The sequence below is a fragment of the Ovis aries genome, chromosome 1 (assembly GCF_016772045.2).
Source record: "Ovis aries strain OAR_USU_Benz2616 breed Rambouillet chromosome 1, ARS-UI_Ramb_v3.0, whole genome shotgun sequence".
NCBI classification, from domain to species: Eukaryota; Metazoa; Chordata; class Mammalia; order Artiodactyla; family Bovidae; genus Ovis; species Ovis aries.
The window spans coordinates 120,637,088-120,709,176 of NC_056054.1; the positions used below are offsets into that span (position 1 = coordinate 120,637,088).

The window sequence follows — 72,089 nt, forward strand, 5'->3', positions numbered from 1 at the left end:
CACAGAAAACTAGTCAATCTAATCACACTAGGACCACAGCCTTGTCTAACTCAATGAATCTAAGCCATGCCCGTGGGACCACCCAAGACGGGTGGGTCATGGTGGAAAGGTCTGACAGAATGTGGTCCATTGGAGAACGGAATGGCAAACCACTTCAGTATTCTTGCCTTCAGAACCCCATGAACAGTATGAAAAGGAAAAAATGATAGGATACTGAAAGAAGAACTCCCCAGGTCAGTAGGTGCCCAATATTCTAGTGGAGATCAGTGGAGAGATAACTCCAGAAAGAATGAAGGGATGGAGCCAAAGCAAAAACAATACCCAGTTGTGGATTCTATACATAGAAAACCCTAAAGATACTATCAGAAAATTACTAGAGCTAATCATTGAATTAAGCTAAGTTGCAGAATACAAAATCAATACACAGAAGTCACTTGCATTCCTATATACTAACAATGAAAAATGAGAAAGAGAAATTAAGGAATCAATCCCATTCACCGTTGCAACAAAAAGAATAAAATATCTAGGAATAAACCTATCTAAGGAGACGAAAGAACCGTATGCAGAAAATCATGACACTGATGAAAGAAATTAAAGATGACACAAACAGATGGAGAAATATTCTATGTTCCTGGGTTGGAAGAATCAATATTGTGAAAATGACTATACTACCAAATGCAATCTACAGGTTCAATGTGATCCCTATACTACCAGTGGCATTTTTCAACAGGACTAGAATGAAAATTTCGCAGTTCATATGGAAACACAAAAGACCCCAAGTAACCAAAGGAATCTTGAGAAAAAAAGAATGAAGCTGGAAGAATCAATCTTCTTGACTTCAAACTATACTACAGAGCTACAGTCATCAAGACAGCATGGAACTGGCACAAAAACAGAAATATAGACCATTAGAACAAGATAGAAAGGCCAGAGATAAACCCACACAGCTATGGGTAACTTATTTTTGACAAAGGAGGCAAGAATATACATTGGGGTAAAAATAGCCTCTTCAATATAAGTGTTGCTAGGAAAACTGGACAGCTACATGTAAAAGAATGAAATTGGAACACTTTCTAAAACCACACACAATGATAAACTCAAAATTGATTAAAGATCTAAATGTAAGACCCGGAACTATAAAACTTTAGAGGCAAACATAGGCAGAACACTTGATGGGATAAATTAAATCAAGATCCTCTATGACCCACCTCCTAGGGTTATGGAAACAAGTGGGACCTAATTAAACTTAAAAGCTTTTGCACACCAAAGGAAACTATAAACAAGGTGAAAAGACAACCCTCATAATAGCAAATGAAACAACTGACAAAGGATTAAATTCCAAAATATTCAAGCAGCTCCTGCAAATCAATACCAGAAAAACAAACAATACAATAAAAAATGGGGAAAAGACCTATACAGCCGTTTTTCCAAAGAAGACATACAGATGGCTAACAAACATATGAAAAGAAACTCAACATTGTTCATTATTAGAGAAATGCAAATCAAAACTATGAGACAACACCTCACACCAGACAGAATGGCCATCATAAAAAAGTCTACAAACAAATGCTGGAGAGGGTGTGGAGAAAAGGGAACACTCTTGCACTGTTGGTGGGAAGATAAATTTATATGGCCACTATGGAAGATGGTATGGAGTTTCCTTAAAAACTAGGAATAAAGACTCCATTTGACCCAGCAATCCCACTAGACATATACCCTGAGGAAACCAAAATTGAAAGAGACACATGTACCCCAATGTTCATTGCAGCATTATTTACAATAGCTAGAACATGGAAGAAATCTAGATGTCCATTGACAGATGAGTGGATAAAGAGGTTGTGGTACATATTTACATGAAATATTAGCCATAAAAAGGAATGCATTTGAGTCAGTTCTAATGAGGTGGATGAACCTAGAGCCTGTTATATCACGTGAAGTAAGTCAGAAAGAGAAAGATAAATATCATATGCTAATGCACATATATGGAACCTAGAAAGATGGTACTAATGAGATTATTTGCAGGGCAGCAGTGGAGACATAGACAGACTTATGGACATGGGATGGCGGGAGGAAGGAGAGGGTGAAATGCATGGAGAGAGTAACATGGAAACTTACATTACCATATGTAAAATTGCCAACCGATGGGAATTTGCTGTATGACTCAGGAACACAAAGTGGCTCTGTAACAACTTAGAGGGGTGGGATGGGGCAGGTCATGGGAGGGAGGTTTAAGTAGGGGGAGACATAGGTAAACATATGACTGATTCAAGTCGATGTTTTGTAGGAACCAACGCAATACTGTAAAGCAATTATCTTTCAATTTAAAAATAGATAAATTAAAAAAACAAACAGGTGGTTTCTATTGGGGTGGGGGAGGGGGAGAGGCATGTTATGGGGATGGGATTAAGAAATACAGACTGTGCTGTGTGTGTGCTGTGCTAAGTTGCTTCAGTCGTGTCTGGCTTTTTGTGACCCTTTGGACTGTACCCCGCCAGGCTCTTCTGCCCATGGAATTCTCTAGGCAAGGATACTGGAGTGGGTTGCCGTGTCCTCCTCCAGAAGATCTCCTCGATGCAGGGATCAAACCTGTATCTCTTATGTCTCTTGCATTAGCAGGCAGATTATTTACCACTAGCACCACAAAGATATATTGCATAAAATTGGGAAGTATACAGTACTGAATCACTATGCTGTTCACTTGAAATTAATAAAATATTTAAAATCAACTATATTTTAATAAAATATCTATTTCTGCTTTATTGACTATGCCAAAGCCTTTGACTGTGTGGATCACAATAAACTGGAAAATTATGAAAGAAATGGGAATACCAGACCATCTGACCTGCCTCTTGAGAAACCTGTATGCAGGTCAGGAAGCAACAGTTAGAACTTGACATGGAACAACAGACTAGTTCCAAATAGGAAAAGGAGTACGTCATCTTGCTTATATTGTCTCCCTGCTTATTTAACTTCTATGCAGAGTACATCATGAGAAATGCTGGGCTGGATGAAGCACAAGCTGGAATCAAGATTGCTGGGAAAAGTAGCAATAATCTCAGATATGCAGATGACACTACTTTTATGGCAGAAAGGGAAGACGAACTAAAGAGCCTCTTGATGAAAGTGAAAGAGGAGAGTGAAAAAGTTGGCTTAAAGCTTAACATTCAGAAAACAAAGATCATGGCATCCAGTCCCACCAATTCATGGCAAATAGATGGGGAAACAGTGTAAACAATGTCAGACTTTATTTTCTTGGGCTCCAGAATCACTGCGGATGGTGATTGCAGCCATGAAATTAAGACACTTACTCCTTGGAAAGAAAGTTATGACCAACTTAGACAGCATATTAAAAAGCAGAGACATTTCTTTGTCAACAAAGGTCCGTCTAGTCAAAGCTATGGTTTTTCCAGTGGTCATGTATGGATGTGAGAGTTGGACTGTGAAGAAAGCTGAGTGCCGAAGAATTGATGCTTTTGGACTGTGGTGTTGGAGAAGACTCTTGAGAGTCCCTTGGACTGCAAGGAGATCCAACCAGTCCATCCTAGAGGAAGTCAGTTCTGAGTGTTCATTGGAAGGACTGATGTTGAAGCTGAAACTCCAATAATTTGGCTACCTCATGTGAAGAGCTGACTCATTTGAAAAGATCCCGAGGCTGGGAAAAGTTGAAGGTGGGAAGAGAAGAGGATGATAGAGGATGAGATGGCTGGATGGCATCACCGACTCAGTGGACGTGGGTTTGGGTAAACTCCAGGAATTGGTGATGGACAGGGAGGCCTGGCGTGCTGCAGTCCATGGGGTCACAAAGAGTCGGATACTACTGAGTGACTGAATTGAACTGATACTTTAATAAAAATATATTGTGATTCCCCTTAAAGTTTGTTATTAAATAAACAGAATGATTTTTCTTAATAAATATGAATTTTTACCTTATTGCATCCTGACCTTAAGCAATAAATCAAACAGTAAGTATAGAGGATCTACTATGTGCTGGCTACTAACTTTATGGATAAAGGGGATAAGGACATGATACTGGAGGCAAAACAATTTAGTAATTTAATCCTAAAATGTAGATATGAAGCTCTATTTTGAACTATTGAAGATTTGATACTGAATTACATAAGAACATAAGTAGCAGGGTGACAATATAATTTCTACAATAATTGCTACATAAGAAATTTGCATTCTGTATACTCTGGGGAATGTTGCTGACCTCTCTGCTCTGTGTGCTCACTGCCTTCCGTAACTGTTAGGCAAACAAACTTTGATTTACCCAAATGTTCTCAGTTTCTGATCTCTTCATAAAGCCTAGCCTACCACTGACATTTGTCTGTACAGTGTCATTTGTCTGTATAGTGTCATTTGTCTGTATACTTATCATTCCAGGGGCTTTCCTTTGTTTTTTTCTTGTGTTGGGTCTCTTGTTTCCCAGGTCTCGTATTTTGCTTTCTTTTCTTATTTTACTCTTCTATTTCACTTAAGGACATTCTCTAGCAACTTCTGAGCAAAAATGCATGGTAGGTAAATTTTTAAATACCTTGTAGGTCTGAAAATGTCTTTAGTCTCAAACCACGTATTTATTTTGAATGGGTATAGAATTCTGAATGAATAGTAATTTTCCATCACAGTTCTGAGAGCATTGTTTAATTTTCCTGTAGCTTTCAGGTTGTTATTGAGAAGGTTGATAGCATTATAATTTATGATTTATTATAACAAATTGCTTTTTCTCTAAAATATTTCATGATGGTGCATGTGTCTTGGAGCAGATAAATATTTTTTTATGCATTATTCTGTGCCCTTCATGGACTTTTCAATACTGAAACTTATGTTCTTCAATTCTGAGAACATCTCCTGTATAATTTCTTGAAGAATTTCTGCACTTTTATCTTCACTGTTCTTTCTTTTTGGAATTCATTGTCACTCTTTTACTTTCTTAGAAATTTCACAAACTCTGACTTCAAAGCTTTTATTGAATTTTAAATATACATTTTGATGTCTTTAATTTCCAAGAGCTCTATTTTGTCCTCCAGTTCTTCCTTCTCTTCCTTTCTGCATCCCCTTTATCTTGATTCCTTTGTTTCCTCCTCCCCTCCTCTCTTATTGTGCTTCCTATCTCCTTCTTTTCTTCCTTCCTTCCTTCCATTTCCTTGTCTTATTTTATGAATGCAATATTTTCTCTTATGTTTGGGTGGAAAATAGTTTTCCTTTATTATATTTTGCTCCCTACATGGTCTCTGTTTACTCAGAATTCCTTTTTAAATTTAGTTTTTGTTTTGGTCTCTGACTTCCATGTTTGATGTCTGATAATCTCTTATTTTGAGGCACATACAGGCACTTAATTTTATTTTTAAAAAATTTTTTAAATTTTTTTATTTTTATTTTTTTTCAGGCACTTAATTTTATTGTGCATCACAGATATAGTGTTTTCTACAAATTGAAGGTTTGTGGCAAATCAGCATTGAGGAACACTATCAGTGCAATTTTTCCAACAGCATTTGCTCACTTCATGTCTTTGAATTACATTTTGGTCATTCTCACAATATTTCAAGCTTTTACATAATTATATATTTTTATGGTGATCTCTGATCAGTGATCTTTGATGCTGTAACTATCATAAAAAGATTATAACTTTTTGAAGGTCCAGATGATGGTTAGCATTTTCAGCAATAAAATGTCTTTCAGTTCAGTTCAGTTCAGTTCAGTTCAGTCGCTCAGTCATGTCCGACTCTTTGTGACCCCATGAGCTGCAGCATGTCAGGCCTCCCTGTCCATCACCAACTCCCGGAGTCCACCCAAACCCATGTCCATCGAGTCAGTGATGTCATCCAACCATCTCATCCTCTGTCGTCCCATTCTCCTTCTGTCCTCAATCTTTCCCAGCATCAGGGTCTTTTCCAATGAGTCAGCTCTTCACATCAGGTGGGCAAAGTATTGGAGTTTCAGCTTCAACATCAGTCCTTCCAATGAACACTCAGAACTGACTTCCTCTAGGATGGACTGGTTGGATCTCCTTGCAGTCCAAGGGATTCTCAAGAGTCTTCTCCAACACCACAATTCAAAAGCATCAATTCTTCGGCACTCAGCTTTCTTCACAGTCCAACTCTCACATCCATACATGACCACTGGAAAAACCATAGCCTTGACTAGACAGACCTTTGTTGGCAAAGTGATGTCTCTGCTTTTTAATATGCTATCTAGGTTGGTCATAACTTTTCTTCCAAGGAGTAAGCGTCTTTTAATTTCATGGCTGCAGTCACCATCTGCAGTGATTCTGGAGCCCAGAAAAATAAGGTCAGCCACTGTTTCCCCATCGATTTGCCATGAAGTGATGGGACCAGCTGCCATGATCTTTGTTTTCTGAATGTTAAGCTTTAAGTCAACTTTTTCAATCTCTTCTTTCACTTTCATAAGAGGCTCTTTAGTTCTTCCCTTTCTGCCATAAGAGTGGTGTCATCTGCATATCTCAAGTTATTGATATCTCTCCCGGCAATCTTGATTCCAGTTTGTGCTTCCTCCAGTCCAGCTTTTCTCATGATGTACTCTGCATATAAGTTAATTAAGGTATGTACATTATGTTTCTAGATACAATACTGTTGCACACTAAATAGGCTGTACTATATAGCATAACGATAATTTTCATATGCTCTGAGAAACAAAAAACATTTACATGACTCATTTTATCACAATATTCATTTTGTTTGGGGGGTTTAGAACTGAACCACTGAAGTATGCCTGTCAATGTTGGTGCAATTCCTATGTTCATGGGCAGTTTTACAAAGTTTGGCTTTCCCATTTGATTGAGGTTAGTGATAATTGAGGATGAGTCATTTCACTGAGGAATCACCAGGTCTATTACCTAAGGAGTGCGTCATAACACTCGGTTTTCAGAATGTTCCTCACCCCTGCCTCCACCAGCAATTGTTGTCTCTGAGTACAAATCCTCCCAAATCTCCTCTCTTCTGAAAGTCATTCTCTTGTTTTCTCCTGCAATGGGGAGGTAAAATTGCCTGGCTGAGAAGTGAAGATCTCAAAAGTTAATGGTTTTTTTTTACCACAGATTTCACGTCAACTTACTTCTCACAGGCCCTTTGCTGCCTTTTGTGTTGGTCATTTCTTCATCAAACTTGGGATTGTTGAGCAAATTGTGTACTCAAAGAACAGCTGAAAAACAATAATGATCTATAAATAAAACTTCAGTTTGAGAAAGCTAAAAAAAAAAGTTAATGGTTTTTTAAAATAAAATTTCAAGATATTTTCCTATTTGATCCTAGCCAGAAACAGAGTTGGGCCATAAACAAGGCTGAGTGCCTTGATGCTTTTGAACTGTGGTGCTGGAGAAGACTCTTGAGAGTCCCTTGGAGTGCAAGGAGATTAAATCAGTCAATCCTAGAGGAAATCAACCCTGAATATTCATTGGAAGGACTGATGCTAAAGCTGAAGCTCTAACACTTTGGCCACCTGATGTGAAGAGCTGACACACTGGAAAAGATGCTGGGAAAGATTGACAGAGGATGAGTTGGTTGGATGGCATCACTGACTCAATGGACATGAGCTTGAGCAAACTCTGGGAGATAGTGAAGGACAGGGAAGCCTGGCTTGCTGTGGTCCATGGGATCACAAAAGTTTGGACATGACCGAACAACTGAACAACTTCCTTTCAGAGGAGTATAGTGCATCAAATCCCTGAGGCATTTCAGGGTTCTGTGGTACAATTGGCTTGCTTCTTATTGGTCTCTTCCCCTGAAGCTTATATTTCAACTTTCTCTGATCTGCCTCATCAGTAACAGCCATTTGTTTTGGCAGTTCCCAAAATCTTGGTGACATCTCTTTTCTGCTGTTGTTTGCTCTGCTGTACTCCTCAACTTTGTGGGTTTACATTTCATGTTACCTTAGTGCCATTTTAGAGCTGTTTGCGGAGCATATATAAAAGAATGTGTTTAATCTGCCATGCTTAATCAAGAGTCTTTAAAAATTCTACTTTAAAAGAAGTATGCATGTATTATAAATAAAAATGTCTTCATCAAACTTGTTAGCAGAGGTCATCTCTTGGAGCTGCAATTATAGATAGTTTTTCTTTGCTTAATTTTTCAAAATTATCTATAGCAAGATACTTAGTAACTAGAGAAAGATCAATCAAGTAAAATGATATTATTGGGTTGGCCAAAAAATTCATTTGGATTTTTCTATAAGATGACATGGGAAAACCCAAACAAACTTTTTGGACAGCCCAATATATAGCTGTTTCAGTGAAAGCATTTTATATTAGTTTCAGATCCAATAATTAGTTGAACTATATTAAATTGCCTTTTCTTTTTTCAAATAAAACAAAGGTTGAATAGCAGCACTTTCATGTGGTTCAATCTAAACTATCTAATATAACACCGACCTTAGAGGTGATAGTCTGGAAAATGGAGTCATTATCTAGGTAGGCTAGACTCAAAGTCAAGAGAGTGTAAACCATTTTTGATTGCTAGTTTCACCCCATAACCACTGCATGTACTATTTTCCAAGGATCATTCTTTACTGGGCATACTGGTTGAAGATATTTGTGTGTTAACCTAGTTTTTAGGAGCACACTGATTTGGATGTAATGGATAAGAAAAATAACATTATTTATTTCTTTTCTTTTTTGTGGGTACACTTCACACATCTCTGTATTGTAATTCCCAGGGCATATGACTGCAGTCATGAAATTAAAAGACGTTCGCTCCTTGGAAGGAAAGCTATGACCAATCTAGACAGCATATTAAAAAGCAGAGACACATTACTTTGCCAACAAAGGTCTGTAATAGTCAAAGCTATGTTTTTTTTTCCAGTAATCATGTATGGATGTGAGAGTTGGATCATAAAGAAGACCGAGCATCAGAGAATTGATACTTTCGAACTGTGGTGTTGGAGAATACTCTTGAGGGTCCCTTGGATGGCAAGGAGATCCAACCAGTCCATCCTAGAGGAGATCAGTCCTGGGTGTTCATTGGAAGGACTGATGTTGAAGCTGAAAGTCCAATATGTTGGCCACCCGATGCGAAGAGCTGACTCATTTGAAAAGACCCTGATGTTGGAAAAGATTGAAGGCAGGAGGAGAAGGGGACAACAGAGGATAAGATGGTTGGATGGCATCACTGACTCAATGCACGTGAGTTTGGGCAAGCTCCAGGAGATGGTGAAGGACAGGGAAAACTGTATGCTGCAGTCCATGGGGTCAAAAAGAGTTGGACACGGTGGGGTGACAGAACAACAACATGCCTTTTTCTCTCTTTTAGATTGTTACATACTTTAACGGTAGGGATCCTCATCCTACTGGTATTTATGGACCATTTGAGGAAACGTTATTCAGCCTATCACACAGTGTTTTCCTCTAAAGACTCATAGGAAAAGTTTCCCTTGGGCAAATGGCCTGTTTTTTATTTTAGGAACACAGTGTAAATGTATGTCAGATTGTATTTCCCCCTGTTTGTACTGCCTGCTAGGAAGATGAGAGCCACACTTGTGCCATAGTTTTAAGTAGTTTCTTCTTGAAATCTTTGCTTAGAAGTCTTGTCGTCTTTGAACTAGTTTCTTATTGCTGCTATAACAGTTACCATATACTTAATGACTTAAAGCAACACAAATTTATTATCTTACAGTTCTGGAGGTCAAGAGTCTTAAATCAGCTTCACTAGACTAAAATCCAGGTATTGGTGAGAGTTCTTTCTGTAGGCTGTTGGGGAAAATCCATTTCCTTATCTTTTTACAACTTGCTTGGCTTGTGACCCCTTCCTCCATTTTCAAAGCCAGCTGCGCAGTAAGATACCCTTCTCTCTGGCCTCTGCTTCTGTGCCTACATCTTTTTTCTCTGACTCTGATCCTTTTGTCTCCTTCTTATGAAGACCCTTGTGATTACCTTGAACCTACCTAGATAATCCAGGATAATCTCCCTATCTCAAATTTTTAACTGAGTCATATCTGCAAAGCCTCCTCCCCCCACCAATTAGTTTTAGTTTTTAGAACAGTTTTAGGCTTATAGGAATACTGAGCAGAAAATACTGAGACTTCCCATATATTTTCTAACTTTATACATGCATAGCCTTCCAAATGTCAACATTCTGGGCCAGAGTCACACTGATGAACCTATGCTGACAAATTGTTATCACCCAAAGTCCATCATTTACAGTCTGGTATTGTACCCTTTTGGTGATGTACGTCCTATGGGTTTTGATAAGTTTATCATGACAGGTGTTCATTACTATGAAATCATACAGAGTGTTTTCACTGCTTTAAAATTCTTCTATGAGATGGTAACAATAACCCTGTAGGTGAGACAGCAAAAGAGACACAGATGTATAGAACAGTCTTTTGGACTCTGTGGGAGAGGGTGAGGGTGGGATGATTTGGAAGAATGGAATTGAAACATGTATATTATCATATGTGAAATGAATCACCAGTTCAGATTTGATGCATGATACAGGATGCTCAGGGCTGGTGCACTGAGATGACCCAGAGGGATGGGATGGGGAGGGAGGTGGGAGGGGGGTTCAGGATGGGGAACACATGTACACCCATGGAGGATTCATGTCAATGTATGGCAAAATCAATATGATATTGTAAAGTTAAAAAAAAAAAGAACTTAAAAAAAAATCCTCTATGTTCTACCTGTTCATCCCTCTTTCTCCCAGTCCCTGGCAACAGCTGTTCTTTTTATTGTCTCCATAGTTTTGTGTTTTTCAGAATGTCATATAGTTGAAATTACACAATATGTAGCCTTTTGGGATTGGCTTTTTTACTTAACAACATACATTTAGATTTCCTCCATGTATTTTCATGGCTTGATAGCTCATTTCTTTTTAGCACTGAATAATCACTGTTGGGCGTACCATTTATTAACCCTTTCAACTATAGAACAACTTCTTGGTTACTTCCAAGTTTTGTCAATTATAAACAAAGCTGCTGTTAACATCTGTGTGCAAGTTTTTTTGTGGACATAAGTTTTCAACTTATTTGAATAGTGCCATGGCTTCTTAGATCATGTGGTAAGAGTATGTCCAGTTTGTAAGCAACCATCAAACTGTCTTCCGAAGTGGCTGTATCATTTTGCATACCCACTAGCAATGAATGAGAACTCCTATTGCTCAGCCACCTCATTAGCCTTTGATGTTGTCAGTGTTTTGTTCATGCTAATGGGCACATAATGGTAACTTGTTATTGGTTTAACCTGCTTTTCTGTGATGACATACAATGTTGAGCAACAAAGTTCTTTTTTATCATATGTGAGGTACCGTATTCACAGGTCCTGGGGGTTAGGGCATGGGCATATTATTCAGACTTATTCGCAATTATTATTCACAATTTTGTCAATATTAATTACATGAAAATGAAAATTTTGATTCCTCAAACTAAAGCCGTATCTCTGCAGACTCCTTTCCCTGCATCCTTCCCCATCTCAGTAAATGGCTCTCTTACCTACTAACCATTCACCACAGACACTTGATTCCTCACTCTCTCCCTCACCCCACATCCTGTCCCTCTGAGGTTCTGCCATATCTACTTCTAAAACGAATCTAGAGTCCAACCACCTGCATTTGTGGCTGCTGCCACCACCCTAGGATAAGCCATCTCTTGCCTGAAACACTACAACAACCCTCTAATTTTTCTCTTTTCTTCAATTCTTGACTTTTACTACTCTATTCTCTATAATTTGTCCAGATTTCAAAAAAGCACAAAGCAAAACATACTATCTTCCTGCTTTAATACACACTGATAGTTTTGTATCTCATGTGGAATAAAATCCAAATTCCTTTTTAAGATTTATAAGGCCCCTCTTAAAGCACATCCCACTCTGATCTCTGTACTACCATGTTCTAGCCACACTGGCCTCCTCATGGTTCTTTAACTGGCCCAAGCTCCACTTCTCATATATGCCTCGTCTGCCTGAAACTCTTTCTCCAACTCTTCTCTAACTAAATCCTTGTCATCTTTTTTGTTCTCATCTGAATTGTCTCCTCAGAGGAGACTCCCCATACAACCCCACATAATTAGGATCCTCCCCACCCTGTCTTACACACATTTTTCTCAGCCATCTCACCCCTTTACATACTCTTCATATACTTATCACTACTGGTAATTACTCAGTTCAGTCCAGTTCAGTTGCTCAGTCATGTCTGACTCTTTGTGACCCCACAGACTGCAGCATACCAGGCCTCCCTGTCCATTACCAACTCCCAGAGTTTACTCAAACTCATATCCGTTGAGTTGGTGATGCCATCCAACCATCTCATCCTCTGTCGTCCCCTTCTCTTCCCATCTTCAATCTTTCCCAGCCTCAGGGTCTTTTCAAATGAGTCAGTTCTTCGCATCAGGTGGCCAAAGTAATGGAGTTTCAGCTTCAACATCAGTCCTTCCAATGAACACCCAGGACTGATCTCCTTTATGATGGACTGATTGGATCTCCTTGCAATCCAAGGACTCTCAAGAGTCTTCTCCAATGGCACAGTTCAAAAGCATCAATTCTTCGGTGCTCAGCTTTCTTTATAGTCCAACACTCACATCCACACATGACTACTGGAAAAACCATAGCCTTGACTAGATGGACCTTTGTTGGCAAAGTAATGTCTCTGCTTTTTAATAAGCTGTCTAGGTTGGTCATAACTTTCCTGCCAAGGAGCAAACATCTCAGTTGTTTATATTATTCATCTTCTCTGCCAGATTTTTCATTCCATGAAGGCAGGGCCATTTCTGTTTCATTCATTGTTGGATGTAAGGCTTCATCAGTATCTGGCACTTAGTAGGCATGGCATACTGTTTGTATACCATCCTTACTCTGACTTTATCTTATGTTTTCGCTTTTATTTTTCTTTTGTTTTCATTTTCTACAACGTTCTGTTGTAGCAAGAGGAAAACTCACAAGTCCCAGGATCTACTCACAGTTGGGGAGGTGGAGCTGTCTCTGCCTTCCCCGTGTATATCGTGTGTATTGTGTGTCATGGGTAAAAGAAATGTTTTCTACTAGTAGTATCTCCTCAGGGAAAGTGGGGATTCACCTCAGAATGCCAGATAGGCCACAAACCATTGAAGGGGAAAGCCAGAATGCCTTTCTGGATTTAAGATTACAATTGCATAATAAGGTAACAAGCTTATTTTTCAATCACTGGGGACAGTGTTTCCTTAGATTAATATGGTGCTAGAAGGATTTTTTCTCCTTCTGGCTAGGATTGGAAATGAGAAATATTTGGGCTGTGGATACTAGGGAGGAGGAGCAATGTTCAGCGCTCTTCTGCTTGTGGGAGGAAATGAGGGACCTTGAGATGAGCAGGAGACTACACCTTGAGAGGTCTTTAGGATCCTTCAGGAGAGAGATGGCTAGTAAGGGATATCCTGGGAGAATGAAGTCCTTAGCTCTTTTCTCCTGATTTCTGACCCTTGAGTGGATGGCACACAGAGCATCTTCCTTCCTTTTGTGGTACAGTTGTCATATTCCTTGGCACAACGCCCTTGGCCTTCCATATATTCTATTCTATTCAGAGCTAGTGGTTAGGTTCTCAACTGTGTCAGGAAATCCTGTTTCGGCATCAAGGTTTCCGATGCTTCTTTTTCCCTATAGATACCACAAGCCATGATTTAGACACAAATGTGATTTGCCTGATTGTTACAGTCTGGGCCCACAACAATTTTAATTAACTGGAAAATGGTCCTCAATACACCGATTAGACCTCTTCAGGTACAGCAAGATAAAAGCCTGATAATTTGGATGGAGTACCCTTCTTAAATATCTACTCTATACACAGCAGCCAATGGGAAAGCCAGGCTTTCTCCCACCTGATCCAGTGAGTAATTAAGAGAGGGCTTTTTCTTCCCCACCTCTCCCTTCCACCCACCCCCAGCTAAAGCTTAACAGGTTGGTGGTATAATTTGTAGACTTTCAGGGTGTCATGCTAGGATCTTAGGCAAGAGACTAGGCATCTCTTCCCCAGCTTCCCAGGCACTGTCCAGCTGGATTTGAAAAGCAGGCAAGTGACAGGAGGAAAGAGGTGGAAGCCGGCAAAGTAACTACCATTTCTCAGCAAAGTTTGAGAGGGGCCTGTGGCCATGAGTGAGTTGGACACTCAGAAGACCTGTGATGGAACTGTTTCTCGTCTGCTCAATGTGGTGGAAAGTGAGCTTCAGGCAGGGAGGGAAAAAGGCGACCCTACAGAGAAGCAACTTCAGATCATTCTGGAGGATGCCCCTCTCTGGCAGAGGTTCAAGGAAGTCACTAACGAAATGATCGTGACCAAGAATGGCAGGTGAGATTATCTGTGGCTCTACTTGGGCTGGCGGGGCTTGGCAAGGGAGGCAAGGCCCCTTGAACATAGAAAAGGCTGCAGCTCTTCACTCAGAGGTAGCGGGGTCTGATTAAACACTCCCGAGGACAGTCTCCTACGGCTTTCCCCCAGCCAACTTAATTAATTTCTCTGAGATCGTCAGAGAAGTGGAGCATGAAGCCACCTGTTTTGCCTGCATTTTAAATGAAGAAATACTTTGAAATTACTGTAAAGGGGGGCATGTCCTGTGGGTTTGGGAAATGAACTCAAATGTCAGAAAATAATGTTAATTTTTGACTGACTGTACATCCTGGGGGCTTCCCTGGTGGCTCAGATGGTAGCAGATTACTACTATTCTTTGAACCCCAATTCCATTCAGATAAGATAAAAATAAAAGGCAACTTTATCTGGAAGCTGGGTGATCTTGTCTGAAGTATAGCAAACTTGCGAGACATTTCTGACAAGCTGAAGATTCAGAGGCTAAAAGGCAAATTTAATCTCATTTCCTCTTACTACACTTGCTTCTTCCTGTGTGTTTGTGGTGAGTGTTCATTTGAAACTGTGTGTGTTTGTGACAGCATGAAAGCCACTGGAGTAATAGTAAATGAACCCATAATATACTGACTGAGAAAAGAGAAGATGCCTTCTGTTTTTTTCATTGCAACAAATTAGGGATTAACGAAAATGGAGTCTCTGTTGGCATTTCTTGGATTATATTAAATCTATTTCTGCCAAGTGACTATCTAAGGTAATATTAGGGGTTTCTGTTTAGTAAAGGAGATAGAAATATTTAGAAAGAAAGTATTGTTCGCAAGCTTAGCCAAACAGCTCTCAATATTAATGTGATACTGATCTTTCTGTTCACATGGTCAAAAAAGTTCATTGAAAGGTATTTTCAATATGGTTAGTTTCAGCACAATCTCAAAGGTTGTGACTTTTGAGAGAAATTCTGCTTTCCAATGAGAGAAAAGTCCCAGCTAGCTGAAATTCTGGCAGGCTTTTATCCTTGTGAAAAGCACTTTCATTTCTGACTTCTCACTTTTCCATTTCTGAATAAAATGCATGGCATAGAGAATGAACCATTCTATCTGGGAAAATTATGAACTTGAGTGTTGTTGTGTGACATTACAGTGCTTCATAAATAAAAACTGTTCTAGAGATAATAGCCTTTCAATAAATTGTGATTACTAATAGTAGCAAGAATATCAATCTTGCTTGATGCTTATATTTTCTCTCTCTAAATGGGTCCCATATTTATTTCATATATAGAATTTGTTATTTTTAATAATTTTAATTGTAATTTCACCTCTTCTTACTCTTGATCTGTATTGATGCATTATATTCTGTAAAAAGAAATAGAAAACATGTTTGTAATTTCAAAGAATTATCCCCAATTCCTAAAACTAGATATACTTTCTTTCCTTTTAAAGATGAGTGATGATACAATTTTAAAAGTTTTATGATGTCTGATGACAGGTAAACCTTTCTGTTTATTATTATTTTAGTTACACTAATACTTAGCCTCATACTATTTATTTGGCTGTCAAAGTGGTCATATATGATATTAAAATAAGTATAATCATCAAGTAAAAATATAGTCCATATATTTGAATGAGGAATAAATAAAAATTTTGAAAACCATTATAAGATTCTACTTAATAATATGTCATATTGGTATATTCTTTTACAATTTTAGAAGAGCATTCTCTTGCCTTTCTGCACCTATATAATTTTCTCCATATTTAAAGTTGAGAAGTCTTCACATATTTAAAGTCATTAACTATGTGAAAATTATTCTCTGTAGAAAAAGTCTAATTATGATCAATGTGATTATTCTTATTTTCTGTGGAGGTCCTGCTGACATGTTACCTCCTCGGTGAATTAAATCTTTTCTTAGGATCTCTGAACCCCTCCTGGTCAAGATTTTGCCAGGAGATAGTTCCCTTTGTATTTCGGATAAAGAAGGGAAGACAAATCTCTAAGAAATGAATGCAGTTGGTAATGAATGAGTGTGATCTGGAATTACTCTCAGTCTGTTTAGTTTCTCAGAATAAACTGTTAACAACACTTTTCTGCTCTTGATATAGGCACATCTTTCTTGTTTTGCTGTCTTCTTTATTCTCCTCTTCATCTCTCTTTTCCCTCTTTTTTTCTCCTTGTATCACTACTTTTGACCCATTTTCTTCTGTCAGTAGACCCACAATGTCTCCTTCAGATGCCCCATCCTTATCTTTCATACCAACTCCTGAGCCTAAGGCAGATGGAACTGTGGCCCTTCTCTGGAAAGAAAGAACATTCCTGGTAGTTAATACCCAGTCTTGGCCCTTTTCGTTCATGTTACCCTCCTGCCCCTGTAGTCAGTTAACTTTCTGACTTTTCTAAATCTTTGATGGGGTTAATCAGATATCTCCTGTACTCTAGAGCATAATTGTCCTCTGTAATAGCAAATTTTAAAATAGCATAGATGGGATGATGAATGAAAAGGCTCATTTTCAAATGAGCATCTATTTATATGCATAAATAGGAGGCTTGCTTCTGACATTGATCAGAAGTGATAGAGATTTTCCCTGAAAAACAGTGAATTATCCTCAGAAACTGGGATTATGATGGTTCTTCATTCCTTCCTCTCCTGTCCCTTCCTCGTGCTGTTTGACTGCTTCTTTTCTCTCTCCTCTCTTTTCTTCCCCTCCTTTTTTATTGACAATGCTTAGTTATCGATATTCAATAGCCTTCCAGACATAACAATAACAATTATAATACCTCCTTAGAGCTCATTTGAATCATCTCTAGTGCATTAGCTTGTAAATACTTCCTTTCATTTCCATCCTTTAAGCTAGGAACTTGTATTTTAGGTCGCACAAAAAGATTTATTTCAGATTTCAGTGGCAAATAAGTGAAATCTCTTGTAACTTTTGTTTTCTCTACAGTAACATATTTGCCTTGGGGGGAAAGCTATATTTCATGTGTATTTCTATGCAGTTGAATAATTTGATTTCATTCAGATTAAATTTGCCTTGAGAAGATTTTAATAAACTGGAAGAATTTCTGATGTAATTGGTGTATCCATTTATTATCATAAAATGTTAGGATCACTAAGTTGAACTTCCCAGTGATTTAGAGATGTTGGTTCGGTGAGCTAATGCTCATAGTGGGAGGCAACAAGGGCCCTGAAGGTATAGTGGAAGAGAAAACCAATGTTGCACATCAGGAAAGAATTGTCCATGTCCCTGTAGTCTATGGAGGTTTTTCTCTGAAGTTTACAATTGCGGTTTATGAGGATCATATGTTTTTGTGTGATCTGCCTCTAACCAGGCTACTTTGGTTACTTGCCCCTTCTCTCATCTTCACATAAGTCTAAACATCCATGCCCAATGTGTCTGCATACACACACACTCCAAAACCCTGATGAATGCTTTATGATTATTAAAATTTTGTGGGGGAAAAAAGAGAGTTTACTTCCTGAATTTTGCCTTTAACCATCTCTGCTGTTTCCCCACCTAGAAAATCTGCCTTGTCTGCCCTCTCTCTTCCTATAGATCTCAGTCTTCACAGCCTCTTTCAGCAGAGCTTACAGGGGCTCTCAAGATCCCCTGTAAGATAAATAAAAACTGAGAAACTAGCCTAATAGCTAAACAATACAGAGTTCATGGCCAATCCTAAGCATGTATGGTTCCTCAAGCATGGTTTTGGGCAGTGCTTATATTCCCTACTACATTTGCTTCTCTCTCTCTGCTATAGGGATTGGTTTACATATTTCTCAGCTTCTCAAAGATTCTTGGCCATCTCTGTGGTTAGCCACAGAGATGGAAGAAAAGGGAGAAAAGATCAAAGAAGTGCAGCTCATCCCTGAAAACAGCCTGGTCATGAGTGTTGCCCACAAGTAAAGAGATATCACATCCCAGTCCTTGTGAGGCTGGAGAAAGAGGCAGAGGAGAGCAGGAGGTGCTGAACTTGGCTTGGAGTCAGGGTGGCTTCAAGTGCTAGTTATAAGACTTTGGGCAAGTTGACATTTATTTACATTGGTGACATTTATGACATCATTGGTATAAAGAAGATAAAAATACACATCAGTTCATTTCTGTAGTGATTAAAAAAGAAAAATAATGATAAAATTCTCAGCAAATGAAGTATTAGAGATTAAAGCAACAAATGGTCCTACCATGTTTTACATGTGTTCTTCTAAGAACCAGGATGCTTCTTTACTTCTTTACTTTTTCTTTATTTACTTTTTTTGTTAACAGCTTTGTTGTGATAATTTACATACTATACAATCCAAAAAAACTTGTTTAAAGTATACCATAATGTCTTCATGGTTCATCTGTGTTGTAGCATTTTTATTGACAAATAACAATTCACTGTATAAATATACTTCATTTTATTTATTCACCCATCAATGGACATGTGTGTTGTTTCCAATTTTCAACTGTAATGAATAATGCCACTATGAATGTCTGTATATAAGTTTTTATGTGGGTGTATGTTTTCATTCAGTTCAGTTCAGTTCAGTTGCTCAGTCGTGTCTGACTCTTTGGGACCCCAAGAATCACAGCATGCCAGGCTTCCCTGTCCATCACCAACTCCCGGAGTTCACTCAGACTCGCGTCCATCGAGTCAGTGATGCCATCCAGCCATCTCATTCTCTGTCATCTCCCTCAACATTCAGAAGATGAAGATCATGGCATCTGGTCCCATCACTTCATGGGAAATAGATGGGGAAACAGCGGAAACAGTGTCAGACTTTATTTTTTGGGGCTCCAAAATCACTTCAGATGGTGACTGCAGCCATGAAATTAAAAGACGCTTACTCCTTGGAAGAAAAGTTATGACCAACCTAGATAGCATATTCAAAAGCAAAGACACTATTTTGCCAACAAAGGTCCATCTAGTCAAGGCTATGGTTTTTCCAGTGGTCATGTATGCATGGGAGAGTTGGACTGTGAAGAAAGCTGAGTGCTGAAGAATTGATGCTTTTGAACTGTGGTGTTGGAGAAGACTCTTGAGAGTCCCTTGGACTGCAAGGAGATCCAACCAGTCCATTCTGAAGGAGATCAGTCCTGGGTGTTCTTTGGAAGGAATGATGCTAAAGCTGAAACTCCAGTACTTTGGCCACCTCATGCGAAGAGTTGGCTCATTGGAAAAGACTCTGATGCTGGGAGGGATTGGGAACAGGAGGAGAAGGGGACAACAGAGGATGAGATGGCTGGATGGCATCACTGACTTGAAAATTCTGAAAGAGATGGAAATACAGACCACCTGACCTGCCTCTTGAGAAACCTATATGCAGGTCAGGAAGCAACAGTTAGAACAGGACATGGAACAACAGACTGGTTCCAAATAGGAAAAGGAGCATGTCAAGGTTGAATATTGTCACCCTGCTTATTTAACTTCTATGCAGAGTACATCATGAGAAACGCTGGGCTGGGAGAAGTACAAGCTGGAATCAAGATTGTCGGGAGAAATATCAATAACCTCAGATATGCAGATGATACTACCGTTATGGCAGAAAGTGAAGAGGAACTAAAAGCCTCTTGATGAAAGTGAAAGAGGAGAGTGAAAAAGTTGGCTTACTCATGTACATAACACCTAGGCGTGGAATTGCAGGGTCATATGGTAACTCTGTATTTTAACTTGTTAGAGGAATTGCAAGACTCACATTTTTTCCAGAGTGGCTGGTCCATTGTATATTCCACCAGCAATGTATAAGTGTTCCAATTTCTCCACATCCTCACCTATGCTTGTTGTTATTCACTTTTTATTCTTATTATAGCCATCTAGTGAGTATGAGGAATGATTTCAAATGTAGGTTATAATTCAGTTTGTTAGGTGTCAACTCTCGCTCTTCCTGAATACATGGACTTAAGTTGGTTTACTTAAACTCACCAAGCTTCATTTTCATTATCTTATCCAGCCTCTGGTACTCAAAGGTACTATCTATTTGCTATCTATTAAATGCTTGCTAGGAGCCATACTGGGGTATAAACCTTGGTTGGTGTAAACTCCCCCAGGTTCTTTGTATTTTGCCATGAGTTTTGAAGTGGTCTCTAAGACCACTTAGAAAAGAGGGGCTACTGAAAACAGATCCCTGTTATTCATACACAGCTGGAGGACTAAGTTGGAAGAGGACCCAGCAAAGGAGTTGGAAGGAAGTATTGATGAGGTGATGAGCCAAGGGGAAAAATATCCTGTCTGTCCAGAGTGTTCAGGGAGCCCATGTAATTTAAGCTCAGAAGACTGAGGAGCCTGGATGGCTTGAGTCCATCTCTAGATCCAGCCTTTGTTATCCGTTGGTCAATTTCTTCACTTTCCATATGTGACAGTTCTTATTGTACCTCATTTCAAAACTAGGCACTACTGGGCACAGGAGGATTCCCTTGGTGACCCTCCAGTCCCTCATCTATACCCATTATGCTTTTAATATTTCCATACCCGGCGTCCTTGGACTCCTTCTTTTAGCAATGGACATACTCAGTTTTCCCTTTTTTATTCTCTTCCCAACCTTAATAGAAGCACAAATCCTCCAAGTGACTCCCCTTACTCCCTTGGATGTCTCCTTAGTTGCTATCTTAAAAGCTAAAGATACCCTAGACCAGTACATTTTAAGCTTTAAAGTTCTGGTGACTTAACTGGAGATTTTGAAAAGCACAGATTTTGATTGTGTATGTCTGGAGTTTGATCTGAGCTGCTGCATTTCTGATTACTGCTGCTGCTGAGTCATGAACCGACTCTGAGTAGCAAGTGTTTGGACCCTAGTTTGTTAGCTTTTCAACTTGGAGACTCAGATTTTCAAAGATGTATTGACAAATAAGATAGCTTCTGGGGCAATCGGGAGGTGGTAGGGGTGTCTGTATGGAAACTAGGTCTTTTGAGGAGATTGGAGCAACGTAGAGAGCTTGGTGAAGGAAAAATAAGCTAAAGAGAATCAGAAGCCAGGTGAGATGGCTCCTCCAAATATTTGTGAGAGTAAGCTTGCTGGTATTTTCTTGGAGCATAGGAGCTGCTGCTGCAGCTGTTTAGGCTCTACCACATGTCCGGCTCTTTCAGGGACCTGTGGACTGTAGCCAGCTAGGCTCCTCTGGCAGTGGGATTTCCCAGGCAAGAATATTGGAGTGGGTTGCCATTTTCTTCTCCAGGGGATCTTCCCAACCCAGGGATCAAACCCACGTCTCCTGCATTGGCAGGCAGATTCTTTATCACTGAGCCACCTGGGAATCCCCCAGAGGGTGGGAGAAGGACCAATAAATTCAGATCATCATGTCTTAAAGTATACATCTTCCTTTAAAAATTTTTTATTTATTTTTGGCTGCACTGGGTCTTTGTTGCTGTGTGCAGGTTTTCTCTAGTTGTGCTGAGTTGGGGCTACTCTCTAGTTGTGGTTTGAGGGCTCTATAGCATGCAGGCTTCAGTAGCTGTGGCTCATGGGCCTAGTTGCCCTATAGCATGTGGAATCTTCCAAGACCAGGGATGGAACCCATGTCCCCTGCATTGGCAGGCAGATTCTTAACCACTGGACCACCAGGGAAGTCCTCAAAGTGTATTTCTTGAACACAAATTCCCATAAGACGCTCAGTGAGAAGATCGTTGCACTGGTACACAAGTGCAGAATGCGGAATCCCTCTTCCCTTCTCAAAGTGCATACAGGTGAATTAAAGCCTCTGACAACTCCTGCAGGGAAGGAACTGGTCTAAATATGTAGAGTCAAGGGTCCCCTTCACTGCCTTTACCACAAACCATGTTTTCCGTATTAACACTGTTACTATTATTTAGAACTGTTTTGTGATACAGAGAAGGCCTGCTCTGTGGCAATAGTGTGAAAATCTGATGTATGCTGAGAGAAAACCTTTGAAGGAAGCTCTGTGAAGACCTGGTACCTGCCTGTCTATAATACCTCAAATTTCAGGAGGAATTTCATTCTAGTCAAATGGCTAGATCAATGATTTTCAGACTTTAAAACAGAGCACAACGTTTAAAAGTAAAACCTCAATATACACGTGTTCCCCATCCTGAACCCCCCCTCCGGCCCCCCTCCCTGTACCATCCCTCTGGGTCATCTTACCTCCAAGTAAAATAAATAAATTTATATTTTAAAAAACCTCAATATAAAATACATTGGTAAAAAGAGGCTTGGCTGACTTCGAGGTTGCTGGCCTGGCCCCTCTTTAATTTGGCTTCCCCCTGTGCATTTTCTGCACCACCAGAGCCCTCCAAGGACAGTCTCCTCTGAGCAGAGAGAGGGCTAGACAACTAGAGAGATGTTCCTAACATTCTAATATCCTTCTTGTGGCTCAATTTTTGCCTTTTCTTTTAGACGGATGTTCCCAGTCCTAAAGATTAGCATCACAGGGCTGGACCCCAATGCCATGTACTCACTCCTTCTGGACTTTGTCCCAACGGACAGTCATCGCTGGAAGTATGTCAATGGAGAATGGGTGCCTGCAGGCAAGCCAGAGGTCTCCAGCCACAGCTGTGTCTACATCCACCCAGACTCCCCCAACTTCGGTGCCCATTGGATGAAGGCACCCATCTCCTTCAGCAAAGTGAAGCTGACCAATAAGCTCAACGGAGGTGGGCAGGTATGCTTGGTAGCCTGGCCACCCGGCTGCCCCACAACACCCATCAAGAAATATCAAGGGTGCATTTAGGCAATTAGGGGGTCCTCACCGACCTCTTCTCTCACAGAAGCCAATTATTCCCCAGAGTCCAAATGTGAACAGGAATAAACAGCTCTTAATTGGTGCTTTCAGTTTTTAATGGACTTCCTGATGTTAAGAGAGAGTGAGAGAGTGCAGTAGTTTACTTAATCATCAGGGGCCTTTCAGAGTTTTGCCTTGTGTGCGGTGCTTTTTACCAAGCCTGGGAGGAGGGAGATGTTTGTGGGTACCAGGGTTTTATTATTCTCTCTCCCCCCACCTTTTTTTTGGTGTAAGTGGCATCTTAATAAAAAGCTGCTCCTAAATGAAATAATTGCTCCCTCTACTTGGGCATTATGATAATTATCAATAGAATGAATCAGCTTTGGGTTTTCAGAAAAAGAATCCAAACAAACCTTAAATAAAGAGGGTTTTATTTAAGGTCTCCAATTAGAGTAAACAAGATTTTGAGGCTTTTTACTCTTTTGTTTTCTCTGGTAGGATTGTGCATACTAGTGTGCTGTGCAAGGTTGCTATTTGCTTTATAAAATGTAGACTGTTTGGAGGGATTAGACCCAAATGGGGAAAGAGGTCTTATTCCCCCAGATTTCACTTTGGTCAGTCTCATAAGCCCTTAGACGTTTCACCCCTTCTCTGATCTCTGTGCTTATCCAGCTGGGATGTAGGGGTTCTTGTTTTAAGAATGGTAAGTCATTTTCCCAAGTCTCTGCAATATTCGGAAGTTTCCAGTTCTTTATTGAATCAGGAAATTGAAAAGTAAACTATTATTCTCTCCCAGTTTTCACAACAGGAGACTTTCAATAAACCTTTGATTTGAATCACAAAGAGTGGGTGTTATATAACCAGCAGATGTCAGCTATCATTACTTTTTAGGTAATTCAGCCCTTTGTCAGGATTTTGAGACAATTAGGAATTCTTACTTGGGGGCTTCCGTGGTGGCTCAGATGGTAAAGAATCTGCCTGTGATTCAGAAGACCCAGGTTTGATCCCTGGATCAGGAAGATCCCCTGGAGAAGGGAATGGCAACCCTTTCCAGTATTATTGCCTGGAGAATTCCATGGACAGAGGAGCTTGGTGGGCTAGATTGGTTGCAAAGATTCAGACATGACTGAGCTTCTAACACTAACACACTTTCTTTTTTAAAAAATTTTTTAGTTTTACTTTATTTTACTTTACAATACTGTATTGGTTTTGCCATACATCAGCATGAATCCACCACGGGTGTACATGAGTTCCCAAACATGAACCCCCCTCCCACCTCCCACCCCGTATCATCTCTCTGGATCATCCCCGTGCACCAGCCCCAAGCATCCTGTATCCTGCATCAAACATAGACTGGCACTTTCTCATAGGAAGAAAAACAGTATGTTTTAACAGAGCAAAATTCATATCGTTGTGCTGAAAATAGGAGGAAAAAAAAAAAAAAAGGAAGCCAGGATTTTGGCAGAAAACCGAACACTGTTTAGACCAGCTCTTCTCTGGCAACCCACCCTTCACCCTCTTATGTGTGTATGTGCCTAGTCACCCTCACAAGCAGCTCCAAAGTTATTCTCCTTAAGAGTTTCTAAAAAAATCTCCCTTCAATAATTTCTCAGAGAGACAGTGGCAGCTCAGATGACTGGGGATCAATGTGTGTGGCCCTAAATGAGGTGGGTGTTAACCTTAGGACTAATCAGAGATGCTGAGTCATCTGTAACCTGTGATGCCCCAGGCTTTGTGTGTTCTCTCTCTTCTTCCACCTAAACAGATAATGTTGAATTCTCTGCATAAATATGAACCCCAGGTTCACATAGTGCGTGTTGGAGATGCCCATCGAATGGTGATGAACTGCTCCTTCCCTGAAACCCAGTTCATAGCTGTGACTGCCTATCAGAACGAGGAGGTGAGTGTGTGTGTGTATGTATGTGTAAATGTCACCTGGGGGAGTGTAGTGGGACTAGGGGGTGGTGCTTTTATTGCTATGACCAAACTTGAATGAAAGGTAGGTTTTCTAACATTCAGATACACTCAGATAGACTTGGTAGAGACAAAGTTAAACAGTGTGGTAATCACTTTCCACCTCCTTCTCCCTGCTTGCCAAAGCTCCACCAGTGTTTCTTCTCTTGGTGCCAATAAGGCACAGTGGTGTATTGTAATACAACCAGCAGAAATGCAGGAGTCTTTGTTTCCAGGCCCTGGACCTGACAAAGCTCGGCGTCTCTCCTGCTCTAGAGCAAGTCTGTGGGAATTGATCCAACTGTGCACCCCCTTTGGGTTTGTGTTATACTATCTGTCCCACTTGTTAGCTTTTTTGGGGCCATATGTAGATCTTTTCCTGCCTAACTTGGGCCACACTAATGGTTACAGCTAAGGAGCCAGCATCTGGCCTCTGTAAACTCTGTGGGAACAAAATATTTTTGGTTCATCCACATACTATAGGAGTTTCCAAGACTGCTGGTCACCAGGATACCTGATCAGTTGGATTCTTTTTGCTTAAACTTTAAAAGATTATTAAAAATTGAAGTATAGTTGCTTTACAATGTTTTTATTTTTTGCTGTACAGCAAAGTGATTCAGTTATACATAGATATATACATATTCTCTTTTTATGTTCTTTTTTTATGGTTTATCTCAGAATATTGAATATAGTTCCCCATTCTATACAGAAGTATCTTGCTGCTTTTCCATTCTATATATTTAATAGTTTTGCATTTCCTCCTCCACCCTTAAAAATTTTTTAAATGGTAATGATACATGTTTATTAAAAAAACTTCACATGATAAACAAATAGTATGGAAGTATATACAACGAAATGATAAGTTAGAGGCAAAAATTTACTCTTTCCCTATTTTGTGAATCCTACACCCCAGGGACACTACAAATAATAGCTTAGACTGTGCTTTTTTCCCACACATATTCTGTTCGTTTATAAATATGCACAGTGTATAGATTTCCTCACACAAATTGGCTCATGTTCATAATAGTATGCAATTTCTCCCCATCCCCTGTATTTAAGAGTACGTTATGAATATCTTTCTATGTAAATTGGATTAGGATTTATCTCCTTTTCTGAAATTATTGCAGAGGATACACTATATTTCAGGCAATCAGTTTCCCACCTAAATGACGTTTAGGTCATTTCCAGTTGTTTTATTTTCTATGATAAATAATACTGCAGAGAATATTAAGCACTCAGAAATGGAAATGTTCTGTCAAGGATGGAATTGTTCTGTCAAGGAGAGTGTATGTTTAGAACTGTGATAGACAAAGCCCCATTGCCTCCCTCCAAAGAACATATCCATTTATAATTCCCACACCAGTTTCAACACTGGTGATTACCTACATTTTCAGCTTTGATAATTCAATAGGGTAGGAAAAATGGTATCTTACTGTTGCTTTAATTTGCATTTCTTTATTTGGAAGCTTTATAAGATTTTTAGGCTCCCATCCAGCTAACTGAGTCAGAACCTCCAGGGAGAATACCCAGAATCCAGTTTTAATAGTCTTCTTAAAGGATTCTGATGATCATCCAGGTTTGGAAACTACTGCCTTAGTGCCTACAGATGATGTGCAGGGAAATGTAATTTCTTTTCTATAGCTAATCTGGTCTCTCAGCTGAACCCTTTAGCAGGTCAGTGGAATGAAAAATTAACCAAATATCTGAAAATTTAAACAGGCCCTCAAATACTGTTCAGTTTTTATAGGCTGACACATTTTGTTTCTCAGATTGCCTTTCATCCCCTTTTACACTCTGTAGGATGGCCTCTGGGTTTATGAAGGGAAAGTGGGCTTTTGCAACTTTGGAAAGTGAGGAGGAGTTGGGGGCCACATCCTGGCCTACTCTGTTCTCTGGATAATGTCCCTTATCCACTGACATGCTGCCTGCTCTCTCAGTCCATAGCAGGTGGAAACTGTCATCTCGTTGCCCTCTGGCTAAGTGCTCAGATTTTCCTGGACACATGCCGGAGGGTTCCCTCTGAACTAGCAGCAAGGCTAAGGCTATGTTTTCAACAGGCTACTAGCCTGATGCTGTAATTCTGGTCTTGGACATGCCCCAAGGGAATCAAACCTGGGAAACTCTAACCTCGGAGCCTCTGTCTCCTGACAACGTATCTCTGCCAATGTAAATGCACCCTGAGAGTGGGTACAGGGGTGGATGAGGGAGCCAAAAATCTTCTTTTATTCAGCAAATATTTGTTGGGTATTACTACAGGCTGGATGTTTTCCTACATGCTGGTAATGCTGCACTGTACTCAAGGCACTTGCATCCCGGTGAGAAGAGATGAAAATGATAAATATATGTTTGGTCAGATGGCTCTGAAGGAAAATGAAGTAGGCTAAGCCTAGGGGAGATAAAGGGTGAAAGTAGGTGGAATTGATAGTTTGTGTGTGTGTGTGTGCATGTGTGTAAACATGGCCCAAAGGGTAAGTGATTATTTAAGAGGTCAGGAAGTTGATTCTAGTCTGTACTTGAGAGTCTAGAGACAGGTGTTCATCAGTATACTCTCCTTTGTGTCCCAGTGACTAGAAAAGTAACTGACAGATGGTGGGTGTTCAATTACTGTTAAAAAAAATGAATTAATAATAGAATAAATGCTAGATTTAGCACATCAGGTTTGTGAAATTTTGTTGCTTTATCGTTTCTTTGCTCACTTTATACTGCATTTGCTATTTTCACCATATGTGACAATAAAATGTTTCTTGTTGGACAGTGCAATAGTGATTTTGTGCAGAAGGAAGCAAAGAAACGTGGAGAGGGAGAAAAAAAGAGAGAGGAGAATTATTCTGATTTTACAGAAATTCACAGGTGAAGATAAAGTGTTCTGTTCCGCATGCATATTCTACTTTCACTAACACTTCTTGTCTTTGTAAATACAAGATAACAGCTCTCAAAATCAAGTACAACCCTTTTGCCAAAGCCTTCTTGGATGCTAAGGAAAGGTGAGTAGAGAAATTTCAGGGAAATCTTATGATCTTTGCAAATATGAAGTTTATAATAATCTTGGAAGGAACCATTTGCATTACCTTTGATAGAAACATGTTTTTAATATTTAATTCAGTGTCCAACAAAATCAGCAAGATAAAACAAATTTATAATTACTTGCCATTTATAATAGGGGTCCAGGAGAACCTGGGGCTTCCCAGGTGGCTCAGGGTTAAATAATTCGCCTGCCAATGCAGGTACTGTGATTTGTTCCCTGAGTCAGGAAGATTCCCTGGAGAAGGAAATGACAACCGACTCCAGTATTCTTGCCTGGGAAATCCCATGGGCAGAGGAGCCTCGTGGGCTACAGTCTATGGGGTCACAAGGAGTTGGACACGACTTAGCAGCTAAACAACAGGAGGACCTGGAACTGGCCATGTTTTATCTGCCCTGTCTTATGATAGATTCTTAAAACTAATATAATCACATTAAAAAAAAACTAAGTGATTTAAATTTTAAATAATTCAATCTTCCTTTACCACAGTTGTCTGAGTAGTACGATTTCAAAAAATTTTTTAAAGCTAGATTTCACCTAGGAAAGGTGAGTAATTCATAAATGTGAGAGGCTCATGTCTTTCAGAAGTCAGAGACTTCTGGGGGTTGTGAATGATTTCCTTTGAAGTGTTGGGATTTTGTTGTGTCTGTTTCAAATCTTTACACTAATTCCTATAACTTTCTAATCTTTCCTTTTCATCATAAAGGCTCTATACTAACGGACAGGTATTTATAATAATGTGTCACAGGGGTCTGTCCTGTCAATATTTGACTTAATTTTGATGATGTAGAAGAAATGCCTTTTTTCAGATAAGAAAAGTCATATAATAAAAATATTTAAGACTTTGAGAGAGAGAGAGATCCTGGCTTTTGAGTCCTGGCTTTACCATTTCCTGACTTGCATAAGTCAGTTTGCTTTTCTGGGACCCATTTTCTAAATCTGCGAAAGCATGTAGTAATATTCTATCATAGGATAATTGGTGGACCTAGCATGTCACAGATGTGACTGTGCCCTGAAGTTCTATGCAAATCTTAGCTGCTGTAATCATTGCTTGAATTTTGGCAAGCAGAAACACTAACCACAAATCAGTAAGATCAAGCTGCATAGTGATAGGTGTAAATAAGGTAAATTGGATTGACTATAAAGTTGCAATTCAAAGAGCAATTGCACAAGAACATAAAGTAGGAGGAGAATGGGGGAAAGATAGTAGTTTGAGGGGAAAAAAGTGTTTTATTTTCTTATTTCAAGAAATTTATTGCTCTCCAAAGACAGTCTTGGGTGTACTTGATGCTGGATGTGAATGGTAAGCTGGACAGCTATGGTGCACTTTCATTGCTCTTTCAGGAACCACCTCAAGGATATTCCAGAAGCTATGTCTGAAAGCCAGCATGTGACCTATTCTCACTGTGAGTTGGGTGAACCCTGGATAGGAGGGGCCTGGGGCTACACTAGGAGCATCTCCACCATGCTCAGACTTTTTACCTGTCATGACTGCTTCAGGCTTGTTTCCAATATTCTATCAAGACCCAACAGTTATTTCTTCCACTCAAGACAAGTATATGCCCTTTCAAGAATTCCCAGAGAGAACCACTGCTCCTGGGGGAGTGTACACAAATCCAAGGCAGGAGAGAAAAATGGAAATAGTGGATTTCTTTGACTCCCATTTTTGTGTCAGGGAAGCTAAAGAGCTCATCAAAGTGCATTCTGGTTCTAGGCTTTATCCTGATACTCCACTCCTGCTTTGGGGTTTCCTTTTTCTTAGTACTTTCTGGTTTTTGAGTTTATCACCATTGCCATGCCTCAGAAAGGCCACAGCTTTGCACATGAAGGAACTTCTGTATTTGTTGACTGGAAAGCTACAGTATTAGTGGAGTCATATACCTGGAATTCTGCAGGTGGACTGGATGCACCTGATAGGGTGCCACCCTCTCCATGTCTCAGATCAGAGAGGAGGCTCCACAGTGGAGCAAGTCCTCTAAAGCTGCAGCAGTAATCCAAGGGCAGTAGCATCAGTGTCTGAGATACCCTTTAATTTAGAGTATAATGGTTTGCTAAGATCCCTTCTGCAGTTTTCCAGCTATGAAATTCTTTACTCCCTCCTTCCCCTAAAGTTCGCTGCATTTTTCATTACAGAAGTGGCAGTATAGCCACATAAAGAGAAACAACTCTCAGAAAATAACTTTAAAAAAACCTTTTCTCAGAAGTCTTTTTTTTCCCTTTGTCTAGTTACCATCTGTCACCATACAAAGTTATTACAATATTATTGACTATATTCCCCATACTGCACGTTTCATCCTCATGACTCTTTTGTGACTGGAATTTTGTACCTCTTAATCTCCCTCACCTAGTTATTTCCTCCCCACCATCTGGTAACTACTTGTTTGTTCTCTATATCTATGAGTCTGTTCTGTTTTGTTATGTTTGTTCATGTGGCTTGTTTTTTAGATTCCATGTATAAGTGAAATCATATGGTATTTATATTTTTCTACCTGACTTATTTCACTTAGTATAATACCCTCTAAGTCCATCCATGATTTTGAAAATGGCATGATTATTTTTTATGGCTGAATAATATTCCATTGTATATGTGTGTGTGTGTGTGTGTATATATGTATATATATTTTATATATATATATATATATATATATATATATATATATACCTTCTTTATTCATTTATCTCTTGGTGGTTTGCTTCATTTCCTTGGCTATTGTAAGTAGTGCTGCAATGTTATTTTTTGTTTTGCTTTGTAACTTTCTTTTTGTGGTGCTGTTGTCTGGTTTTGGTATGATGGTGATGCTGGCCTCATAGAATGCATTCAGAAGCATTCCTTCCTCTTCAGTTTTTGGCATAGTTTGAGAAGGATAGATGTTTACTTCTTAAAACATTTGGTAGAATTCAACTTTTGTTTGTTGGGAGTTTTTTGATTATTGATTAAATTTCATTGTTGGTAATCAATTTGTTCATGTTTTCTATTTCTTCCTGATTCAGTTGTGGGAGATGGCACATTTCTAACAATTTATCCAGGAAAAGCACTTTTTAACTGACCTGGAATGAAAAGCTATTTTGCGTAGGATAGGATCACATGTGGAACCACACTGTTTCAAGTTCATGTGTTGCAACCTTCTCAGTAAACATCCTTATATGTGGCAAACTTCGTGAATAAAAGTCTGGTTCTGCCTGGCTTTGCTTACTGAGCACCTGAATCTTGATTCTGTCATTCAGATAGTGATCCCTTGTGCCACATGTCTATACAACAAAGAGAAAATGAAGATAACAAAATGATTTATTGAGAATGACTGACCTACATTTTGTAATATGAATTCTGTACAATTTGTTTACTTATACTTAAAAAGTATTAAGCAAATGGTTTTAATAAAAGTTCTATTTCCATATCACAAAAGCGTTGATGACAATCCCTAGTCAATATTCTTAAGAACATTTCTGGTCCTGTCTGAATCTTTATCTGTGGGCCCCTCAGTTGAGAGATGGTTGGCCAAAGGATGTACTTCTTTTTCTAGGGCCTCTCTGTCCTTTCCCATGAATTCACCTGAAGTAAAGCCTTTTCCTCATAATACTTACTACATTTTTTATTGTGGCTTAAAACCATAATATAAAATGCACCTTCACAAGAATTGTATGTATAGTACAATATTGTCAATCACATGCACATTTTGGTTCAAAAGATTCCCAGAACCACCTGATTGCCCCCTCTACCCCAATTCCTGCATGTTAAAACTACATATACTCACCAAACTTCATCTCTTCACATCTCCCTCCCCACAAAGCCCTTGGCCACCACCATTCTACTCTATACCTCTGTATCTATAGCCTTTAGATACCTAGTATGAGGAATCATGCTAGGTATATATATTTTATGACTGGCTGCTTCTGCTTATCCTAATGTTCCTCAAGGCTCATCCATATAGTACCATACGACAGGATTTCCTTCTTTTTAAGGATGAAATAATATTCACTTGCATGTATATACCAAATTTGCCTATCCCATAATCTGTTGATGGTCATTTAGGTTACTTACACCTCTTGGCAACTGTGAATAATGCTGCAATGAACATAAATGTGCAAATGTCTTTAATTCTCCTGGATATATAGCCAGAAATGAAATTGGTGGATCATGCAGTACTTCTATTTTTAATTTTTTAGGGAAACTCCATAGTGTTTTCCATGCCAGTTGCACCATTTTACATCCCCATGAACAGTTCACAAGGGTTCCAATTTCTCCACATTCTCACCAACACTTACTATTTCCTGATCTTTTTTGGATAATGGCCATCCTGGTGGCTCAGAGGTTAAAGCATCTGCCTGCAATGCGGGAGACCTGGGTTTGATCCCTGGGTCGAGAAGTTCCTCTGGAGAAGGAAATGGCAACCCACTCCAGTATTCTTGCCTGAAGAATCCCAAGGATGGAGGAGGCTGGTGGGCTACAGTTCACGGGGTCTCAAAGAGTCGGACACAACTGAGCGACTTCACTTCACTTCAATAGTATGAGGTGATATCTTGTTTTGATTTGTGTTTTGCTAATGAATAGTGATGTTGAACATCTTTTCATATACATATTGACTTTTTTTATGTCTTTGAAGAAATGTCTGTCTGTCCTTTGCTTGTTTTAATTAGGATTTTTGTTGTTTTATTGTTGAGTTATAAGAGATCTTTACATATTCTAGATGTTAATTCCTTTTATAGTTTTATGGTGTGTCAATATTCTCTTCCACCCTATAGATTTCCCTTTCACTCTGTTGATTGCTTCTTTTGCTGTGCAGAAGTTTTAAAGTTTGAAGTAGTTTGTTTATTTTTGCTTTTGTTGTCTGTGCTTTTGGTGTCATATCTAAGAAATCATTGCCAAATCCAATTTCATGAAGTTTTCCCCTGCATTTCTTATAGGAGTTTTATAGGTCTTACATTTATTTGTTTAAAGTTAAAATTTTTATATGGTGTAATACGAGTTTATTTCTAATACTGTTCACTGAAGAGACTATCCTTTCCCCATCGTGTAGTCATGGCACCATTGTTGAAGATTATTTGACCATATAAGTGGAATTTATCTATCTATTTTTTGCCATTGGTCTATATGTCATTATGCCAGCACCATACTAATTAAGGGGCTTCCCAGATGGTTCAGTGGTAAACTATCTGCCTGCCAGTGCAGACACAGGAGATTGAGTTTGATCCCTGGTCAGGAAGATCCCCTGAAATAGGAAATGGCAACCCACTCCAGTATTCTTGCCTGGAAAATTCCATGGACAGAGGAGCCTGGCAGGCTACAGTCCATGGGGTTGCAAAGAGTCAGACACAAATGGGCAACTGAACACATACTATTTACTGTATTGTAGCTTTGTAATGTGTTTTGAAATCAGAAACTATGAGGCCTCCTGCTTTATTTTTATATCTCAGGATTGTTCTATTTGGAGTTCTTTGAGAATCTATATGAATTTTAGTATTGCTTTACGTTTCTGACAAAAGTGTCTTATGGATTTTGATAGAGATTTCTTTGGGTAGTATGAACATTTTAATAATACTAAGCCTTTCAATCCATGAACACAGGATGTCTTTCCATTTATTTATATCTTCTTCAATTTCTTTCATCTATATTTTATTGGAGAAGGAAATGGCAACCCACTCCAGTATTCTTGCCTGGAGAATCCCATGGATGGAGGGGTTGCAAAGAGTCAGACACGACTGAGCGACTTCACGGAATTTTAGTATTGCTTTATGTTTCTGACAAAAGTGTCTTATGGATTTTGATAGAGATTTCTTTGGGTAGTATGAACATTTTAATAATATTAAGCCTTCAATCCATGAATGTAGGATGTCTTTCCATTTATTTATATCTTCTTTAATTTCTTTCATCTATATTTTATAGTTTTCAGTGTATGAGTCTTTGCCATGTAGGTATATTTTGTTCCAAGGTGCTTTATTAACTGTGGTGCTATTCTAAATTGGATTGTTTCCTTAGTTAGTTTTTGGATTGTTCATTGTTAGTGTATAGAAATGCAACTGATTTTTGTGTGTTGATTTTGTACCCTGCAACTGCTGAATTTGTTTATTATAAAAGTTTTTTGTGGAGTATTTAGAGTTTTCTACATATAAGATTGTGTCATCTATGAACAGAGATAATTTTATTTCGTCATTTCCAATTTGGATGCCTTTTCTTTCTTTTTCTTTATTCCTAATTGCCCTGACTAGGGCTTCTAGTGGAGAAGGCAATGGCAGCCCACTCCAGTACTCTTGCCCGGAGAACCCCATGGATGGAGGAGCCTGGTGGGCTGCAGTTCATGGGGTTGCTAAGAGTCGGACACGACTGAGCGACTTCACTTTGACTTTTCACTCTCGTGCCTTGGAGAAGGAAATGGCAACCCACTCCAGTATTCTTGCCTGGAGAGTCCCAGGGACAGGGAGCCTGATGGGCTGCTGTCTATGGGGTCACAAAGAGTTGGACATGACTGAAGCGACTTAGCAGCAGCAGGGCTTCTAGTACAATGCTGAATGGAAATGGTAAGAGTGGATATTCTTGTCCTGCTCAGGATCTTGGAGGAAAAGCTTTCAGTTTTTTTTACCATTGAGTATGGTGGTGAAATGGCAACCCACTCCAGTATTCTTGCCTGGAGAATCCCAGGGATGGGGCAGCCTGGTGGGCTGCCATCTATGGGGTCACACAGAGTCAGACATGACTGAAGTGACTTAGCAGCAGCAGCATGGTGTTAACTGTGGGCTTGTCCTATATGGCCTTTATTATGTTGAGGCAATTTTCCTATATTCTTTATTGAATGCTTTTATTATGATAGGGTATTAAATTTTGTCATATGCTTTTTCTGCATCAATTGAGATGGTCTTTCACAAACACATTTCTGTGAAATATTTTGCAGTTTTCCAAAATGTTTTGCAAGATTCTTATCAATTTGTGCTAGCCATCTCCCTCTTTTTCCCTTCAGAATCCTTTTTGTTGAATGGTGATGGGAGGCATCATGTCTCCTCTTGCTTGGAGCGAGAACTAAAGATATTTTCTCACTTGGCAGAAACAGGGAGGGCTCTATTCTTTCTGGGTAACCAAATTAAACATTCCCTAGTAGCTATTAATTAATGATTAACATATCATCTAACACCTCCTTCTTGGACTGACTTTTAATCCAATTAAGTCAGAAGCAACTTAACTTTTGTATTTTCTATTAACTTATACATTCAAATAATATTTTATATAGCTGTGATTCCAGCATTTCTTAAGAGATTTTCCAAACTTGATAGGACCTGTCATCCATCTCCAAAGAAGCCAACTTTGCTGCTAACATGGAAGGGGAGTAGCAGCAGAGGTGGTAGTATCTAACTCCACACAGGTAGACATTGTCATTCACACAGAAATATAACTATGCAAAGTGGCTGGTAACCTGATTTTTGGTGTGGAAGTTCACAGAGTCTTCCTCTGTGTCTTCCTCTTATCTCTTCCAGTGGGAGGCTGGATCTTTTCCAATCCGGATGGAGTGTGCACTGCAGGAAACACCAGTTACCAGTATACTGCTCCTTTGCCTCTGTCTGCTCCCCACACCCACCATGGCTGTGAGCACTATCCTGGCATCCGAGGACACCACCGGCAGGCTCCCTACCCTTCTGTGTACATGCATAGAAATCATTCTCCCTCAGGTGTGTGATTCTGCTAACAATACCCTTGGGGGTATGGATGGTGGTAAGGAGTAGATAAACAACTAGTAGAAGTAAATATCTGAAGATAGACTCCATCTTATCTAATATATGTAATATTATTATATATTAAAATTTTGATGTTTATATACTAATAGTTGACTATGTCGTTATAGCATTATTAGTGTTTTAGAATTATTTCAAATAATTACAAAAGCTGAGAGACAACCAGTCTCCCAATTTCTAATGGGTGTGAAAGTCCTCCTCCCAGGGCACTGGTGTACTAAGCAGTTTTAGGCTGCATCTCTAAAAGCCAAGTTAAGTCATGGAGTTCTGAGACCCTCAGCTCATTGCCCTCACATGACTCTTTTCTACAGTTGTAATACATGGCTCAGTCCAGAAAATATTGGGCCCAGTTCGAAGAGCCATTAGGAAGTTTTGGGAAGCTAGCTCACTCTACATCCAGGCTTTGGTCTGATTTGGCAAATATTTATCAAGGGTTGACTTTGTGCCAGGTTTTGTCCATGAACAAAATAGATTACAGCGCCAATCATCTCACAGAGATTCTATTCTCATATGGGGACACTAACACTAAATGAAACAAGTAAAGTTCATGGTATGGGAGACAGAGGAGTGTGTTAGGATACCAGGGACATCCTGAGCTTTGTACCTGCAGATGACTTTGCTGGTCATCAGCTACCTGTCCCTGTGCTCCATCGCTAGCAACTCCCAGCAACCTTGAAGCAAGCTGCTTCCAGGAAGGGAGAAAATGGAGCTTAATGATATCAGAAACTGAGCAGGGTTCTCATTTACTTCTTGATTCTTTCCTGGGGTCAGCACACAAAACACATCTGAGTATTTCCTATGCACCAGGCACTCTTCTAGGCAGGGGGGTAAGGAAGGTGATTAAGGTTTAATTTATTCCCTGGAGGATCTCAGGGTTATGCAAACACATATAATTAATCTTAATACAGTATAGTGAGAGCTCTAATGTGGTCCTCAGACCTGTAGCATTCCCCGGGAACTTGTTAGAAATACAGACTCTCAGGTTCTCCTTCTGAAAGAGTTTGCAGTTTAACGAAATCCCCAGGTGATTCTTATGCACATTAAAGTTAGAGAAACATTCTATAAAGCACACAAGCCATGGTGCTATGGGAATGAAAGAAAAGGGCAGCGAGGCTTAATGCTTAAGTTGAGATTTGGAGATTTGGAGAAAAGGATAATGGCTGGAGTGGGCAGGGGTGAAAGATGGATGACATGGGACACAGGCAGAAGTGAAGGGCATTCCATGTGAGAGAGTGCTATGAGCAAAGGTAAAGAAGGCGGAGAGTACCTAGGTTGTCCGGGAATGGTTTGGGAAAAGAGAGGAGAAGGAGGGAGGCAATGTGGTGGATGCAGGAGTTGAGGCTGAGGGCTACACCATGAAAAGGAGTGGCTTGGCCAGGGATGTACATGAAATCCTCTTCCTATCTTTCCCCTCCTTCCTTCCCTTCTTCCTCTCTATTATTTATGCACCATTTGTGCAAATGAAGATTCAAATACATAGAAGACACTATTCCTGAAATGTTTAAATCTCCCTGGGGTTGCTGAGAAAAATAGGTCCTGATCCTCAGAAATTTCATCTGAAGCACTGGTGGCCTTAGGCTTGTTTTGAGGGGATGATGACATGGCCCATTTTAAAGGGGATGTAAGCATGGTGACCTGAGTTAGATCTGTGTCAAAAAGGGAAAATCATCCCACCTGTCTGAGCCTCATCTATAAAATGGAGGTGAGAAGTTGTTATAAAGATTTAAAGATGAACAGTACACGACCCAGCTGGTAAAAAATCTGCCTGCAATGCAGGAGACCTGGGTTGGGAAGATCCTCTGGAGAAGGGAAACACTACCCACTCCGATATTCTGGCCTGGAGAATTCCATGGACTGTATAGTTCATTGGATCGCAAAGAGTTGGACATGACTGAGAAACTTTCACTTTCAGTATGTGGTTGACATATAGTTGACATTCAATAAACTTCAATAACCTAAGTTCCTCCCTCCTGTTTCCTTCAGAAAGTATCAACACACAGTTGGCACGTGTGGCACAAGCTATGGTTGTATTTTGACCAAGGATAATGTCATTGGTCACCATCTTTATAGTTTCCATGCTTCATAAATTGAACTGTTGTTATTTCCCCAAAGTGAATTTGATAGAAAACTCCAGCAATAATCTGCAAGTTTTCTCTGGAGCTGACAATTGGACTTCCTTATCCTCCACACCCCACGCCAGCATCCTGTCTGTACCCCACACCAGCGGACCAGTCAATCCAGGGCCTAGGTAAGACCAACACAAACAGCTTGCTCATTATTCTTGGAGGTTTACTTTTTAGCATGGGGCGTCAAATTCATATTTTTTTCCTGGGGTGCCTTGGTCTAAGCTTTTGTCCTGACTTCTAAGCCACTAAGAAGTGAAAATAACAAGGTCAACTCTTCGCCCCTGGAAAAAGTATGGTGAGAAAGCTCTACTCAGTCATGTACTCTTTTCATTTGTAACTTTGGTATTTTTTTAAGAGGGAAAAGATATTGTGGCCTGAGATTATTTGTCTCAAGTCAGGAAGAAATACTGTGAACAATGGTGGTAGCAAATAAATACTGAACATCAGGGAATTAAAGGGGAAAAGTGCAAATATGCACTGAAACCTTAAGACCCTAGATTGTCTATATCCTCACAAGCTACTCATTCTAACAGGTGGACAGATTTTGGGCCCCTGGGCCTCAACCCAGGCAATAGGGCTGAGAGGATCTTGTAGGACCCATAGCATAACTCTTATACCAGAGACCAGCATTCAGTTCTGAGTGTTGGAAATCAGTGTGATGAGTAGAAAGGAAAGGGGCCTGGAATCTGACAAATGTGGCCTTCAGTCCCAGTTTCACTTATTGACTCTGTGACTTTAGGAAATTTTCTTAGCCTCACTAAGCTTAAACTTTCTTATCTGTAACATGGCAATAATATGAGCCACTCTGTAGAGTTATGGTGAACACCAAAATTAAAAAGAGCATAATATATACTGTAAGCAATAACATTGTATCAATATATACATGTCCTGTTAAGTTCAACTTAATTAGGCAGAGTTTTGAGAAGGTCCCAAAAGCAATTCAAGATTAAAAGATGTCCTGTCTTTTTTGGGGGGAGATGTTAGATGACTTATGACTTGCAGGTCTAAACAAGTTTGAGGGTCATAGGACTTTGATTCACATCAATGCTCCTCACTCTTTAATGTGCATTAGAATCACCTGGGATGTTGTTCAACTGCACAATCTGATTAACAGGTCTGGGTTAGGGCCCAAGATTCTGCATTTTTAACAAGCTTCCAGGTCTTGCTGTAAACTGTGATCTTGATTTTGAGGTTGATGTTGCTATGGCCCTTGAGCAATCTAGTGCTGTGCTGTTAAGGCAACAGCTCCCAACTGCTTTTGGCTCCTGGACTCTTGTAATGCAACTGGTCCAAACTGAGATGGGCTGTAACACACAGAATGTTAAAGACAGTAGATAATAAAGAATAAATTCTTAATAATTGTTTATACTGATGCATGTAAAAATGATAATATTTTAAATATTTTCAGTTACATAAAATATTATTAAGTTCATTTGTTTCTTTTTATTCTTTTCTCAAGTGTGGTGTCTTGAAAATTTAGCCTCATTATTTGTGGCTCACATTATATTTCTGTCGGACAGTGCTTGACTAGAAGACCTCAGGGAAATGCATTTATTTGTGCTGTGTTGGAAGTGAGGGAAAGGGTGTCCTTGAAGCTATTAGATAAATAATTATGTGCCAAGTTCTGTACTAGATCCTTTATGTAAGTCATTTATAGGATTCAAAGACATCCATGAGGCTGCTTTTAAAATTCCTATTTTCCTGATGGAGAAACTAAATCTCAGAGGCACTAAAAACTGCCTGAAGCTAAGACAGTAAATAAAGTAACTCAGAGCCCATGGTTTTTGAATCAGCCCAGGAAGCATCAGAAAGGGTCTCTGACTGTTATTGTAGAAGAATTTCTTTTGAAAACTGGGGAATTGGGGACAGAATCCCAGCAAGCTGAGCTGGCTAAAAAACCCAACAACCCCCATGGCCTATCTAGGTTTTTGCAGGTTTCATATGGTCCAAGGAGGTCTGTGAATCTGAAATATGGCAGAGTGCAGGGTGGCATTTCTACCTCTGGTTTCATCGGTGGCATGTTTAACCCATTGCTGACTCTAAATATTTTTCTAGAGAAAAGCAAAATGTGTTCAGTACTGTCATTGGGTAATGAGCCTATTATCAAGCAAAGTAGGGACTCTGAAAAGTGATGATGAAAATACTGGAAGTTATTTTGCCTGTGTTGACTGCAGTCATTTTAATCCAGGTTCTATGTTAAGGTGCAAAATTGGGTGCACATCACAGTCAACAGGAAAGCTTTAAAAATTCTGGTACTACATGCCAGACTAATTAGATCAGAATCTCTGGGGGGTAGAACCTATGTGTCAGTAGTGTTTTTAATTTGCTAAATGATTTCAGTGTACAGTCAAGTTCGTGACCCAGTGATATTGGATAGAAAAGTCTAAGAAAGTGGTCCAGTTCACTGCCTTTCTACCAGGGACCAGAACTGACAGGTAGAAACCTGGAATGAAAGAATTAATTATAACAATCACCATTTACTGAGTGCTGTGTTTTGGATTTCACGTACTCATTTCCTTATTCAATCCTCATAAAAATATTTAGTAAGATATGTTTAATTATCACTCCAAATCTTGAAGCTAAGGAAGCTGAGGCTTACCTATTAAATAATTTGTACAAAGTCACAGAGCTAATAAGCTGCAATGCTAGGATTTAAACCTAGATTTTCTGTCTTGGTTATCAGGCCACATCACCTCTCTTGGCCAGTGAGAGATCTTACTCACAGATTATACTACCCAAATAGCCTCCTTTCAACTCCCCTGCACATTTACTCAGGTAGCAAGGGAAGCCTAGAGAAATAAAATGCTGTGTTAAAACTGAACAACTTGCTAGAGGCAAGGGCCAGCATCAAAATGCAGGTCTCAGGACACCTAATTGTATGCTTATTCTACTACATCTTGCTGCTTCTCTGCAGAAATGGGACCAGTGTGTGTCAGAGCTGGAAATAAAGCCGTGACTAGATACTGTCTTTCTAACTTGTGTCCCTCTCAGCACTGTGTATGTGCTAATCAGAAGGCAATCCTGTCTGGGAGTATCATCACCATTCTCTCTCTCTCTCTCTCTCTGTGTTTCTGCAGCCCATACCCATGCCTGTGGACCATCAACAACAGTGGCGGGGGCTCTGCTGGGTCGGGCTCAGAGGTGCATGCCAACTCCCCGGGAGCATTTCTCCTGGGTAACCCAGCTGTGACTTCGCCTGTCTCCACCCAGACACCCACTTCGGTTAGTGTGGAGGTTCTGGGGGAGCCTTCGCTGACCAGCATCGCCATGTCCACATGGACAGCAGTGGCTTCACATTCCTTTACAGGCTGGGGTAGCCCAGGTAGGGGTGGGCACCATTCTCCCTCCTCACTGCATAGTTAAGCAGGATCCTAGTGAAGGTGTCAGTAGAGAATCTGCTAGATGTAGAGCTCTTAGAAGAATCACCTACTGATCCCAGTGAGTCAGACTGCAGAGTCTCCCCACCCAATGAAGTGGGTTGTAGCAGAAGCCTCCTAGGAAACGGTTTGGTTTAGATGACTCTAATTTTGTCACCTGCATCTCTCTACCATTTTCTCTTTGTGCTCCCATTTTTTTCTGCAGCTTATCCATGCCATGCTTAGGCAACAAAAGTTCATTGAGTACCTTCCTTGTGCCCTGACCCTTACTCTCAAATGATTCTAGAAGGCTGCCCCTCCTGTTCTGTGGACATAGTGTAAAGCTGGTAAGTGAGCTCAAAATTTACCTAGCCTAAGGCTACTGCTTCATAACTTTGTACAGTCCTAAAGGTATGTGTAGCCACAGAGCTTCTGCTTTGAGACCAAGAGAGGGTGTAAGGCCATGGAGTGAAGTTAACAGAAGTAGAGTTAATTACATGTTATAGCATTGAGAACTGAGGAAATGAAATCATGTTGCTCCTTGGCTCAGAAACTTTGGATGACTCACCATCACCTACAGATCAAAGTTGATCTCTGCCATCTGCCCTCAAAACATTTCTCCAGCTTTATCTCCATGTTACCCCCTTAGCATCCTCTGTTTCAGTCAAGGCATACGTTCTGCCTCTATCTTGTGAACATTCAGTGTTCTTTCCCACCTCTGTACCTTCTCTCCTGCCTGAAATTTCCTTCTCTGCTCAGTTCCACCTGTGTGAATCCTGCTTATCTCCCATGGACTGACCAGAGCATCACCTGCTGCATCAAGCATTTGATCTGCCTGGGTTCCCTGCCTTCCCACTGGTTTTGCCTCTGTTATAGAGCTCATCTCATGCTCCCTTGTATTTTTAGTACCTGTGTCTCTCTTCCACTAGATTGTGAGCCCCTTGAGGGAAAGGCCCAGCCTTCTCTTCTCTGTTCCCCACAGCAGCACCTGGTTCTGTGCCTTGCCTATAGGAGGTGCCCAATAAACTCTGGCTGAACTGCATGGATGTGAAGTGCATATGTGAAAAGGACAGCTATAGAGCTCACTGGGGGGCAGAGCTCAGAGATATATGTCTCAGAATGGGCAGCGGGTCAAAGTGGGAGATCGGGGACACTCTGGGTGTTACATTTGCAGTGCAGCCCTTTCTCAGTGATTGGTTGTGTAAGGAGATGGTGTGGGCTAGGGTGATTGTTCCTCGACTCTGGTCCTTGGATCCCCTCCTCTGAACCACATGGAACACTGAGAAATAAATTCTTTGGCACACTCCACACCTCTTGAATCAGAATCTTTGGAGGTGGAGTCCAGGAATCTGCATTTCATACAACAATCTGCATTGTTCCAGACAATGGTCTCAGCCAAATTTGAAAATGACTTGCCTGGAACAGAGAAACAGCATGATAAATACTCCTGGGATCTCCTCAGATAAGAGTTTCAATCTCTGCACCATTCTAGGCCGTTGCTATAGCCAATGAGCAGAATCACGTTTTATTGGTTTTCCTTTTCTACCCCCTACTGGATGTGCTGATGACTGCAGGAGTGAGGTCTCCAGACCTAGATGATGGCTCTCTCAGCATCAACAGCATGCTGCACTGACTGGGCAGCTTTCTTGGGTCATTCCTGAAGGTCTCTGAGAATCCATTCGGAACCTGGCCATGGCTCAGCTGTTCCCACTGAGGCAGGAGACAGGCATTTATAACTGATCTCCTGTTTACATTTCTTGAGGCAAGAAAAAGATGGGCTTCAGGCCAGACATTTACAGCTAGCCACCTGTTTGCATTTCTTGAAATAGACGATAGGTAGGCTCCAGGTTAGATATCTACAAGCAGCCTCCTGTTTGCTCTTCTAAATGGAACTAACAAAGGAAACAGGATAAATAGTCAAGTTTTGTCTCCTGTGGACACCCTAAGGGAACAGTCATGGCAGGAACATAGAGGAGCTAAACCTTGTCTGAGTAAAGAATCAAGAGGTTATATATTTGCCATCCTTGGGGCAAGAGAGACAGTTCATATGTGCAGAAAGGCTCCTTGGGGTCAAAAAGAATGGTGTACTGCCCCATAATATGTGATGTTAATATGTGATTCCATAGGCCTCTCAACTGGAATCCATCTTGGAAAACAGTTGTGTGTGCATGTTGGGAAGGGTTCTAGGGTAGGTCAGGTGTGGAAAAAGAAGCCAGATAATTGGCAGAAGATAAACAAAGATCGGAAGAACTGTCATATATAAATGACTTAAACACTTCTTTATTGTGTTCCTCCTCTCTGGGGGGTACACCTATACCCTTTCTCTTTGGGTATGTCTTTCTCCCTTGCTTCCATCTTAAGAAACCATTCCTCTGTGTGCTGCCCCACTTGATGTTGTGCTGTGCCTCTAATAATAAACTTTGAACCTGCATTTACAGTTTTTGCCTCCATAATAAATGCATTTTTCACTGGAGGAAAGAGTCCAGAAAAATAGCTTCTAGCCTTTAGCCCTTGCTGGTCTGGTGGCTCAGTCTTCTAGTTTTCATCCAGGCTATCCAGGTTCAATTCCTGGGCAGGGAATTAAGTTCTCATTTCATGCCACCACTCACTGCTGGGTACCAAGATCACTGCCACAGTTCCATCAGTAGAGCCCATGCAAACCCACCCATGCCAACTCTTAGCCTGGGGCATCCCAACACAGCACTGTTGAGTCCTTGGCTCTTTCTACAGAGAAGGATCTTTTAACATGTTGTAGTTAGCCTGTTTTCTGGTGCCATTCCATTTTTGGACCTGGATCTCTGGCAATGATGCCACTCCAAACACGTGGTGACCTTCAGTCAGTTCAGTTCAGTTCAGTTCAGTTGCTCAGTCGTGTCCAACTCTTTGGGACCCCATGAACTCCAGCACGCCAGGCCTCCCTGTCCATCAACAACTCCCAGAGTTTACCAAACCCATGTCCACTGAGTCGGTGATGCCATCTAGCCATCTCATCCTCTGTCGTCCCTTACTTCTTCTGCCCTCAATGTTTCCCAGCATCAGGGTCTTTTCCAATGAGTCAGCTCATCGCATCAGGTGGCCGAAGTATTGGAGTTTCAGCTTCAACATCAGTCCTTCCAAAGAACACTCAGGACTGATCTCCTTTAGGATGGACTGGTTGGATCTCCTTGCAGTCCAAGGGACTCTCAAGAGTCTTCTCCAACACCACACTTCAAAAGCATCAATTCTTCAGCGCTCAGCTGTCTTTATAGTCCAACTCTCCCATCTATGCATGACCACTGGAAAAACCATAGCCTTGACTAGATGGACTTTTGTTGGCAAAGTAATGTCTCTGCTTTTTAATATGCTGTCTAGGTTGGTCATAACTTTCCTTCCAAGGAGTAAGCGTCTTTTAATTTCATGGCTGCAATCACCATCTGCAGTAATTTTGGAGCCCCCCCCAAATAAAGTCTCTCACTGTTTCCACTGTTCCCATCTATTTGCCATGAAGTGATGGGACCCAATGCCATGATCTTCATTTTCTGAATGTTGAGCTTTAAGCCAACTTTTTCACTCTCCACTTTCACTTTCATCAAGAGTCTCATTTGTTCTTCCCTTTCTGCCATAAGGGTGGTGTCATCTGCATATCTGAAGTTATTGATATTTCTCCCGACAATCTTAATTCTAGCTTGTGCTACATCTAGCCTGGAATTTCACATGATGTACCACTCTGCATGTAAGTTAAATAAGCAGGGTGACAATATACAGTCTTGATGTGCTCCTTTTCCTATTTGGAACCAGTCTGTTGTTCCATGTCCAGTTCTAACTGTTGCTTCCTGACCTGCATACAGATTTCTCAAGAGGCAGGTCAGGTGGTCTGGTATTCCTATCTCTTTCAGAATTTTCCACAGTTTATTGTGATCCACACACTCAAAGGCTTTGGCGTAGTCAATAAGGCAGAAATAGATGTTTTTCTGGAACTCTCTTGCTTTTTTGATGATCCAGAGGATGTTGGCAATTTGATCTCTGGTTCCCTTTCCTTTTCTAAATCCATCTTGAACATCTGGAAGTTCATGGTTCATGTTATTGCTGAAGCCTGGTTTGGAGAATTTTGAGCATTACTTTACTAGCGTGTGAGATGAGTGCAATTGTATGGTAGTTTGAGCATTCTTTGGCATTGTCTTTCTTAGGGATTGGAATAAAAACTGACCTTTTCCAGTCCTGTGGCCACTGCTGAGTTTTCCAAATTTGCTGGCATATTGAGTGTAGCACTTTCACAGCATCATCCTTTAGGATCTGAATTAGCTCAACTGGAATTCCATCACCTCCACTAGCTTTGTTCATAGTGATGCTTCCTAAGGCCCACTTGACTTCACATTCCAGGATGTCTGGCTCTAGGTGAGTGATCACACCTTTGTGATTATCTGGGTCATGAAGATCTTTTTTGTACAGTTCTGTGTATTCTTGCCACCTCTTTTCTTTTTTAAAATAAAATTGTTTATTTATTTTCTTTTTTTTGGTAAATTTTATTTTTTCTGTTTATTTATATATTTATTTTACTTTACAATATTGTATTGTGTTTTGCCATACATTGACTTGAATCTACCATGAGTGTACACGTGTTCCCCATCCTGAACCCACGTCCCATCTCCCTCCCCATTCCACCCCTCTGGGTCATCCCAGTGCACCAGCCCCGAGCACCCTGTATCATGCACAGAACCTGGACTGGTGATTCGTTTCACATATGACAACTTACATGTTTCAATGCCCGTCTCCCATATCATCCTGCCCTCACCCTCTCCCACAGAGTCCTAAAGACTATTCAATACATCTGTATCTCTTTTGCTGTCTTGCATACAGTGTTATCATTACCATCTTTCTAAATTCCATATATATGCATTAGTATACTAATTGGTGTGTTTCTTTCTGGGTTACTTCACCTCTTGTTAATATCTTCTGCTTCTGTAAGGTTCCTACCATTTCTGTCCTTTATTGAGCCCATCTTTGCATGAAATGTTCCCTTGGTATCTATCTATAATTTTCTTGGAGAGATCTCTAGTCTTTTCCATTCTGTTGTTTTCCTTTATTTCTTTGCATTGATCACTGAGGAAGGCTTTCTTATCTCTCCTTGCTATTCTTTGGAACTCTGCATCAAATAGGTATGTCTTTCCTCTTCTCCTTTGCTTTTCACTTCCCTTCTTTTCACAGCTACTTGTAAGGCCTCCTCAGACAGCCATTTTGCTTTTTTTCATTTCTCACTCTACCTACACTTATATCTTCTCCCCATCCTGCAACAAAGATACCCTTGCCATTTCAAGCCACCTCAGAACACCTCTTTGTGCCTTGCTCAATCTCGACCTAATACACGCCCACACACGCCACCCTAATCTGCCCCTCCCCAGGCTTTCCACCTCACCCCAACTGCCCTTCCACATATCAACCCAATCCATACCTGTCTTGGCCCAGTCCACACCTCCACATATCTACTTGCTCCACTTCACACCTACCCGCCTCACCCCAACCTGCCCTGACACGTGACTACCCTCCATACTGCAATCTGTCTCACCACGTACCCATGAGCCTCAATCCAAAGTGCCCCTCCACATACTTACCTGACATACTTTTACCCGCCATGTCACATGCTTACCCACTTCAACCCATCCCACTCTGCCACACAACTGCCTGCTATGCCTCAATCTGCCCTGCCATGCAACTAACCAACTCACCACAACCCACCCAGAATACGCCAATTTACCTTGCCTCAACCCAAAGCTACAAATGCTTACTAACATTGTTCCAACTCATCTTGCCACACACCTACAGCCTCGCCCCACTCCAACCCTCCACATGTTTACATGTCTTGCACAAACCCGACTCACCACAAATCTAAGTGCCTTGACAAACCTGCCTTGCCACACACCTACCTGCCTCACTCAATCCATCTCACCACATGTCTAATTGCCTCGCATCAAACTTGCTTTGCCAAATGCATACCTGCTTCTCCCAAATCTGCCCAGGCACATTCCTATTCCTGCCGCTTTAAACCTCTCCACCTCATGCCTTCATGCCTTGTCCAAACCCAACAAAATACATGACTACCCTCCTCACCCTAACCTGCCAAGCCACACACCTTCCTGACTGGTTCAACCCACTTCATCAGAGGGCTATCTGCCTGTTGTAAACCTGCTCTGACTCACATTCACCTGTCTTATCCCAACCTGCTCTGCCACATGTCCACCAGTTTTGCACCCAGTTGCTCCACTGCTTACCTCGCTGCCTCATACCAACCTGGACAGCCTCACGTCTACCTGCTTTGCCCCAACCTGTCCTATCATGTTCCTATCCACCTCACTCCATTCATGCAACATACACCTACCTGTCTTGCCTCAATGAACCACATGTCTACATGCTGTGCCAAACACCAATTCATCTCACTCCAACCCATACTGCCACACACTTACAGTTTATCCCTACCAGCCTTGCCACATGCTTACACCCCTTAATGCAAGAAATACCACAACACATCTACCTTTCTCACCTCACCCTGCTTCATCTCATGCTTAAACACCATGCCACACCCTGCCCCACCACTTGCCTACCCACCCTGCCCCAGTGCATCCCACCGTGCAGCTTCACTCTAACCTGCCTTGCTACAGCCCTACCCATCTCACCCCTACGAGGACTTTGAAATGGTTATCCATGTTGCCCAAACCCTACCTACGGGGGTACTACATGCCTACTCATCTAACCTAACCTGCCCTGCCTGTGCTTACCTACTTCACTGAAATCACCCCACCACACACCGTCCCAACTCACCCCAACCCCACCTGCAAGATGAGTACCCACCTCACTTCAAATTGTCCCACCCATGCCAACTACCTCACACCAACTCACATCACCACACCCCTACCCACCTCACTTCAACCAGCCCTGTGACATGCCAGTTGCCTTGCCCCAATCCTCCTCGCTGAGCACCAGCCTGCCTTGTCCCAACCCACTGTGTCATGCTTCCTACATACATTGCACCAACCAGCCCTGCAACATGAACAGCTAGCCACCTTGCCCAGATTGCACAATTTCACTGCTATACACCTCACAACTCACCCTGCCAAACTAATGGCCACCTGTCCTTAACCCATTCCGCCACATGTCTACCAGCCTCGCCCTAAGCCACACTGCTTCACACCTATAGCCACACCAAACATGCACCTCCATATGCCTACCCACATTGTCTTAACCTGCCCAACCACACGCTGTTGCACCACTCAACAATCTTCCCTGCCAAACACCTACCTCCTTTCTTTAACCCACCCATCACATGCCTCCAGACGCCACACTAACCTGCCCCATAACATGACTACCCACATCCACAAGCCTACCTGTCTTGCCCCAGCCCACTCAATTATACATCTGACTACCTCACTCAAGCTGCCTTGCTATGCACCATTTTCACCCAACCTGCCTTGTCACACACCTATCCATCTTGCCCAATTCCTTTGTCAGACACTCACTTGGCTTGCCCAAACAGGCCCCACACATGTGTACCCATCTCATATGGACTCATTCCTCCATATACCTACCCAACTCACCCAACACACCCTGCCACAGGCCTACCCACTGTACCCCAACCTGCCAGGCACATGCCTAACTACCTCACCATAAGCCACCCCACCATATGCTCAACTGTTTTGCACCAACCTGCTCAACTACATGTGCACCCTCACCACATGAAATTGCACCTCCACGTGCATATTCAGCCCGCCCAACAAGAACCACTGCAGGCAAACCGCCTCACTCCAAGCTGACCTGCTACAGGTCTACTTTACTTACCTTACTGCCTGAGCACATGCCTACCTACCTGCCTTGTCCCAACTCGGCCCTCCACATGCCTAGCCCCTTATCACAACCCACTCCTTAAAATGTGTACCTGCCTTGCCTCAGAGTACCCTTGACACACATACCTGCCTTGCTGGTAACCGCCCTAAAATACACCTACCCGCCTCTTGCCAAATCACTCCAACTCATGCCAGCTGCCTCTTCCAACGCTGCCACATATCTAACAGCCTCGCCCCAACCCATCCCACCACACTCCAACATGCCTCATCCCAACCTGCCCCACTACACATTTACCCGCCAGCCCCAACCTACCCTATGACGTTGCCTTCATGCCTCATTCCAACCATCCCCCTACACATGTGCCCATCTCTCTTCAACCTGAGCTGCCACACACCTACTTGCCCATCCCTAACCCACACCACCACATGCCTACACCTGCCACCCTAATTTGCCCCACAATAAGCTTATCCACCTTGTCCTGTCATACCCCTCCAAATGTTTACCTGCCTCAACCCAGTACTTCCCACATACACCTATGCCCACACCCCCATTTTGCTGTGCCACTCATTTATACCCCTTACCCTTAACCATCCTGCCACATGCCTATCTTTGTCACCCCAATACGCCCAACCACACACCTACCAGCCTTGTCCCAACCTGCCCCTCCATTGGCCTACACACCAAGCCTAAACCTAACCCACTATCCGCTTCACCACAACTCGCCCTGCCACACACCTATGCTTTCCATCCCAACCCACCACATGTTTACATGGCTCACCCAAACATGCCTTGCAACAAACCTACATGTGTTGCATGAACTCACAGGTCCTCATGGCTACCAACACATCCTACCTACTCACCTAGTGCTAATGCACCCTGCCCACACATTTACCTGCCTTGTCCCAACCTGCCCCATGACACACCTACCTATTTTGCCCCAACCTGCACCACTACGTGCCTAAAACCACCATATGAATTTGCCTGGTCACATGCCTACGCACCTCGCCCAGCCACGCACCATCACATGCCTACCTGCCTCATTTCAACCCGCCCCACCACACACCTACCCTCTTCACCCCAACCTGCCCAACCACATGCCTCTCCACCTCATACCAACCTGCTCCACCACATGTTTATCCTTTTGCCCCAACCCGCCCTGCCACATGCTTATTCCTGCCAACCCAAGCCACCCGCCACAAACTTATGCACCTCGCCAAAATCCAGTCCTCTTCAACCTACTCTCTTGGCCCTAACCGTCCCCATGACATGACCACCAACCTTGTCCCAACATGCCTACCCACATGGATACCCAACTCACCCCAACCTGCACTGCTACATGACTATCTGCCTCACCCAATCTCATTCCACTGCATGACACCTGCCTCACTCTAACCTGGCCACCTCAAGCAAAATGAACTTACCGCACACCTACCTGCCTCACCCAACTCACCTTGCCACACAACTACCCTCCTCCCCCAAATTGCCCCACCGCATGCCTATCCATCTGTCCCAACTTGCCTCACCACACGACTAGACACATTTTCCCACTCTGCCCCATGACACACCTACCCCTTTGTCCCCAACCCAGTCTTTGAACAACTAAACTGCCACCCCTTAACTGGCCCCACCAGAAGACTAGCTGCTAGCCCCAGTGGACACAACCACACACCCAGCCACCTCACCCCCAAGTGCCTAACCCCGCCATCCTAATCTGCCATGTTACATACATAACCTCCCCTCCTCATGTCACCTAGCCACACACCTACTGTCATGCCCCAACCTGCATACCAGAGGCCTATCCACCTTGTCCAAACCCACACCACAACCAACCACCTGCCTTGATCCCCCCACTCTGCTAAATGTCTATCTGCCTCACCTGAATTGGCCCCAACACAAACCTACACATCTCAACTTAACTCACCTTGCCACATGTCAATCTCTGCATCCTGATTGCAATACCTCACGCCTACCCATTTCAACCCAACTCGCCCCTTCAAATGGCTACCTGCCTTGCACCAAACTGGCCTGCCACACAACTATCCCACACCCCAATTCACATCTCCACACTCCTAACCCTGACACCCTTACACCAAGACACACACTTACATACCTTGCCCAACCCGTACCACCACAGACCTAACTGCTTGACTAACTCACCCAGAGCTAACCCAGACCTACCTACCCCACCACATGCCTACCCACTTTACTCTAATCCACCCTCCCACATGCCAACCCACCTTAACCAAATCCACCTGGTCACACCTCTACCTGCCTTGGCTCAACACTTTCCAATTCACCCTGAAAGATGCCTACATGCCCTGCCCTGATCCACTCCATTGCAGGCCTACCAGTCTCATGCCAACCTGCCCAGACAAATGCCTACCCACTTAGTCCCATCCTACCCCACAACATGCCTACCCAACTTGCCTGAACCCAACCCTCCACATTCTTACACATCACCACAAGCCTAGTGGTTGAGACTCAGTTTACCCTGTCAAAAGCCTACCACCCTCTCCCCAACCTGCCCCACCACTCACCTATTGCCTCACACTAACCCCCACCACATGCCTGCATACCTTTCCTTATCCCACCTCACCCCACACCTACCCTTGCCACCCCAAGTTGCTCAGCCTACACCTACATGCCTCACACCAACTCACCCCTCCAAATGCCTGCCCAACTCACCCCAACCCATCCAGCAACATGCTTAGTGCTTCATTGTACCTATTCAACCAATGCCTATCTGCATCAACCCATCCTGCTGTGCCAAAAGCCTACTCCATTCACCCCAAACCTCCCCTCCCCAAACCTACTCATATCTCAAAATCCACTCTGACTCAGGACTACCTGCCTTGCCCCAGCCCACTCTGCAACACACCTACCCATCTCGTCCCAACCTGCCTCACCACACATTGAGAAACCTCACCTGAACCCACCCCCAAGATGCATAGCCAATTCAACACAACTGGCTCTGCCACATGCCTAGCTGACTCACTCCAAAGGACCCCACCATGGGCCTACCTACTGCACCACAATCCACACTGCCACATGAACATCCTCTCCATATGTCAACTTCCTTCTTAAAACCTGCACTTAAACTTGCCTACCCACTTCATCCCAACCTGCCCCACCAAAGGCCTATCCCCCTTGCACTGACTCACCCCTCCATATGTCTACCCATTTTGCCCATCACACCCAGTTACACACCTAACCACCTTTCCCCAACCCACCCCACAGCACACATTCCACTTCATACCAAATAGACCTACCACAAGCCTACCTACCTCACCCCAACACACCCCACCACATAACTATATGCCTCCTGCCAACCCACCTGGTAATAAGCCTACATGTCTCACTTAACATGCCTTGCCACATGCCTACCTACCTCACACCAACAGATCCCCTATGTGCATAGCCACCTAGCCCCAACTGCCCTCACTATATGCATAACTGACTCATTCCGATAGACCCCACCATAGGCCTACTTGCTCTGCCTCAGCCCACACTGAAAAGCAAAAACCTGCCTTGCTGTAACCCTCTGAAACACACTGATAGCCACCCCAAACTGCAATGCCACATGCCTACCTCCTTGCCTGAACTTGTCCCACCACACACCTATGTGCCTTGCCCAAACCTTCTAACCCCATGCCTACCACAACCCCCCTGCCTACCATGAGACCCTATCCTGACCCTCCACTTGCCCAACTTCCTGGCCCCATCCTACTTGACAAGTGCTTATCCCTGTTACCCCTATATGCCCTGCCACACGCTTAACCTTGTTACCCCTACCAGCCCTGCCACTTGCCCACCCACCTCACCACAACATACCTCACCTATATGCATCCTGCCAACCCACCTGGTAACCCTCCAACCCACCTCACTCTAATCCACCCTGTCACAGGCCTTCTCGCCTCCCAACCAGAAGCCTAACCACCTCACTTGAATCTGTCACTCCACATGCCCACTTGCTCTGCCATATGCTGCACTGCCACAAGCCAGGTGGCCACATCTCAACTCATTTGACACAGGTCTGAGAGCCTTGCCCCAACATGCCCAGTAACATGCCAGTCTCCACCACCTCAATATACCCCACCACTTGTCTACCCACTTCACTACAACCTGCCCCACCATGTGCATACCTGCATCACCTTAACCAGCCCCACCACACACCTATCCCCACCACCCTAAACTGCCCAGCCTATGCTTACCCGCCCCACACCAATTTTCCCTCCAAATGCCTGCCTGCATTTCCCCAACCCACCCTGACACATGCTTGCCTGCCTCGCTGAATCTGTCCAGCCAATGCTTACCCATTTTGCCCCCTTCTACAGTGCCAAATGCCCTACCCTATTCACCACAAAACTCTGCCACACATCCACTTATTGTCAACCCAGTATGACACATGTTTACCCACCTTGCTGCAACCTGTACTGCCATTCACCTACCCAACTCAACCCAACCCACCTTGCTGTATGCAGACCAGCCTCACATCTCACCTTGTCACATGGCGACACAGCTCACCCCAACACACCCCACAACAATCCTACCCACCTCATATGGACTTAACCCTTGATATGCCTACCTGCTTCAGCCAACATGTCCCATCTCACACATACACACCCTGCTCCAACATGCCCTACCACATGCTTACTCTCTTCTCCCCAACTTGTGCTTATAGTCCCCTACTTACCTTGCCACAATCCACTCCACCACAAACCTATCTTCCATCCCTTCACACACCTACCTGTTTTATTCATCGCACTCTCCATACACCTAACCATTCAGGCCACCCCACCTTGTACCAAACCACCTCACCACATGCCTACCTGCCTTACTGAACCCATCCAGCCTTCACCAACACATTTGACCCAATCAGCTTCACCAAACTCCTACCCTATTCATTCCAAATCTCCCACCTAACACGCCTAACCACCTCTTGCCAACTTGCTCTGACTTGTACCTACCTACCTCACCTCAACTGACCCTGCCACAAACCTACCCACCTCTTACCCACCTGCCTCTCTACATGTTGATCATCCTTCCCCCAACCTGCCTCATGACATGCCAATCTGCCTCACTCCAACCCATCTCCTGCATACATAACCACCTCACCCCAGCTGGGCTCTACATACTCCTAGGTGCCTCACCTCAATGGACCCGACCAGAGGCCTACATGCCTTGCCTCAACCAATTTCACCACATGAAAATGTGCCTTGCCACAGCTTCCTCCCACAAAACTACACATGCCTCCCCAATCTGCAATGCCAAACAGCTGCCAGATTCACTGAAACCTGCCCAGTCACATGCCTACTGCCTCACTCTAACTTGTCCCACCAAATGCCTATTCCCCTTTCCAAACCTACCATGTCACATGCCTATCGACTGGCCCCACCCCGCCCCACCACATGTTTACTGTCTATCCTTAATCTGCCCCACAATCCACCTACATGTGGAGCCCAAACCTGCCTTTTCACATGCCCACCCACCTTATCCAACCGTCTGACAAATGGCCACTTTACCACCCAATCTGCCTTGCCACATGCTTAACCCTGTCACCCCTAACTGCCCTGCCACTTGTCTACTTGCCTTACCCCAAACTGGCATGCCAGACACTTATGTAGGCCTCATCCCAACCTGTCCTTCAACATGCTTATGCATCATGCTTTAACCTGCTCTGCCACACACCTAGCCCCTCACCCCAAGCAGTCCTGCCCCATGCCTACATGCTTCACCCCAATTTGCCCCCAAACACACATACACGAGTTGCTCCAGCATGTTCCTCTACATGCCTACCAGCCTAATTTCAATGCAACCTGCTACAAACCTACCACCACACCATGCCTTGCCCTATAACATGCCTATATGCATCACCCTAAACTACCCCACCACATATCTACTCACCTGGCACCAACCTGCCCAGCAAATGCCTACCTTACATGTCATCTCTCCTTAACACATCCTGCCACATGCTTACACACACCACCCTAACCTACCCTGCCAGACACCAACCTACCTTTCCAAACCTGCACCTCCTTATGCCTACCCACCTCCCCAAACCCCTCCACCACATGGCTACCCACCCTATCTCAATCCTTTCTGCCACACATCTACCTACCACACACCAAACCACCACATAACATGCCTACCTGCCTTGCCTAAACTGGCCCAGCCATGTGCATACTTACCTTGCCCCAAGCTGTTCTGCTATATGCCTACCTGCCTATCCTTAACCTGCCTAACCACACATATACACTAGGCAGCCTAACCGATCCCAACACATGTTAACCTGCCTAATCCTGACAGGCCCCTTGACAGGCCTACCTGTCTTGCCTCTAGCTGCCCCTGTAATGCCTATATTCCTTCTGCCACCCCACCTTGTTACATGCCTACCCCATCACCCAAACCTGTTCCACAAATACCTATCCCTGACACCCCAGTCTACCCTGCCACAAGCTTAAACCTGTCACCACAACTTGCCTTGCCACACCCCTCCCAACTTGTTCCGTCCCACAGTGTCACATGCCAACACAACTCTCCACAACACCCCACAACACCCCACAACATGCCCACTCATATCTCATGAACTCACACCTCCTCACACCTGCCTATCTCACTCAAATCACACCATCACACTCCTATCTGCCTCTCCACAACCCGCCCAACAATATGCTTACCTACTTCAGCCCACATTGATACACTGGAGGCCTAACAGCCTTGATCTAACCCACCCGTTATCATACACACTCACCATGCCTTACCTGTTCTTCAATGACACAAACCTACCTGCCTCAACCTAACCTGTGTTTGCCTAGCTATCTTGCCAGTACTGGCCACATCACGCCCCTACCCATTTTACCACAGCAACCACACATGCCATCCTCCTCACCCCAGCCCATACCACCTCACATCTGCTCTTGAAAGGTTGTTGTTGACCCATGAAAAGACGCTGGGATTCTTGGCCTCCAGAGGAGAAGAATTCAATCTGGGGCCAGAGACAAGGCTTAACGACTCAGAGCTTTTGTGTAATAAAGTTTTATTAAAGTATAAAGGAGATAGAGAAAGCTTCTGACATAGGCATCAGAAGGGGGCAGAAAAAGTACCCCCCTGCTAGTTTTCAGCTGGATGTTACACAGTCACTAGCAGTCTGTTAATGAAAGAAAAGAATGTCTTAAAATTCAGAATGGCACCAGGCCCCTCATCCATAAGATATATTTTGGGATAATCTTGGCACCAATGAGTCATCCCAGGCAATAAAATGATTGACTTGAATCTTGTAGAAGGGCAGATTACCATATAAATACTTTCATTTACATAGATTAAGGGAACAATGTCTGAGTATAACATAATGGTTTGCCAAGTGGTTCTGAGCCATTAGGAAGAACTGACTTGAAGAATAGTCTGGGGTAAATGCAAAGTACATTAACATAGCTTAAGACAAACATTTTCATAAGAAAAATGCATTGGTTAACTCAAGGTTTGAGAATAGTTAACTTCAGGTGGAACCAGATGTCATTATGGCAACACAGTATTTTAAGAGAAACCTCGTTTTAAATTTGTATAGAGAAGGGGAAAAATACATATCACCAGTTTGTTTCCTCCTGTCACTAAAGAGAGAGATAAAAATATCTGACACTTGCAGCCTATTTTCTCTGTTTGGAGACCCCTGACCTTCCTGCCTGTTACCCTCTCACTCTCTTCATCCCAAACCACCACACTACACATCTACCCACCTCATCCCAACTTGTCTCACCTCATGCCTACCTGTTTTGCCCTAACAGGCCCCTCACCCAATATACCCCCCCTACATACCTACTACCCTCATTTCAATACACATGGAAAATGCCTACCCTTGTCACCAATATCTAACCTGCCACACTCAGGTTCACAAATAGCATATTTCCATGCATTTTCAGAGCAGTGGAAAGACACACCAAAGATGCACTGGATCTTTCCATAAGAAAACTTATTTTTGCAGAGCGTTCTGTGAGTGGTGAATGTCATACCTACTATTGCCCTGGTTAGACAAAACTACTGTGAGAAGACCTCCCAGCAAGGAGTTAAAAACAGCCTATTTCTTTTAGAAAAATTATCATTTGACTAAAGGTGTCACTGCAATGAATAGAAGGAAAGAAACCAGAGTGTTTTTCAGGCAGCTTTTAGGCCTCAACTATAATTTCACAGGGGAAAAATACTGCTTTTGCCAGCAAGCCCCAATTTCCACACACAGAATACATTCCTTCAGCTTCCAAGCAGTGTAAAGGCCCACATAAGACACATTGGACCCATCCATAAAAATACTTGTTTCCACAGAGCGTTCCGTGAGTGATGAGTGCCATGCATCTCACCATCCTGGTTAGATGAGATTGTAGTGTGAGATGACCTCCTAGGTAGGAGTCGCAAGCAACCCATATCTTTCAGAAAATTCAAGGGTTATACTCAAGAAGTTGTTGAACTGAATTAAAACAAAAAAACAAAGTGCTTTTCAAGTAACTTTCAGTCTAAAACTATCTAGCTTTCAGAGGCAGAACATAAAGTTTTACCAACAGACTAAGATTTCTAGGTTCATACACAGCATGTTTCTGAATAGTGTAGGGACACAAACAGGACTCACTGGATTCTTCTGTGAGAATGCGTGTTCGAGCAGTGAGTTCTATGATAGTTAGTACTATGCCAATAACAACCCTGGTTAAGTGAAAATACATTCTGAGATGGACTAACAAGGAGTTTCAAGAAGCTTGTTTCTTTCAAAAACCTCAAGAATTAGATAAGGAAGTTGTTGAACTGAATAAAAGAAAAGCAAACCAAGTAACTTTGAGTCTAAAACTACCTAGCTTTCATGGGCAGAATATACAACTTTGCCACAGGCTCTGATTTCCAGGTTCACACACAGCATGTTCCTGAGCAGTTCAGAGACACATACAGGACACACTGGATATTTCTGTGTGAACACTTGTTTGAACAGAGTGTTTTGTGATTAGTTATTATTATACCTACAACTAACCTGGTTAAGTGAAAATGCACCCTGAGATGACCTCCTAACAAGGAGTTGCAAGCAGCCTGTTTCTTTAAAAGAACTCAAATGTTAGATAAGGAACTTGTTGAACTGAATAGAAGAAATGCAAGCCAAAAGTTTTTCAACTAAGTTTCTTTTAAAAAAATTTATTTATTTTTTAATAGAAAGATAATTACTTTACAGAATTTTTTGTTTTCTGCTGAATATCAACATGAATCAACCATACGTATACATATGTTCCCTTCCTCTTAAATCTTTCTCCCCATCCTACCCTTCTAGGTTGTTACAGAGCCTGTGTTTGAGTCCCTTGAGTCATACAGCAAATTCCCATTGGTTATCTATTTTACATATAATAATGTAAGTTTATGTGTTACTCTCTCTATACATCTTACCCTTTCTTTCCTCCCCCTGCACTGTTGTCTGAGTCCTCATGGTTGCCCTGCAAATAAATTCATCAGTACCATGTTTCTAGATTCTATATACGTGTTAGTATATAATATCTATCTTTGTATTTCTGACTTACTTCACTCTGTATAATAGGCCCCAGGTTCATCATCTCATTAAAACTGACTCAAATGCATTCCTTTTTATGACTAATATTCCATTGTATATATATACAATAGCTTTTTTATCCATTCATCTGTTGATGGACATCTAAGTTGCTTCCATGTTCTAACTATCGTAAATAGTGCTACAGTGAACATTGGGGTACATGTATCTTTCCAGTTTTGGTTTCCTCAGGGTATATGCCCAGTAGTGGGATTGCTGTGTCATATGGTGGCTTTATTTCTAGTTTTTAAATGAATCTCCTTACCATTTCCATAGTGGCTGTATCAATTTACATTCCCACCAACAGTGGAAGAGGGTTCCCTTTTCTCCATGTCCTCTCCAGCATTTATCATTTGTAGAATTTTTGATGATGGCCATTCTGATTGGTGTGAGGTAATTGTAGTTTTGATTTGTGTTTCTCTAATAATGAACGATGTTGAGCACCTTTTCATGTTTGTTAGCCATCTGTATGTCTTCTTTATAGAAATGGCTGTTTAGGCCTTTTTCCCCCACTTTTTGATTGGGTTGTGTGTTTTTCTAGTTCTGACTTGTATGAGCTGCTTGTATATTTTGGAAATTAATCCTTTGTCAGTTGTTTCATTTCAGTTTTCTTCTTACTATTTTCTCCCATTCTTTTCACCTGGTTTATAGTTTCCTTTGCTGTGCAAAAGCTTTTAAGTTTAATTAGGTCCCACTTGTTTATTATTGTTTTTATTTCCATTACTCTAAGAGGTTTGTCATGGAGGATCTTGCTTTGATTTATGTCATCTAATGTTCTGCCTATGTTCTCCTCGAAGAGTTTTATAGTTTCTCGTCTTACATTTAAGTCTTTAATCCATTTTGAGTTTATCTTTGTGTAAGGTGTTAGGAGTATTCTAATTTCATTGCTTTATACATAGCTGTCCAGTTTTCCTAGCACCACTTATTGAAGAGGCTCTCTTTGCCCCATTGTATATTCTTGCATCCTTTGTCAAAAATAAGGCACCCATAAGTGCATGGTTTCATCTTTGGGCTCTATCTTGGTCCACTGGTCTATATTTCTGTTTTTGTGCCATTACTATACTGCGTTGATGACTGTAGCTTTGTAGTACAGTCTGAAGTCAGGAAGATTGATTCCTTCAGCTCCATTCTTCTTGCTCAAAACTCCTTTGTCTATTTGGGGTCTTTTGTGTTTCCATATGCATTGTAAAATTCTTTGTTCTAGTTCAAGACCTTCCTGGTAGCTCAATCAGTAAAGAATCTGCCTGCAGTGCAGGAGACCAGGGTTCAATCCCCAGGTCAGGCAGATCTCCTGGAAAAGGAAATGGCAACTCACTCCAGTATTCTTGTCTGGAAAATCCTATGGACAGAGGAACCTGGCAGGCTACAATCCATGGGGTTGAAAGAGTTGGACACGACTTAGCAACTAAACCACCAATAAAGACCTTATTTGACTTCTAGTAAAAATTGTTTTAGTTCTGTGAAAAATGCTGTTGGTAATTTTTTAGGGATTGCGTTGAATCTGTAGATTGCATTTGGTAGTATGGTCATTTTTCCAATATTGAGTCTTTTAACCCAGAAGCATGGGATAGATCTCCATCTGTTTATGTCATCTTTGATTTATTTCTTCAGTGTGTGTGTTAGTCACTCAGTCGTGCCCGACTCTTTGCGACCCCATGGACTGCAATCCACCAGGTTCCTCTGTCCATGAGATTTTCCAGGCAAGGATTCTGGAGTGGGTTGCCATTTCCTTCTCCAGGGGATCTTCCCAACCCAGGGATCGAACCTGGGTCTCTTGCACTGCAGGCAGATTCTTTACTGACTGGACTACAAGGGAAGCCCAGTGTTGTATAATTTTCTGTATACAGTTATTTTGTCTCCTTAGGTAGGCTATTGCTAGATATTTTATTCTTTTTGTTGCAATCATGAATGGGATTGATTCTTTAATTTTTCTTTCTCATTTTTCACTGTTAGTATTTTCTTTGTATTGATTTTGTATCCCACTACTTTGCTAAATTCACTGATTAGCTCTAGTAATTTTCTGATAGTATCTTTAGGGTTTTCTATGTATAGTATCATGTCATCTGCAAACAGTGAGAGAGTGACTTCTTTTCCAGTCTGGATTCCTTTTATTTATTCTTCTTCTCTGATTGCCATAGCTAGGACTTCCAAAACTATGTTGAATAATAGTGACAAGAGTGGGCACCCTTGTCTTGTTCCTGATCTTAGAGGGAATGCTTTCAGTTTTTCACCATTGAGAATAAGGTTTGCTATGGGTTTATCTTACACGGCCTAGATAAGAGGCATACGTAGGTTCCTCCTATGCCTATTTTTGAAAAAGATTTTTTAAAAATCATAAATAGGTGCTGAATTTAATCAGAGGCTTTCCCTGCATCTACTGAGATTATCATATGGTTTGTATGTTTCAGTTTGTTAATATGGTGTATCATTGATTTGTGTATATTGAAGAATCCTTGCATTCCTGGGATAAATCCAACTTGATCAACGTGTATGAACTTTTCAATGTGTTGTTGAATTATGTTTGCTATAATTTTGTTAAGGATTTTTGCATCTATGTTCGTCAGTGATATTGGTCTATAGTTTTCTTTTTTTGTGTTGATTTTGCCTGGTTTTGGTATCAGGGTGATGGTGACCTCCTAGAATGAGTTTGGAAGTGTTCCTTCCCCTGCAATTTTTTGAAAAAGTTTTAGAAGGAAGGCATTAGCTCTTCTCTAAACATTTGATAGAATTCACCTGTGTAGTCACTGGGCCCTGGGCTTTTATTTTTTGGGGAGAGATTTTTTTTTTATCACAGTTTTGATTTCAGTGCTTGTAATTGGGTTATTCATAAATTCAATTTCCTCCTGGTTCAGTCTTGGAAGATTGAACATTTCTAAAAATCTTTCCATTACTTTCAGGTTGCCCATTTTATTGCTGCTCATAATAGCCTCTTATAATTATTTATGTTTCTGCATTATCTGTTGTAACCACTCTTTTTTTATTTCTAATTTTGTTTATTTGTTTTTCTTCCCTTTTTTTCTTGATGAGTCTGGCTAAAGGTTTGTCTATTTTGTTTATCTTCTCAGAGAACAGGCTTTTAGTTTATTAATCATTACTATTGTTTCTTTCATTTCTTTTTCAATTATTTCTGCTCTGATCATTATGATTTCTTTCCTTCTGCTAACTTTGGAGTTTTTTTGTTATTCTTTTTCCAGTTGTTTTAGGTGTCAAGTTAGGGTGTCTATTCAATGTTTTTCTTGTTTATTGAAGTAGGATTTTATTGCTATAAGTTTCCCTCTTAGAACTGGTTTTTCCTGCATCCCATAGGTTTTGAGTTGGCAAGCTTTCATTGTCATTTGTTTCTAAGATTTTTAAAATTTTCCTGTTTATTTCTTCAGTAACCTGCTTGTTATTTAGAATGTGTTGTTTCATCTCCAAGTGTTTTTTTTTTAACAGTTATTTTCTTGTAATTGATAGCTAGTCTCTTACCATTGTGGTCAGAAGAGGTGCTTGATATGATTTCAATTTTCTTAAATTTACCAAGGCTTGATTTGTATGACCTAAGACAAGGTAGCCTACACCCTGAAGAATGTTCCATGTACACTTGAGAAGAAAGTGTATTCTTCTGCATTTGGATGGAACATCCTAAGGATATCAATGAGATCCCTCTGGTCTAATATGTCATTTAAGGCTTGTGTTCCCTTATTTTCTGTTTTGATGATCTGTCCATTGCTGTAAGTGGGGTGTTAAATTCTCCTACTATCATTATGTTACTGTCAATTTCTCTTTTTATGTCTGTTAGTACTTGTCTTATGTATTGAGGTGCTCCTATGTAGGGTGTATAGATATTTACAGTTGTTATGTTTTCACTTGGACTGATTTCTTGATCATTATGTAGTGTCATTCCTTTTCTCTTATGCTGTTCTTTATTTTATGGTCTGTTTTGTCTGATATGAGGATTGCTACTCCAGCTTTCTTTTGATTTCCATTTGGATGGAATATAGTTTTCCACCATCTCACTTTTAGTCTATCTGTGTCTTTATGTCTGAAGTGGGTTTCTTGTAGACTCATATATATGGGTCTCGATTTTGTATTCATTCAGCCATTCTGTGTCTTTTGGTTGGAGCATTTAATCTGTTTTCATTTAAAATAATTATTGATATATGTGCTCATATATCATATGAACATATTGATATGTATGTATGATATACTTCATATATCAATATGAAGTATATATATATATATATATATATATATATATATATAGTCATTTTCTTGAGTCTTTTTAAAGATCTTTTTCTTCTCTTGTATTTCCTGACCATATAAGTCACTTTAACATTTGATGTAAAGCGGTTTGGTGGTACTAAATTCTCTTAACTTTTGCTTGTCTGTAAAGCTTTTGATTTCTCCATCAGTTTTGAATGAGATCCTTGCTGGGTATAGTAAGCTTGGTTGAAAAGTTTTCCCTTTCAGTACTTTAAATGTATCCTGCCATTCCCTTTCAGAGTTTCTGCTGAGAGATCAGCTGTTAAATGTATGGGGTTTCCCCTGTGTGTTACTTGTTGCTTTTCCTTGCTGCTTTTAGTATTCTTTCTTTGTGTTTAATCTTTGCTAGTTTGATTAGTATGTGGCTTGGAGTGTTTCTCCTTGAGTTTATTTTGTATGGGAGTCTTTATGCTTCTTGTACTTGATGGACTATTTCTTTTCTCAGGATGGGGAAATTTTCAGCTATAATCTCTTCAAAACAATTTTCATACCTTTTCTTTTCCTCTTCTTCTGGGACTCTTATAATTCAAATGTTGCTTCACTTAATATGGTCCCAGAGGTCTCTGAGACTATCCTCAGTTTTTTCATTCTTTTTACTTTATTCTGCTCTTCAACCATTATTTCCACCATTCAAACTTCCAGTTCACTTATCTGTTCTTCTGCCTCAGATATTCTGCTATTGATTCCTTCTAAAGTATTTTGAATTTCAGTAATTGTGTTGTTTGTCTCTGTTTGTTTATTCTTTATTTCTTCTAGGTCTTTGTTAATTGATTCTTGCATTTTCTCCATTCTGTTTTCAAGGTTTTGGATCATCTTTACTATCATTATTCTGAATTATTTTGCAGGTCATTTTACTATTTCCTTTTTATTTGGACTTGTGTGTTTCTAGATTGTGCCTTCATTTGCACAGCATTTCTCTACCTTTTCATTATTTTTTAAAAATTTGTTGCATTAGAGGTCTCCTTTTTCCAGACTTTGAGGTTGAATTCTTTCATTCTATGAGAAGGGCTGAGTGAGTTTGTAATCCTGTATGCTGATGATTGAGTTTTTATTTTTGTCTTTGCTGTTTGGATGAGGTGTCCTGCACAAAGTGCTGCTGGCAGTTGAGTGATGCTGGGTCTTATATACAAGTGGTTGTCTTTATGGGAATTCTCACTATATGATACTCCCTAGGGTTAGGAGTTCTATGATGGTCTAGGATCTTGCACTCAGTTATCCCACTCCAAAGGCTCAGAGCTTGATCTCTGCCCAGGAATGGAGATTCAACAGGTGGTCTGTTATGGTATTAAGAAGAAAACAAATATGTAAAAATGAGAAACAAAAGATGCACCCCAGACAAATGGCAATTACAAAATCTGGCAAATAATAACTAAAACAATGGAATATACACACAAACATATTGACCCATAAGCAAAACCAAAACAGTCCAAAAAAAACAAAAAAATTAGTACAACAGATTGACCCAGCAAACAAAGGAAAACAAAAATGATATCCACCAGTTAAGAACAAAACTAACAAAAACACGAACTGAAAAATAAGACTAAAGGAAAGAGACAACTGGGGAATAAAGCAATGAAAGTAAAGCAAACTAACAAATATGATAAAAAAAGAAAGAAAAGAAAGAAAGAATAGATGCAAAGTTAAATAGAGGTAGATCAAGAAAATTTATATATATTAAAGATTAAGGCAGTGGGAAAAGAACAATAGGAACAGTAGGAAATGCAAACAAAGGGTGGAAATAAGTAAAATAAGTGTGGAAAATATAATAAAATTTACAAACTAAAAGTTTAAAAAATAAGAGAAAAAAAGAAAAAGAAAAAAGAGAGGAAAAACCTACAGAGCCACAAAAGGCCAATGTAGACACAGAAGTATCCAACAGAAATAAAAAGTGTGATAAATTCTCAAAAGTGTAAATAAATATAATAGTACTAATGAAACTGTGGAAAATTCTTAAAGAGATGGGAATACCAGACCATCTGACCTGCCTCTTGAGGAACTTGTATGCAGGTCGGGAAGTAACAGATAGAACTGGACATGGAACAACAGACTGGTTTCAAACAGGAAAAAGAGTATGTCAAGGCTGTATATTGTCACCCTGCTTATTTAACTTATATGCAGAGTACATCATGAAAAACGCTGGGCTGGAAGAAGCACAAGCTGGAATCAAGATTGCCAAGAGAAATATCAATAACTTCAGATATGCAGACAACACCACCCTTATGGCAAGGGAAGAAGAACTAAAGAGCTTCTTGATGGAAGTGAAGGAGGAGAGTGAAAAAGTTGGCTTGAAGCTCAACATTCAGAAAACGAAGATCATGGCATCTGGTCCCATCACTTCATGGGAAAGAGATGGGGAAACAGTGGAAACAGTGTCAGACTTTATTTTGGGGGGCTCCAAAATCACTGCAGATGGTGATTGAAGCCATGAAGTTAAAAGACGCTTACTCCTTGGAAGGAAAGTTATGTCCAACCTAGATAGCATATTCAAAAGCAGAGACATTACTTGCCAACAAAGTTCCGTCTAGTCAGTTCAGCTCAGTCATGTCCGACTCTTTGCGACCCCATGAATTGCAGCATGCCAGGGTCCCTGTCCATCAACAACTCCCGGAGTTTACCCAAACTCATGTGCATTGAGTCCGTGATTCCATCCAGCTATCTCATCCTCCGTTGTCCCCTTCTCTTCCTGCCCCCAATCCCTCCCAGCATCAGAGTCTTTTCCAATGAGTCAACTCTTCTCATGAGGTGGCCAAAGTATTGGGGTTTCAGCTTCAGCATCAGTCCTTCCAAAGAAATCCCAGGACTGATCTCCTTCAGAATGGACTGGTTGGATCTCCTTGCAGTCCAAGGGACTCTCAAGAGTCTTCTCCAACATCACAGTTCAAAAGCATCAATTCTTTAGTGCTCAGATTTCTTCACAGTCCAACTTTCACATCCATACATGACCATTGGAAAAACCATAGCCTTGACTAGACAGACCTTTGTTGGCAAAGTAATGTCTCTGCTTTTGAATATGCTATCTAGGTTGGTCATAACTTTTCTTCCAAGAAGTAAGCATCTTTTAATTTCCTGGCTGCAATCACCATCTGCAGTGATTTTGGAGCCCCCCCAAATAAAGTCTGACACTGTTTCCACTGTTTCCCCATCTATTTCCCATGAAGTGATGGGACCAGATGCCATGATCTTCGTTTTCTGAATGTTGAGCTTTAAGCCAACTTTTTCACTCTCCTCTTTCACTTTCATCAAGAGGCTTTTTAGTTCCTCTTCACTTTCTGCCATAAGGGTGGTGTCATCTGCATATCTGAGGTTATTGATATTTCTCCTGGCAATCTTGATTCCAGCTTGTGCTTCTTCCAGCCCAGCGTTTTTCATGATGTACTCTGCATATAAGCAGGGTGACAATATACAGCCTTGACGTACTCCTTTTCCTATTTGGAACCAGTCTGTTGTTCCATGTCCAGTTCTAACTGCTGCTTCCTGACCTGCATACAGGTTTCTCAAGAGGCAGGTCAGGTGGTCTGGTATTCCCATCTCTTTCAGAATTTTCCACAGTTTATTGTGATCCACAGGGTCAAAGGCCTTGGCATAGTCAATAAAGCAGAAATAGATGTTTTCTCTGCAACTCTCTTCCTTTTTCCATTATCCAGCAGATGTCGGCAATTTGATTTCTGGTTCCTCTGCCTTTTCTAAAATCAGCTTGAAAATCTGAAAGTTCACGGTTCATGTATTGCTGAAGCCTGGCTTGGAGAATTTTGAGCATTACTTTATTAGTGTGTGAGATGAGTGCAATTGTGTGGTAGTTTGATCATTCTTTGGCATTGCCCTTCTTTGGGATTGGAATGAAAACTGCCCTTTTCCAGTCCTGTGGCCACTGCTGAGTTTTCCAAATTTGCTGGCATATTGAGTGCAGCACTTTCTGTCTAGTCAAGGGTATGGTTTTCCCATTAGTCATGTATGGATGTGAGAGTTGGATGGTGAAGAAAGCGGAGCACTTAAGAGTTGATGGTTTTGAACTGTGGTTTTGTAGAAGACTCTTGAGAGTTCTTTGGACTGCAAGAAGATCTTACCAGTCCATCCTAAAGGAGATGAGTCCTGGGTGTTTATTGGAAGGACTGATGTTGAAGCTGAAATGCTAATACTTTGACCACCTCATGCAAAGAGTTGACTCATTGGAAAAACCCTAATGCTGGGTAGGATTGGGGGCAGGAGGAGAAAGGAACGACAGAGGATAAGATGGCTGGATGGAATCACCAACTCGATGGACATGGGTTTGGGTAGACTCCGGCAGTTGGTGATGGACAAGGAGCCCTGGTGTGCTGTGATTCATGGGGTCTCAAAGAGTCGGACACGACTGAGCGACTGAACTGAACTGAATGAACGAAACGGACAAGTACAACAGAGGGGAAAAAAGGAAAAATAAATCCAGAAGCAACTGCAGAACATGTCAAAATATAAGAATAATAAATGTCTTTCTTGAGTCTCTGCTGTCAGTGTCCTTTCCTTGCTGAGAGTTGCAGTTCACCTCATTTTCCTAGGATGCCCTCCAACACTGGGCTGGTCTCTGGACCTGCTGTGGGGGCAACTGAGACTCTAAATTTGTCCTACTCCTATGTGTTCTTTCCTCCAAGGTCTACACTGTCAGAACTAGTGCGTTTTCTTTTGTGAGAACTCTCATTGTCCTTTTACATATTCCATAGACACAGAGTCTGCCTAGTTGATCATGTGGATTTAATCTAAGACTTGTACAGCTGGTGGGAAGGTTTAGGGCCCTCTTCCTTTACCACACTGTCTCTGGGTTTCAACTGTAGTTTTATCACCACCTCTGCACATGGTTTGTTCACAGGGGGTTGCTCCTGAGGCTGTTTTGGAGGCCTTGGGTATGCCCCAGTGAGGGCCAGTTGTGGAGCTGGTGCAGCTGCTTGGATCATAGGAGCACTGGCAGCACCAGGTACTCAGGGGAGCCAGTGGCTAGGGCAGCAGGAAATATGGTGCTCTAAGACACTTATTTGGAGAAAGCAATGGCACCCCACTCCAGTACTCTTGCCTGGAAAATCCTATGGATGGTGGAGCCTGGTGGGCTGCAGTCCATGGGGTCGCTAAGAGTCAGACACGATTGAGCGACTTCACTTTCACTTTTCACTTTCACGCATTGGAGAAGGAAATCACGACCCACTCCAGTGTTCATGCCTGGAGAATCCCCAGGACAGGGGAGCCTGGTTGGCTGCCATCCATGGGGTTGCACAGAGTTGGACAAGACTGAAGCAACTTAGTAGCAGCAGCAGCAAGACACTTATTCCTTGGAAGAAAAGTTATGACCAACCTAGATAGCATATTGAAAAGCAGAAACATTACTTTGCCAACAAAGGTCCGTTTAGTCAAGGCTATTGTTTTTCCAGTGGTCATGTATGGAGAAGGAAATGGCAACCCACTCCAGTATTCTTGCCTGGAAAATCTCATGGATGGTGGAACCTGGCAGGCTACAGTCCATGGGGTTGCAAAGAGTCGGACACTACTGAGCGACTTCACTTTTATGTGTGGATGGGAGAGTAGGACTGTGAAGGAAGCTGAGCACCGAAGAATTGATGCTTTTGAACTGTGGTGTTAGAGAAGACTCTTGAGAGTCCCTTGGACTGCAAGGAGATCCAACCAGTCCATTCTGAAGGAGATCAGCCCTGGGATTCCTTTGGAGGGAATGATGCTGAAGCTGAAACTCCAGTACTTTGGCTACCTCATGTGAAGAGTTGACTCATTGGAAAAGACTCTGATGCTGGGAGGGATTGGGGGCAGGAGGAGAAGGGGACGACAGAGGATGAGATGGCTGGATGGCATCACCGACTCAATGGATATGAGTCTGAGTGAACTCTGGGAGTTGGTGATGGACAGGGAGGCCTGGTGTGCTATGATTCATGGGGTTGCAAAGAGTCGGACATGACTGAGTGACTGAACTAGACTGAACTGAATTTGACTTGTTATCTTGGACCCAACTGATTTTAATCGGTTTATGTTATTCCCTTGCTCTATGCCATTCTTTCAAAAGTTGTGCCCTAACCCCTTCCCTCCTGTTTCATGCTCTTTCCTGAGCCCCATCCAGGCCCACAATATTGCCTCCACAATCTTCTGGAGGGACAGCCAGAAAATAGCTGGCCCCTGGGAGGGAAATACTGTATAATATTCAATTCCTCTAGATAGTCAGGCCTTCATCTTCCATGTTTCCTATAACATGTGCAACGTCAGTATCTCTCAGTGAACCTGCTAGGGTGGGCGACAGGCACACCTGCTAGAAGTCCATCTGTTGGCATCCCTTCTAGGCAATTGGGCTTCCAGGGATAATGTTTGCTACTTTGGGAGTTAGCCCTGCAGGCTGTTTGGGCCCAAACCCTTACCACCCATCTCTTAAAGTAACAAACATAACCCTGAATTAAAGCTCCATTCCATTTTTATAGAACATCTGGTCTGTTGCTTCTTACCACTTTGTCCTTAAGCCAATTACTAACTCTTACAACCAGGACTCTGCTCCCTTGTAGGCAACATTATTCCACCCAGTCTATTATTAAAACACTTTAATGCCCCCAACTGGGCCAGATAACCCACTCCTTTGTCATTACTTCTGTTATTACCTAAAGTGGATCTATGATAATGAAATGTTTACCATTGGAAGCACCTTAACTACTCTTATGGAGGACTAGGGGAGGAAATCACTAACTCACAATCCCTTAGAGCAGTAAGAAGATAAGGCTTATGACTGTTTCACCAGGTTCACAGTCTCAAGGCACAGACTTGGATTGCTTTACATCATATCTATTCCCATCTGCAGTGAACAAACTGGCAATAAGTTAAAATTACAACCCTTTAATCCTACTCAGCACTGCTCACATTGGAGCCCTTGGGGACACCCAACTCCAGTCTGGGGGGTCCCAGTAGGTCAACCTGCCTTGACCTGCCTAGGGATCTGGTCCTTGAAAGGTTGTCATGCCTCAAACTGCTCAGGGATCCACTAGTCTAGAGGTCCCAGTAGGTCGTCACGCCTCGACCTGCCCTGGGACCCAATTCTTAGGAGACCAGCCTGCCCTGACCTGCCTGGGGATCTGATCTCCAGGAGACTGTCAGGCCTCAGCTTGGCTGGGGATCTGCACCCTGACCCAGGGATGCCTGGCTCTTAGGTTGCAACAGTCCTGGGTAGGATAAGTCTCAAAAAGACTCACCCCTAAGGAAGTCCATCCATGGAAATAGAAGGAAGCCTATTACCTTGTGGGACTGTGCCCAGTCTCAGCAATAACTCAGGAGCCCGCCGATGAGAACCCCATTGTCTTTTTGGAAAGCCTGAAAGAGGCCCTCCAAAAGATTACCAATCTGGACTTCCTGTCCCAATGTGCATCCAACATCAAGATAAAGTTACTACAACCACAGCAGCAGGACTCTGCTGCCTCTTTAGATGAGATGGTCCAGAGAACCACCAATACCTTTCATAACAGAGAACAGGAGAAGAAGGCCAAGGCCCAGGAGAAGGAGAAAAGGAAAGAGACAAGGCATGTCCAGATGCTGGCCGCCCTCCAGGGAAGCCCTATGGCAAATCCCGAGTCCTTGAAGGACAAGGCATGAGGCAAATGCCTAATCTGTAGACAGGCGGGGCATTGGGCCAAAGAGTGTCCAAACCATGACAAGTCTTCTAAATTACCTTGCTACAAATGCCATCGATTGGGACATTGGGCAGCACTCTGCCCTCGGGACCCAAGAGCCTCAAAGTCTAGCGCCAAGCCTTCTCTCACGATGGTTCAATAGGACTGATGCAGCAGTCCACTCCAGCCAACCCACCTGTCACAGATAACCATCACAGGGCTGGAGCCTAGGGTGCAACTGGATGTGGTAGGTAGGTCTGAGAATTTCTTGGTTGACACAGGGGCCACCTACTCTGTCCTGATCTCCTACTCTGGAGCCTTCTCCTCCCAAACCTGTACTACTTGGGGGTGCTACAGGAAAAACAATTACAAAAAGATTCACCTCAGCACTTTGTTGCTAGGATGGACAAATATTTTCCCAACAGTTTCTAGTGGTTTTTGACTGTCCTCCTCCCTTATTTGGAAGAAATCTCTCCCTGCCTTTGAAACTTTGCAGCTATTGCAATCCTGATAGAAGATGCTTTAAAACTCTCTTTTGAGGGCAAACTATTTTTACCAGCCACCAAGTGAAACAACTCCTAAATGGGAGAGGCCATTTATGGATGTCTGATCAAAGAATCCTCAGATATCAAGTAGTGCTGATTGAAAATCCAGGCCTCATTACATCCTCTTGTGAGGTTCTTAACCCAGCCACCCTCCTACCTACCCCCGAGGGCTTTCTCCCCTTTCACTCTTGCCTAGAAACCTTGGACCACTGGACAAAACCCCAAGAGAGATTGTTGGAAGATCCTCTGACTAATCCTGAGGAAATCTGGTACATTGATGAAAGCACTTTTGTCTTGGATGGAAAAAGAAGAGCCAGATATGCAGTAATCCCTAATTTTGAGACCATTGAGGCTAAGCCTTTGCCACCAGGTACTTCAGCCCAGTTAGCTGAACTTATAGCCCTGACTCAAGCTTTAGAGCTAGGAAAAGGAAAAAGAGTAGCCATTTACATTGACTCCAAGTATGCCTTTCTGGTGCTACATGCACATGCTGCTATTTGGAAAGAAAGAGGCCACTTGACCACCAGAGTGTCCCCAATCAAATTTGGTGATCAAATCCTTAGACTCTTGGAGGCAGTCCATCTGCCTGCTGAGGTCTCAGTCTCCCACTGTAAAGGACACCAAAAAGGGAGCACAGAAGTGGCACGAGGGAACCAGGCAGCCAATCAGGCAGCAAAGAGAGCAGCATTACAAAACAATGATCTAGTAGGGGTTGCCACCTTAGTCCCACAGACTAATTTGCCATAAACTCCTTCATATACTGAAGGTGAGACTCTTAAAGCTAAGAGGGAGGGCTTTCAAGAAGATCATATGGGATGGTTCCAAAAGAAGGGACTCCTGTTTCTGCCTGGGAACCTCCAATGGAAGTTGGTTAACTCCTTACGTGCCACCACTCATTTAGAAGAAAAGGCCCTCCAAAGATTCCTTTGGAGAAAGGTCCTTCAGAGGAACAGGCCTCCACATGACTATAAGGCAAGTGGATTCCTCTTGTCCCACTTGCCAATTAAATAACCTCCAAGGAGCTCGAAGACCACAGAAGGCCCAGCCTATCCAAAGATGTGGAACCTACCCAGGAGAGGACTGGCAGATGGACTTCACCCAGATGCCAGTTTCTCAAGGGTATAAATACGTATTAATCATGATAGATACATTCATAGGATGGATTGAAGTCTTTCCCACCCAGACTGAGAACGCTGAGGAGGTGGTAAAAAACAAAAACAAAAACAAAAACAA

At 41.9% G+C, this 72,089-nt stretch overlaps 1 protein-coding gene across 4 annotated transcripts; it reads left to right on the plus strand.

The window, feature by feature from the left end:
• The first annotated feature begins 13,886 nt into the window (after nt 1–13,886).
• Nucleotides 13,887–42,118, plus strand: TBX19 (T-box transcription factor 19). 4 transcript variants are annotated; one of them, XM_060415952.1, is made up of 9 exons: nt 13,887–14,255; nt 22,579–22,843; nt 24,669–24,803; nt 27,779–27,840; nt 29,223–29,284; nt 35,340–35,531; nt 37,707–37,842; nt 40,798–40,942; nt 41,303–42,118. In XM_060415952.1, exons 1-9 carry the CDS (start codon nt 14,059–14,061, stop codon nt 41,375–41,377), a joined length of 1,269 nt encoding a protein of 422 aa, XP_060271935.1. In that variant the 5' UTR covers nt 13,887–14,058; the 3' UTR covers nt 41,378–42,118. The 4 variants fall into 4 exon arrangements, with proteins under 4 accessions (XP_060271935.1, XP_060271928.1, XP_004002796.3 ...); XM_060415945.1 differs by having other exon boundaries at nt 35,298–35,531; nt 40,798–42,118; XM_004002747.6 differs by having other exon boundaries at nt 40,798–42,118.
• Nucleotides 42,119–72,089: the final 29,971 nt, after the last annotated feature.

What these genes read in the sequence shown, in the direction of transcription:
- TBX19 (XM_060415945.1), top strand. Translation starts at nt 14,059, where the DNA reads ATGAGTGAGTTGGACACTCAGAAGACCTGTGATGGAACTGTTTCTCGT. An exon ending in ATCGTGACCAAGAATGGCAG is followed by an intron (nt 14,256 to 22,578) that starts GTGAGATTATCT and finishes CTTTTCTTTTAG; the next exon opens with ACGGATGTTCCCAGTCCTAA. An exon ending in GCATGTGACCTATTCTCACT is followed by an intron (nt 29,285 to 35,297) that starts GTGAGTTGGGTG and finishes TTGGTGTGGAAG; the next exon opens with TTCACAGAGTCTTCCTCTGT.